The sequence below is a fragment of the Saccostrea echinata genome, unplaced genomic scaffold (genome assembly GCF_033153115.1).
Source record: "Saccostrea echinata isolate AGI-Se365-2 ecotype Australia unplaced genomic scaffold, CSIRO_AGI_Sech_v1 ptg000005l, whole genome shotgun sequence".
Taxonomy (NCBI): domain Eukaryota; kingdom Metazoa; phylum Mollusca; class Bivalvia; order Ostreida; family Ostreidae; genus Saccostrea; species Saccostrea echinata.
In genome coordinates, this window is record NW_026889754.1 from 4,235,195 (window position 1) to 4,296,142 (window position 60,948).

At 35.5% G+C, this 60,948-nt stretch overlaps 3 protein-coding genes across 3 annotated transcripts; all 3 read left to right on the forward strand.

Annotated features, from left to right (window-relative positions):
- The first annotated feature begins 20,183 nt into the window (after window positions 1-20,183).
- Window positions 20,184-21,167, forward strand: LOC133179998 (uncharacterized). Its single transcript, XM_061314630.1, has one exon. The coding sequence runs from the start codon at window positions 20,184-20,186 to the stop codon at window positions 21,165-21,167; it is 984 nt and encodes a 327-aa protein (XP_061170614.1).
- A 2,836-nt stretch (window positions 21,168-24,003) lies between these two features.
- Window positions 24,004-27,313, forward strand: LOC133179542 (uncharacterized protein F54H12.2-like). The gene is made up of 2 exons (XM_061314275.1): window positions 24,004-24,547; window positions 26,646-27,313. Exons 1-2 carry the CDS (start codon window positions 24,004-24,006, stop codon window positions 27,311-27,313), a joined length of 1,212 nt encoding a protein of 403 aa, XP_061170259.1.
- Window positions 27,314-48,098: 20,785 nt separating this feature from the next.
- LOC133179999 (uncharacterized) lies at window positions 48,099-49,518 on the forward strand. Its single transcript, XM_061314631.1, has 3 exons — window positions 48,099-48,533; window positions 48,670-48,885; window positions 49,255-49,518. The coding sequence occupies exons 1-3, from the start codon at window positions 48,099-48,101 to the stop codon at window positions 49,516-49,518; spliced, it is 915 nt and encodes a 304-aa protein (XP_061170615.1).
- The last annotated feature ends 11,430 nt before the right edge of the window (window positions 49,519-60,948 follow it).

Here is a 60,948-nt window from a genome sequence, read left to right on the forward strand (position 1 = left end):
CCTTTACTCAGTGCACATGAGTGTAGTTTCCGACATTTATAATGGACTCGTGAATGTATGTAGAAAAATGTATAGTTTATATTGTAGTCAAAATAACTTTAGAAGTCGCGACAGGGGCCAAAGTGAAGATGAAAGTCTCCGTCGGGCATTAAGTACATCTATGGGGAGGTACGCAATGTTTACAATATAGGTTATTCCACCTCCAAATCCAAATGTCCGTTTCTTATGTTGTGTTTGACTTTGGTATTTTAGCTATCTCTGTTTTGTTTCAATACCCGTGTATTTAAGTTTTATTCGGGCCCCGCTCTGCGGGCGCCATTTAGTGATCAGTCTGTCCGTCCTTCCGTCCGAGATCTCTTGTCTGGAGCATATCTTCTCTCTCCTTGGTCCAATCTGGCTCATACTTCACCCACAGAGTGTCTTTGGGTAAAGGTGTGCAGTGACCTTGAACCATATTTCTAGGTTTAAGGTTAAGGTCATAGCAGAATGATATGAAAAATCCTTGTCCGGAGCATATCTTCTCTCCTCTTGGTCCAGTGTGGCGCATACTTCACTCACAGAGTGCCACTGGTTAATGGATGTGCAGTGACCTTGAACGAAGTTTCTTAAAATCTTTGTTCGGTGCATAATTTCTTTATCTTAAGCCCAGTCAGCCTCAAACTTTACCAATTGACTTAGGGTACGGAACAATTGTGATTTTCCTTCCATATTTTGATAGAGGATATGCAACAATTTTCATAGAGGATATGCAACATTCGTGATTTTTGTGCCGTTATTTGATAGAGGGTTTGGAGCACTCGTGATTTTCGTGCCATTTTTTGTTATAATAAGGATGATATAGAAGCCTTTTAGACTCAATCAACACATCCCTTAATAGTACACAAATATTCCTCTTCAAAATAAACCCTTTTCAGCTACATTACATTTTCATGTTCGTTGCTGAAAGCGGGGCCCTTTGAGATGGCCACCATCTGAATGATACCTAGTTCCAAAAGTTTTGTACCTGCGTTTGTTTGTCTTTTGTTTATACGAAATGAATCAAGTTTTTCTTTCCCACGGTAAGAAAAAAGGATGCCACGTAGATATAGGATCAAGTTAACGCTGTGGACTTAAGAAAGGGCAGAGTTTGTGGTGAGGGAGAGTTGCCTCTCGGGCGAGGTGGATTGCGTTTGATGGCGAGGATAAGAGAAAAGATTGTGATTGCCATTTGACCTGGATTTAGAGTAAAAACAAAGGCCGCTCTGTTGTAAACTGTGTTGTTTGTTTGTTGTTGTTTGTATATGTTTTCTTTTTTAACTTCATTGAAATACTGGTCAAACATGTATACCGATAATTTTGTTGGGAATGAAAAAATTATTTTTCCTGTCCAACCCTTGATCGGAAGAGAGGAAAAGGCTTTTTAGTTTCTTCCATAGATCTCGAGCTCTGTGTCTGAAGAATGAATTCAACATTTAGCTTTCCCCAAAGTGTACCCCTATTTTGCCTATCCATCCTAATTTGTTGTCACCCGCTTTCACTGAAAGTGGGGGATAATAATTTGGGTCTGTCTGTCCGTCCTTCTGTATTTCTGTCTGTCTGTAACACTTTCGTTTCCGCGCGATATCTCGAGAACCCTCTGAGTTTTCGCAATGAAATTTTGCATAGCAACTCCCTGTGGACTAAAGAAGAACCCTATTAATTTTGAGGTCAAAAGGTCCAAAATCAAGGTCGTAAATTCTTATATTCTATCTGTTTTAACACTTTCGTTTCTGAGCGATGTCTCGCGAATTCTTTAAGCTTTTGCAACGAAATTTTACATAACAACTCCCTGTGGCCTAAGGTAGACCTCTATTGATTTTAAGGTAAAGGTTCAAGGTCGTAAATTCACAAATCCCGTCTGTGTGTAACACTTTCGTTTCCGGGCGATATCTCAAAAAAGTTTTTGAGCTTTTGCAAAGAAATTTTATACCATAACTCCTTATGGCATCTCTCGCCCCTCTCAAAGTGTCCCGCCCCGTTTTTTTTCATTATTGTATATTAAAAGTCGCTTGGCTTTATATTTAGCACAGGGGCATGTGGCGAGTTTATCCGTATAATACAGGTTGTCGGCCGACTTTATATTCTAATTACATCTATTAGAACTGTTTAGTAAAGGCTAAATTAGACAATATGTATTGTGTAAAATTTTGACAATATAGAACGTGAAGATAAACATTACATATGTGACCTAATGTTTGCATTTAATCAGACTTAATTCAATATGTGTTAAGTCATATTATGGAAATTACATCAACTTCTTGTTACATAGTCAAAGAAGCATAACTCTTACAACATTATCATTACTGACTTTTGACACTACCCTTTTGAAATAATTTGCTGTATAATGAAGTGCCTCCGTGGTCTGGATTTACTAAATGTGAAATGAGAAAGGTATGACGTCTGGCATGTACAAACTCATAAAATCATTATTACAGTGTGATAAATATTCTATATATTAAAAAGAATCTTCTATACACATATTAAAGAATAAGCAATCAAATCTTTAAATTCATATTGGCGTTGTTTATTTGCTTCAATTTACATGTATACATTTAATAATTCTACAAATCCAGAACTGCGCATGCTCTTCTTTTTTTCTCTAAGCGGGGGACACAAATTCTCTTAATTTACTTGTTCATAATTAAGATCTTGAGAAGGATTGATTGATTATTTTTTTTTTTTTTTTTTGTTTAACACCGAGTTGGGAATATTTCAGCCATGTTTCGGCGGATAACTTATTTTAAATAATCGGGTTATGAAAGGTTTTTAGCTCACCTCGACGAAGTCGAGATGAGCTTATGCTATACCCCCGGCGTCGGTGTCGGCGTCATTGTTAAAGTTTTAGGAGCAAGTCCCATTCCCAAGTAACTATAAGCCCTACCTTGATTAAACTTGCATGGATGATGCATATATGGATGGTCACTACCACACTTGCTTCGGATGCAGGATCTGACCTAGATTTTCCAGATGAGTGACCAGGTGAAAGTTTTAGGAGCAGGTCCCTTCCCAAGTAACTATAAGCCCTACCTTGACCAAACTTGCATGGATGATGCATCTAGGAATGGACACTACCACACTTGCTTCAGATGCTGGATCTGACCTAGTTTTTTTCAGATGAGTGACCAGGTTAAAGTTTTAGGAGCAGGTCCATTCCCAACTAACTATAAGCCCTACCTTGATCAATCTTGCATGGATGATGCATCTAGGGATGGACACTACCACACTTGCTTCGGATGCTGGATCTGACCTAGATTTTCCAGATGAGTGACCAGGTTAAAGTTTTTGGAGCAGGTCCGTTCTCAGGTAAGTATAAGCCCTACCTTGACCAAACTTGCATGGATGATGCATACAAAGGATGGACACTACCACACTTGCTTCGGATGCTGGATCTGAGCTAGATTTTCCACATGTTAGACAAGGTTTAGATTTTGGAGCAGTCGCGTTCCCAAGTAACTATAAGCTCTACCTTGACCAAACTTTAATGGATGATGCGCCTAGGGATGGACACTAACCAACCTGCTTCGGATGCTGGATCTGACCTAGATTTTCTACATGAGTGAATTTTAGCAATATTTTAACCAAATTAGCATGGATGATGTATCTAAGGATGAAAACTTCCAGACTTACTTTGGATGTTGGAACTGACCAAAATTTTCTTGATTACTAAACAGGTTAAAAGTTTTTTGAGCAGGTCTATTTCCAAGTAACTACAAGTCCTACTTAAACCAAACTTGCAAGGATATTGATCTTGGGATGTTCCCTAACTAGAAAAAAAATATGTGAAATTTGCCTTACTTATAGATAACATTCGTCGAGGTGAGCTTCGTAATCTTTGATTACCTATGTTTAGTTTCTTTGGCGGCTCCCAGTGAGCCTACTCTTTTTCGAAATCCAGAGAAACGATCTTTTACGTGCCAAGGGGGTTGTGATCATTGACACGGGGTACCATTTAATGTCCCGTCCGACGGACTTAAAATTTTAAAAAATATTTGAACTGTAAAAAATATGTAAACTGTAAAAAATTAAATTGATCTATGTATATGTACTTCTCATCAAAAATTGTTTTCATTATTTTATTCTAAATTTTACTGTAATAATCAGTTTTTGTAGATATCCTAAAATATTATAAACATTAACATTTGTAAAAAGTTCACACATCGTTCTCACATTACCAAAAAGTCTACTTCGAATAGATGTAAAATCGGAACATCCTAAAAGCATGTGGTTTATAGTTATCGGACAGTCACAGGATATATATTTTGGCTGAGACTCCCGATTCAATAAGTATTCATGTGTAATTTTTGAAAGACCAATACGTATTCTTGAAATAATTACCGTACTTCGGCTTGACGTTTCAGACCGAAGTCAGATGATCTGTTAACTTTGTTTTCAATAGCATAAAGCTTACTTTCATCACAAAAATCCCAATAAAATTGCCAGAGAGAATCAACATAAATTTTAACTAGATATTTCAAATCGGTTTAAGGAATTTTGAATAAAGTAATTTCATGTTGAAATGTAGTTTTTGCAGCATTGTCGGCCTTAGTGTTTCCAGGAATGCCGATATGACTCGGAATCCAACAGATGTTAACTGTTTTACCTTGTTGCCCGAAATGATAATACTGAATTTATATATCTAAAAGAATTTATTTACGTTTATTTGAATTGGAGAATGCCACAATTAATCCAAGGATAAACATTTCCACATCATATATTTCCACAAAAAGAAAAGACAATTGTGCACTTCTAAAAGACCAATCGTTTGTTTTTTAGCATGAAAAACAAGTTAATACAGATCTAAGATGCAAATTATTTTTACAACATAGACTAGACAAATTATTCACCAATCCATGTGAATAAAAGTTAATTCACATTTATTGCATGATAGTGAGGGAGACATAAAATTTCTTTGCCCGTGAAAATTCATATTCCCGGAGGGCAACGCCCGAGGGGAATATTATTTTTATGGGCGATGAAATCTTCATGTCTCCCGAACATTCATGTAATAAATTATTTATTATACCGAATCAAACACAATACAGGAAATATGACAAAAAATCCAATGAATAAAGTAATTATTTGATAAGAACAGTATGAAACAGATGTAAGTTACACCACTAGCCGCGCTTCATAAAAAAACATTCGCGAGAAGTCTGTGTGATTTCCACCCTAGAAACATTCAAATCCCCCCCCCCCCCCATGAAAACCCTATTCTAAATATTTATATTTTACACGTGTGAATGGACATAATCAATCAACGATATTTCAACAATCTAACTCGGTAGTAAGCATCTCCGTCGTCACAATCGTGAAACACATGTTTTGTTGCAGGGCAACACGAGGATCACGTGACTCTCTCGGCCAATCAGATTCTATTTTACTAGTGATTATTTATATGAGGTATAATTATAAATGTTGTCATTAAAAACAGCATTATAGCATGGGGGAGAAAAAAGGCATGATATGGATAGAAAAGTTGCATGTTTGCCCTTTAACCGTGATTTAAGGGATTATTTGCTGTTCCCCTTACTGCATGGGATTGAAAGGCAATATTAAGGTAAGGCCAAAATAAAAAATACCTTTGTTTCCCCTAACGCGACCGACCCAATTAAAACGCGCCGACTGGAAAGTTTGTCTCACAAGGTTATTCTAATATTTCTTTTTATGTTTATCAACTTTTATAAAATAGAATTTCATCAAAATCAGTTTTATCAGAAAGACTGATTTTGTTCTGTGATTTTCAAGCGTTTGTTGGAAACAAAATTGCGCCCACAACATGTCTCGGTCACGGAGGATTAGTTTATGTTTTAAAAGTAACACGACGTATCAACCTTATGCATTTAGCATATAAGAATCCTACACTCTTGAAACACTTTGTAAATAAAATACAACATACAATGACCTATTAAGCGTGTTTCGGTTGTATTACCATCTGTCTTCAAATTAAGTACGTAGAGAGCATGCTTAGGCCCGTAGGCCCTCCTCATGATACCCCTCATGAGCAGACAAGGGACCCTTCCTGTGAACAAACCAATCAATTTCACTACATTTTATTTAATTTGAGTTTTGATCTTATAAACAGTTCATTCATATTTCTATGTTTAATACATGTATATGGGACCATAAGAGTTGTAAATGTCTGCATATTTCATCCTAATGAATAGAATTCAAACGTCCTTTCTTCATGCCTTTATTCATGGGTTAAACTTCATGACTTTGACATTGTGTATGGCATTTTATCATTTTTAAATATGGTTATCTCAATTAAATATGGTCAACATACTTTTTCCAAATAGATTTGAAATTATGAAACAAGCTTCCTGAGACGTCCGTGTATTTTTCTTTGATAAGGCCCTTGAATTCAAGATTGGTTGTTCCTTTGATTTAAAATTCCTTTGGGACAACAACATTTATATAAACATTTGTTTGTTGAAGGGCTCCAAATTTAGACTTGTATGCGGCATTTTAGGCCATTGAGCAGGGAGGGATCTTTTTTGTGCTAGTATCTACTGCGACAAGGGACCTAAGTTTTTGTGATCTCTTTCGAAGAACCGGTCTCAACGTTCCGCATTGGGATTTGAACCTGCAACTTAGAAAATAGCTCCTTACTCCGAGACTCCAAAACGAAATGCTTTAGAACCACTGCACAGTTCGAAGCCCTTGAAAAAGGGAAGCTGACAGTAAGTATGAAAAAATACTCTTTGCATACCCAATAATCTTTTAAACAGATGTATTCAATTTCAACAAATTTACTCTGGTATGAGATATTTCACAAGTTCGATTAAATAATAGTTGTGATTTAATATACCTTAAATGTTAGTCTAAACGGCATTTGTATGGTATTCTAGCTGTTTATAAATGGCTTTCTTTTGTACTTAACTTATTTATAAGGGTATCATTCCATTTAATATTAAGAATGTATTTTCAAAGCTGCTGTCAAAAAAAAAAATATTTGCCTACCTACCTACCCAACTTGAGATTTTTGGGTCGGGTTAGGGGAAACAAAGATATTTTTAATGATGGCCTAACGTTTGGTTAATGTACTTAAGAATATGAATTTCCTTTTAGAAATTCTTTTCATTGCCTAATGTTTAAGTAGCTCTTAAAATTACATTGTAGATTCTTTTAAACTTGGTAATAAAGTCTTTGTAAAAAAAAGTTCCTATAATATCATTTCATGATAAAAACAAGTGTACATGTGATTGTGGTGTTTAAAAAAGTTTATTTTTCATTGATTCAGATGGACAGGATGTGTGTAAGAGCTGTGTGCAAGGAAGATGGAAAAGAACTCGAGCTTGCAATACCTTGTGTTTGGATTGAAGATGGTCGTGTTAGGTGGCCAAATACAACAAATGCAGCTTCTGCTCTGAAGGAACAGAGAAGACCTACTGAGAACTGGCTTTAAATTCATCTTATGAAAATAAAATTTTCCTCAGGTAACTACTTATTTTATTGAAAAAACAACAAAAATTATTTGAAGATTTATAAGGTACGGAGAAAAGTTAAGTGTTTATTATGTCCTTTTGAAATGCTTATTTTATGTTATCTTCATTTAAAGCTGAACAAGACTCGTTCATAGGCATACGCAGGTGAGTTAAGGTTAGGTATAGGCATTTCTATGCAAATAAACTAATTAAAATGCCTAAGGACTATATCTATTACACAGAGAGAGTTAAAACTTATTGTCTAATACATACTTGGTACCCACGACATGAGATAGCCAGTACACATTATGACGTCATATTATGACGTCATTGTTCTTTACTACACAAGATTATAATGGACACCAACAAAAATACCTCGGCGCAAGGGCATGCTCTATTTTATTTAACTGAAATAAGGTATATATAGAAGCAAAATATTCCAAAGATTGCTGGTATTGCTGCACAAATATCAACAGTTCAGTTGTATAATTTCTATTTGTAAAGTTTTAAGTTGAATCAGGGTAAAAATGTACAGTCCGGTATAAGTTTCCTCAAATTCCGATCAAATGAGAAAATGCTTAAGATTTGTGCAGCAGTTTTATTAATCTATAGAATATTCTTCTTAGCATTAGACAATTTTTATGTAACATTAAATAGGGTAATCCCTTGCGCCGAAGCCGTTTTGTTGATGTGTTTTATTACCTCCAGTATGTAAGAACAATGACGTCATAATATGACGTCATAATGTGTACTGGCTATAACATACGGTGGGTACTAAGCATGCATAAGAAAATGAATTAAAACTTTCTATAAATAATAAATATACCTCTTATGCGTTTTTATTAGCTCATTTGCATAAAAACGACTATACCTAGCCTTAACTCACATGCGTACGCCATTTTCGATTATACTATCAACTATATCAACACCGGGATATACCCTTTGCATTCGTTACACCTGACTGCTTTATTGTTACGGGTATCGTGCTGGTTTTCTTACAATAACCTTGTTTAAATTACATTGCAGTTACGTGTATTTGTCTTTGTATACTGTACTGACCTTTGCAACTGTTGCAAGTTTCTTTGGTATCTTTCTCTCCCGCATTAGAAGAAGTACACAGTTATAGTTTGTCGCTACCGAGTGCTGTATAACATACCTCCGTCTACACCTGTGACGATTGATTACACTGAACAGTGACCAAGTCAGTGTCTTTATATAGGGGTCGTCAGGTTTAGTGAGAAACCAATCGAATATGGCGGACAACTCCTTTTTTGAATCGTGTTCAGCTTTATGGAGTTGTCAATTATTTTGTTAAATTCAGATGATTACAAGGAATGTGAATTATATGACGAAACAACTGTAGTGGAATCTGACAGTGATCCGGAACCATCTGTGGAAAGAAAATCAAAGAAGATACTGATGAGTGACTTCATCATTGGTAAATCCTTGAAGTCACCTTGATAATTAGAACAAGTCCGAGATCACTTTCATAACATATTGAAATCACACTGGTAATTGGAACTGCTAATGTAGGTAAAAGGTTACGTCTTCAAGGTTATTAATTTTCAAACCAAACAAAAACTATAAAATGAGGCATGGCTGTGTAAATTTGTACACAATCCATGGTTACTCTCTGAAGTCAAGCCAGTAAGTAAAACCTTATCAATGTTTAATTTACAGTAATAACAAAATAAATATCAATTGATTTTAAAACTCAAGTTTGACATCAAGACATAACATTAAACTAATTCCAATTTTGTTTATTCGATTTTAAGAGACATAGTTTGTTAGTTCCCATGAAATATCTTAATCAAAATTATTTTAAAAAATAATCCAAGACTGCGAAAAAAAAAGTTTAAAATCATTGGTCCAACCTACGACATTTAAAGTTTTTAAGTTTTACAGTTATGGGCATCTTTGAAAAGTACAGAGAGAACAACAAACACCAATTTAAATCATTTCAATACATCCTAAAATATACAAAATCATATAAAGTATTTTCATTATGAATTATGTGTACAAAAATCAAAATAGATTACAAATGCAATAACTGGTGTCTTCATTTACACTAAGACTTCCTCATGTTTTAAGTCACGTCAATCTAGTAAATGTTTAATATATCCTAAAATATACCAAATTTATGAATTATTTTCATTTTGAACTATGGGTACAAGAATCAAAATAGATTACGAACGCAATGATGAATGGTTTTTCTTTATGTAGTCTGACCCAAAGTTTGCCAGAATTGCAGGGTGAACATAGTCTGTATTTTCATTTCACAGAGTTTTGAATGCAACTCTTTTGTTTGCACTTTTTCTTTATGTAGTCTGATATAAAGTTTACTAGAATTGCAGATTGAGCTAAGTCTTTCTGCATGCAGTCTATCATGTTTTGAAGAGCCACAGGTTCTTCTTTCAGGGGAGGTCTGTCGTGTTGATTATTGGCCGTCCTGCACCTTTTTTTCTAAGGCCGCAAATTTCCTTGGGCTCATGTTTCTGTAGATATAATGATAAAATAGCCAGGGTCATTGAAACAAATAATCTTTGTGTAATGGATTTTAGACCATATAAACATGTCTTGTGAAATAAATCAATGAACATAAATTTAAAAAAAAAATGTTTAACTGGTAAATAATTTAGAGTTGAATTATTTAAACAAACTTACAAAAATATAAATGAACATAGTATAATTTTTTTTGATAATTGCTTTACCCCCAAATTATGATTGAAAATTCTCATAATATCAACCTTCGTAAACTTTGAATTTAAAATTTTGCTTTTATATTCCCTTTAATTAAAACACGATTAAAAAAACAAACGTTAATATAATTACCTAAATGTCTTCAGGAAATCATTCCGTTTGGTTTGAGTTGGTATGGGCTTAGTAACTGTTGAGGTAGTTTGACTAACATTCCTTTTGGTTTGAGTTGCTATGGGCGCAGTAACTGTTGAGGTAGTTTGACTAACATTCCCTCTGGATTGAGTTGCTATGGGCGCAGTAACTGTTGAGGTAGTTTGACTAACATTCCCTCTGGTTTGAGTTGGTATGGGCTTAGTAACTGTTGAGGTAGTTTGACTAACATTCCCTCTGGTTTGCGTTGCTATGGGCGCAGTAACTGTTGAGGTAGTTTGACTAACATTCCCTTTGGTTTGAGTTGCTATGGGTGCAACAGGGTTACTAGTGTTATTATTTCCCCTGAAAAAAAAGGTTTATGATATTTTATTGTTTCATTTTTTAATTTTTGTCCAAGTTTATGTTCAAAATTAAACACAAATTAAAAGAATTCTCATTAATACATAACATAAACTATCTGTTTTTAAATGATATTAAGAACATGATGATATTTTAAGACTTATTTTTAAATTATATTGACCATCTATTTCTTGACATTGTGTACACCAAAAAATATTAAGCATAAAAATCTTTCTGAACAAAAGAAATTATAGTTACCTTAGCTATTTTCATCAACTGACTCATTTTTCGTTTTTTCCCCCACCCATTTCTTCTTTAAGAATCTGAGGCTGCGTCTCCTCTGTTGGTATGGTGTTGAGGTTAAGCAGCCCGGGATCGATAGACGGCTCCAAATTTTCTATGTTGCCCGAGTCTATGGCATCGTCTCCCGTCAAGGCAAAATAGGCGTCGAATGGAGAATAATTTGGTCTACAGAAAACATTTTTTTTTTGTTAAAGCAATATGAACTGCATTTTTGAGAATTTTATCTTGCTGTTAAAATGTGCTGTTATGATAAATTTGTATGTAATTTAAACCTTTATGATCAATTAGACTAAAATAAAGTTTGTTTTTTTTTCAGAAGAAAGGTTTCTGTACTATGGAATGGATAGTATTATATAAGAAAACAATATTGTACAGGACGACAGTAATGTAGTATTGCTTCAATCAAAGTTCTAAGTAGTTCTTCCATCGCAAATATGAACAACATAAATTTATAAATGCTCTTTTTTCTGTCATTGAAATTGTTAATTACAATTTTGCCACAAAAATTTCAGACATCAAATTTGCAGCTCATATTGCTTTAAATTGTCTTTGGTAAAAGTTATACACATTCTAAATTGCATAAATCACGAATTAGTAAATGATAATGAAAAAATAATAATTCAATACTTAAAATCACGCAATTGTTGAAAAAAAAAACCTGAGTAATAAAGTTTTGAAATATGTTTAAAAAAAAAAAAAGAAGAAACTCTGTTCAGGTTTTAACAAAATGTGTTAAAAATGACGTCTTCCAATGCCACTCTCGTATAAAAATGTTAAAAACTCCAAAACATTATTTTCAGTTGTTGAAAAGGGATCAACTTCCCGTCCACCACAGAGCATGCAGAATGTCTCCCACTTACGGATTTAACATTCATATTGTTTTGTTGTTTTCTCTCTCCATGAAGACAACAAAATGTCTTTAGCTTGCTTCGATAAGTCTTTACTCTGGATTGATCTCCTGATAACAGACATATTCGTAAGTTCAACTTTTTCCATATTTTGTGGATTTGTGTTGTCCCTGGAATGCACAACAGTTTTCCTCCTGTGAACAAAAATTGGATGTTCTATGAGCATTTTCATCTCAGTAGCATAATATGGCTGCGTTGGCAAATCTGGCATTATTAAAATACCTGTGGTTTTATCTAACACTATTTTCTGTAAAACTGATGGTATCAAACTAAAGGGTGGAAAACAGTATAATTTCATACCAGCCCAAGAAATAGAACAAGAGGCCCATGGGGCCACATCGCTCACTTGAGAAAAAAAGTGTGTTCATCTCCAACCCCAACTTGGCAGTTCTACCTGTGACCATATAATCTAAGAGGTGGTCAAACACTGTGCATCAATGTTTACAATTGTTGAATTTTTCCAACGATTGGTTGGTTAGTGCCTGGAATGGGTATATTTATATATCTGGTCATCTTAAATATGAGAATCAATCATTCTCTCACATCAACTACATATTATTGAAATGCTTGAAAAATTGATTAGAGAATATTGATATGGGCATAGCGGGATATATTAAAACTTCTCTGCTTGTTAATGAGAAGCATCTTTGTGCCAAGGTTGATTGACATTCACTCAGATGTTTAAAAAAATCTTGACCATGAGGCCACCTTTAAAATGTTTGTTTGCCCTGTTCCGACTTGCTCGGGATGAAATTTGTTCAGTAGGTAGGTGGGAAATGTTTTTGTCCTAAAATATTTCAACCTAAATTTTGACAGGATGAGAAAATCTATAAACAAGAGGCCCAAGGGCCTTAACGATCACCTGAGTACAATTTAGAGGATCCATAAACTGATAAATGAAGCTTTAATTGTTACCCAATAGCAAAAAAAATTAGTATGATTAAGATCAACAAAATAATTGGTCTAGTATCTTTCTATCTGCCCCCCATTTATCACTATTACCATGCAGACTTTTAACAAAATGTCTACATTATTACCCCTCACATTGCGCCATTGCTAATAAATCTATTCACACAAGCTTTGCACATGGTGCATGCATTTACACTGTACACTGAATTACACTTGGTGCTCAGTTGTTTAACCTCTCAAAAATTACTTTCAAAGCCAGCACGTTACTCCGAAATTTTTCTGATGCAAAAATAGTTTTTGTCTGAATCAGCTGTGAAAAATTTTGTAGGACTTTTTTATTCATAAAACTTCAGCACGAAATCGGGAAATTTATTTTGCCTTTCATTTCAAACCATCGGCCAAAACAAAGCGGATTTCCATTTTGGAATTAGCTTTACATATTTGCATATGAATGATAACTTTGCATATCAAAGCAGGTGGGGGGTACAATCCAACAATTTTCATCAGCCCAATTTTGTGCAAACGCATCAACCCCTGAAGACCCGGGAGTCCAAAATCTAGAATAAAATTTTTTAACCTTTCTATTCTTACTATCTGCAAATAAATCACATGTATATTCTCCCCAAATTTCACTAAGAAATTAAAAATTCTGTTTGAAACTCCCCAATCATCATAATCATAAATCTTGCTCAACTCATCTGCAGCCGTATTCATAGTTCTAGGAATCCATTCTCTAATTTTATAGAATGCGCAACGCACAAACCAAACATTTCCAAAGCAAGGTGATGCAGCTTGTAATTCATACTACCCTTAGAAAGCAATAAGTACTACATTTTGATTATCTGTATACACTTTAACAAGCCTACCCGACAGATAATTATGCGAACTTTCAATAATCACTCAAATAACTTTTATTTTTCGCCACGTAGAACTTTTTAATTTTTCTGAATCACTCCACGTGTAATACAACCTGCTCCCGCAAAAGAACTAGCATCCGAAAATAATACTTTTGCAGGTGTTCTTCTAAACCATGTGATTTTTGATCTTGGTAAAGTGCCCAAATTCTTATACAAAAAAAGCAATTCAATAATACAGTCACGTGACATATTCAACACACAATCCCAACTAGTTCTCTTACACAATGCCATGCTCAAATGCCGTGTCATCAGCTGACAAATATTACCTAATGCAGATTTCAATGAAAAAATCTTTCCCACAATGGAAGCGACATTTCGCGCTGTTACTCTACTAGAACGGATACTGTCAACTTCTTCATTCGGAACTTCTAAAATGCCATCCTTCAGATTCCATAAAAATCCTAACCAAATCATTTTATCTAATGGAATAAACTGAGACTTTTCAATATTAACCTGGAACCCTGAGTGATCTAACGTTTTTTGCAGAAGCGCGGCTATTTCTAGACAAGAATTGTAATCAGAACACACCCAACCATCATCGAGATAAACTACGACCGGAATGCTATGAGATCTCCAATATTTTACCAATACTCTGACAACTTTTGTGAAAATATGCCCCGCAGAAGAAAGCCAATCTCAAGCACCATGAAGCTAGCATGTATGGTGTATATAAGAAAACTTAAATATGGGAGGCAAGTATTCCACCTGATTATGATACATGTATTGATGGTCCCTGGCTACAGGAACACATGGAACATTACACCAGGACTATTGGAAATCCTGTCAACCCCCCCAACATCAGATTCCCAAAAGAAGTTGCTGTAGACCTGGGTGGACTGAAAAAGGAATATTTTTCCTTTATTTTCGAAAGAAACCGAGGCAAAAGCCTCCTTTACGTATGTTTTTTTGTTTGTTTATTGTTTAAGGTCCCTCTCGAACACTTTTTACTCATATGGAGACGCCACCACTTGCCGGTGGAGAGCTGCAAATTTTCACCTATACTCCGCACTCAGGGCCATTGAGCAGCGTGGGATCTTTAAGGTGCCAGCACCAACTGCGACACGGGACCTCGGATAATACGGTCTCATCCGAAGGACCGGTCTCAACGTCCCACAGTGGGATTCGAACCCGCGACGCAAAGATCAACTCCTTACTCCGCGACTCTAGAGCGAACGCTCTAACCACTGCGCCAAGTGGGCGTTTGAACAATTTCTTAAATGAGGGAGGTCATTGACAAACAAGTTGATAAAACAAGAATATCAAATCTCGTTTAAAGTTTCGTAAGTTCTATGGTCGATACTATGACTTTGTCAGCAAATACAATCTATCATTAAATCATATGCTGACTGACGTTTTTAGACGGTGGCTATTTATAGCCACAGGCTATTACTGCTGGTCTGGCTTATAAATGAACAACAGTGTAAAATCACGGGGACCCTAGCGGCAGTTTTTTCAGAGACAATATAATCAATATATTTTAGTTTCAATATATCAAAGTGAAATGTACATGTCTTACATGTCCCATGTCGTAATTTAATTGACATTTTGTTCATGAAACCAGAGATTTACGCTTAGTATTTGTAAATATTATTTCTCGTCTAATGAATATTCATCATGAATATTCATTAATAACATCAAGGATTTTCCCGCGCTTCGGGCACTACACTGCTGGATCCATACGTGTCCGCAAAATAGTGCAATATTAAATCAACTATCAGCGATTAAAACAATTCTTCATTTTAGCACATTCAAAAAAATTAGGAAACAGCATTAAATAATATACGTTCTGTATTGATATATTAACATGTAAAAAATGCCTGAATATCATGGTATGATTGCGCATGAATTCACACCGATCTAGGAAGAAGGCAGAGAGGGATAGACTGCACACTGAGAGAAGGGAAAAGGCCGAGATATACCAAAATCGATTGAAAGAAGACTCAGAAAGGTGAATATGAATATTAGCATGATAAGGTAGTGTTTATAAACAGAATTATTGTTGTTGATATTCGTTTAGTGAGGCGGATAAGAAAACGCATCCCCCGCTTGTGGCTATCGCGGGTCGGCCATCTTGGTAGAAAGAACAAAAAACAAAAAGTTATTTACTTGTTGTCTTCGATTTAAACACATCTCTTTGTTATTGACGTTAAATTATTTTGCATTTGTATAGCCTTCAATACGAAACGAACTTAGGGTATTTACTTTGGGAACTACGATATATGATGAGAATTGGTTAACTTTAGTTGGTTAGAGTATATGATTATGAGAATCGATTTTGTGCATTCGAGATTTGCTTCATAATGTGATCATGGTGATTGAGAACTGAACATTAGAAAATATGAGAATCTCTTGAAAGTATACCAAATTGACTTGAAATATTTGAGAACTATTTTTGAGAATAATTTGAACATACGAGGGCCGTTCAAAAATTACGCGGACTCTGCTATTATTTGCTCTTATAGACGTCATATAGATTTGAAATTTTACAGGAACATATTTCTTCAAAATTCCAATAAATTCTTGTTAAAAATTTTTGATTTTATTTAATATCTCATAAAATTATTGCCGTTTTGATACTGCTGATGGTGATATACGGAGCACGGCAAAAATGTTGAAAACCAAACATTCGGTATCCAAAATTTTATTCATTTATTTTCCATATTTCACGATATTATTCAACAATTTTCTCTAATATTTCTTTTTATTGTTTTATTATTAAGTATTTAGATTTCTGGCGTAATATTTGAAGTACTAACAGAAATATTGTAATTTTTCTCCGATGTGACCCCTACGAAATCAATTGCAAAAATGACGTCTCGTGATTTGACGGAGCAGCGCACTTTTATCAAATCATGAATCATGCTGGGAAAACGCAAATAGAGACCTAAAATAACCCTAATGAAACATGTAGTAAACCAGAGGAATATCCGACTCATCTCTACAAAATGTAAAAAAGAATTTTAAACTGTTAGACCTCGGTCAAAAGGCAATCCGGGAGGGATGGAAGAAGTTCATCGACAAAACACTGATCTGGGCTGTTAAGAATGTGATTGAGATCGACTGACGTCAAACTTTACTTCAGAAATATCTGCAGTTTTGGGGTTTAACACAAACTAAAACACACAATAATAGTTTTATAGTTTTTAAGCTGAATCGGAAATGGTATATGGATGTTTATTCTGAGTGGATAAGGTAACCCAAACTATACAGTATCAAATACTAAGGGAAAATATCGAGAAAATGAAAGCTCCCATTTTTAAAAATGCCCATAACGTTGAAAGTTACTGCGCCGTGACTTCATGACATGTCCTGTTAAATCACTTGAAATTGTTACCAATTTACAATATTTTTATATGAAATTTTGATGATCATATCTGAAAAGATTCTTTTATATTATCTATGACTTTGTGCTTGATTATGTCGTCAAATATATTTTCTGTGCAACAAGTCCCCGTAATTTTTGAACGGCCCTCGTACAAGAACTTTCTTGAAATATCTGAGAGAACTTGAGCATTTCATTATTTGAAAAAAAAAAATTGAACATTAATTAGAAAACATTAGAGTCTGAACCTTTTGAAACATGCAACTTGAGATTTTCATACAAGACTTGCCTGAAGTATCTTTGCAATTGAACAATTCATATCATGATTGAGAACTTTTAAACATAGTAATATATGTTTTAAGGTTCATTAACTTGATATACCTTACAATCACGATGATGTTTTTACATTCTTGAGCATTGGAACAATCATTTGACAAAAATGACACAAGAGAAATATTTGAAGAAAACAGTATATGAGAATTTGTTTAACACACAAAACCTGACCTGTCTCAGAGCTGAAGCATTTAATAGATGTATTAGACAGAATTGCTAATCCAAAAATATATGAGGATTTTTTAGCAATCAGGACTAACTAAAAAGTAAAATTGTGGGGTGAAGAGAAATCCATTAACTAAATAAATGGTAAGAATAGTTTTAACTTGAAGAATCTAAATATACATTACAATCTTTATGTAAGATTAATCTCTGAACAGCTGTACCCCAATTTATAAGGTATCCAAATGTAAATATGATGTCCCTCATTTTTTGAGCATTAGAAGTTTGTGATTTATAAAAAAAAAGTAGAACTTTATAAGAATTTTGAGTGTTTCCTTTGGACTTAAGTGATAAGGTTCCTTCAGATTGACTAGATATTGCTGCCTTGTAGCCTTGGAAATGTTATTGCTTGGATTGTGAGTAATCTAAAGAAACACGTCCCAAATAAAAATCAAAATGGATGAATTACATACTTTAATACCCTCCTCAGTTATACAGGGTGGTCACTCTCAAGGTTCTTAATTTTCCCTTTAAGCTCAAGAGGAAAACAGTGTATGAGCATGAGTTTACCTTTCCTTGTATTTTGTCATGCACAGACAAATTGTACATTTACAAAACATGATCTGAATTCAGTTTTGGAAGCTGGTGATATATTGTATCATGATATTGTCAAAGAACATTCCTTTTTGCTTGCTTCTGAGTTGCCAAACTATATTGAGTTCAAAACCAATTTCTATTCCTGTTTTGTGCAGAAAACATATTATGGAAATATGGCATATATGTCTGTGTTAAATTCCGAGACGGGAGTAGTAAGGGGTATAGTCTGGGGTCTATTTGGGGTCAATGACGTCATGGGTCCGTCTGGGGTCACCCATCCCATCAAGCCGTCTGGGGTCAATGACGTCATGGCCCATCCCATAAAACCGTCTGAGGTCACACATTCCATTAAAGCGTTTGGGGTCACCCCCATCCCATCAAACCGTTTTGGGTCACCCATCCCCTCAAAAACTGTCTAGGGTCACATAAATAATCACCAACCACTCCCAAAGCCGTCTGACGATCTATATAAGGAGAAGAGACTAAAATATATAATAATTCTTTATAAAACAGCAAAATGGATGATTATTGGAGCAGTGAGGATATTCTATGCAATGATGAGATATACTTTAGAAACTTTTTGAAGTGGGGAGCCATTGTCAAAAAACGGATTGATAAGTATATTGCAGATAATGGAGATTGCCGGTCCTGTGACTTTTGTAAAAAGCAATATTCTTTGAGAACGAAATTTGTACACGAGAAACATTGTTTGGTGAAACTGGCCAAGGAATCAAAACTCGATCCATTGAAGATGGCAACCTTTTGCTTGCGCGCATGTGATCTTGAAGATGTGTCTTTGGAGGAACCAATGGAGTTCTCAGAAGTCCTGAAAACTATCATGGCCGACCGTGTACCGTACAGCATCATGAAAGACGCTCATTACGAATCTCAAATTGAAAGTTACTGCAACGGTACGATGACTTTCTTGTGGCCTGATGGAACTTGGCGACACGAAGAGTATTGGGGTGATTGGACGCCCAGTGAACAACAAATTAGTGCATAGACTCATATTCATGATTAGTTTGTATAAATAAATTGAAGGAAGAGTGAACATTAGTATTTTAGATCGATCTCTTTTTGTGAACAGACACTCCTTTAGTGAAACAAAATGAAACCAGTGCAAAGGAATATTCAATTTAATGATCGTGTACATATAATTGCAATTCCTTATGAAGAACGGAAAGGAATATGGATGCAATATGCTGTTGACAGGGCTCATTTTAAAAGAAGAATTGATCATGTCGAGATATTGTTGTCACCTATCCTACTTCAAAAACTAAATAACATCAAAATGTCTGAGGTCAAGTGTAATTAAAAAAAAAAAGGGAGTGACGAGGACTGTCGTGTATATAAACCGAGGTGTTTTTTGCGTAAGACATCATACCTTTTGCTGAAAATGGAAGGTCTGACAATGGAAAGACAATTAAGAAGAACAAAATTGCAATGGAACAGAATGTGTAAAAACATTTTTAACGTTTTAACCAATCGAAAAGAAGAAGAGCTGCTGATACACATTACACGTCTGATGAAATGCGTTAGAAGCGCACTTGCTCTTAAAACACAAGTCAAAATTATGAAAAGAGATGATATTAAAGTGGGCGCTTCAGACTGGAGAAAACTTAAAGATCTAGTGGACCAGTTTAGGGAACTGTCAGAAAAAATGGATTACAGTCTTCACTGGCTTATTCATAGAAAAGAAAAAGTACGTCATGGAAATCCGCTTTATGTGTTGAGAGAAATGGCGGATACTGTGGAAGATATTATGAATATAATATCAGAAACTCTTCACTACATTAAAAAAAAAGTGAAAGAAAAACTAAATACTATCAAAATGTCTACCGTCAATTCAGTATACAGTCAGGATTTACTATTATCTCCAAGAAAAATGTCTACAGTCAATTACGTCTGAGATCAATTCCGTCTGCAGTCAAAATTGTCTGCAGTCACTTTTTTTAAAAAGAAAAAAACACTCCTTTTTATGAAAAGTCTAAGGTCAATCAAGCACGTGACAATTTTGTTATAAAAACGGGTTTATTGTAAAAATTTCCAACATATCTGAATTGATCGTAAAAGAAGCATCACCCTCTCTTCAGCAAAGATGGAACAGAAACATCAGGATATAATCAAAGCAAACTACACGACTCTGGTGAAAAAAATGATGACCTCTTCCGTTGCTGGGCATCTCTTTGCCTCCAACATTATAACCGACGAGATGAGACAGCAGATTGAAGCCGAAAAGACCAGTTATGATCGTAACAGAAAGCTAATAAATATCATTCTACGCAGAGGACCAAAAGGTTTTACAGATCTTCGAATGGCAATTATGAAAGCTAACCAAACAGACTCATCCAAGCTTCTCTCAGCCGGTGATAATAACATGTCCGAGTACGAAAAGAAGTTAGCCATGGCCAGGTCGCTGGTTGTGAACATGTCAGAAAAACGAATTATTAAGTCTGAGCCGAAAAGTAACCCTTCAGAACAACAAAACTCACAAGAAGAGCGGTGTAGAATCAGTCTGGATGACTTCAACGATCTTTTCCTTACAGCCGTGCCATTCAAGGGGGATATCAATATTCACATCCGTCACTTTACAGAATCTAACGGTCGTTATTTTGCAACAAAGAAGGGGGTGACATTCCCGTTGTGCCGATGGCTGAAATTTGAGTCTCTTCTACCAGATATCGCCAACTATCTGCAAAACAATGAAGCTGATGTAGAGATGAAATGGCATATTGGAGGGGGTGTCTTCGTCTCTGTTAACCCTGGGTATACCTCAGTAGACATTAGGCACTTTTGGAAGCCAGACGATGCCCTAGAACCGGTACCAACCAGAAAAGGTGTGTCTTTGAACAAATACAAGTTGACTAAATTACTACAAGCCGTTGAAGAAGTACGAGAATATGTTCCCGAATTAAATGATACAGAACTGTGTGCGTTCAGCGAGTCCCATCAAAATCAGCTTGGAATGTTAAGTTGTCCAGAGTGTACTCCTTTTGGATATAATCCGACAGAAGATGTGTCCATGGAATGTAATGTCGGTGACTTACAAGACTCACAGACAATCGAAAGTGATTCTGAATAAAAGTGATATTGAATAAAAAAGAACTCTTAAATTATTTTGTTATGAGTGACTAATGTAAATACTTATATGTATCCTTGTTTACGTACATGTATAATAAATACTTTTAAATTCATAATAAATTATACATCTGAAAAAAATTCTATTCCTGTGTTTGATTTGGTATATAATATAAAACTGAGAGGAAATAATCAGTTAGGTACAGGATGGCAAAGTACACAGACTATTTGAGAAAGCTATACTATACTCCCGGAAATCCAGGTGCATTTGCAGGTCCTGAGAAACTTTATCAGGCTGTAAAAAAGAAGGAAAGCATAAAATTGGAAGAATGAGAATCAGACAATTTCTGAATAACGAGGATCCCTACAGTTTATTAAAACCTATCCGTCGGTCATTTCCTCGCTCTAAGGTTGTAGTGAATACGATTGACTCCATGTGGGATGGTGATTTAGCCGATGTCAGCAACATTTCTTCCGAGAACGATGGTTATAAATTTTTGTTAGTGTTAATAGATATATTCAGTCGCTTTTTATTCATAGTACCTTTGAAAAATAAGCAGCATCAAAACGTCACAGAAGGTTTAAAATCAGTTTTTCAAACAGGACGAAAACCTCAAACGCTCAGAACAGACAAAGGGAGCGAATTTAAAAATCGCTGGGTAAAAGCGTTTTTAAAAAAAGAGGGTGTGCATGTCATATACACCCAGAATGAAACTAAAGCAAACTATGCTGAAAGAGTTATTCGTACCATGAAAAATCTTATGTATCGTTATTTTCTGCAAAATAGAACATACCGTTATGTTGAAGTTTTACAAGATTTAGTGACTAGTTATAACCAGAGACCTCATAGATCTCTAGGGGAGCAAGCACCTGTAACTGTCACCAAGGAAAATGCAGATGAAGTGAGACTCATTTCCTATCTCAATACGAGGAAAAAGAATCCTGTGAGCAAAAACAAGTTGGAAAAAACAATCAAATCGTTTAGTAAAAAGAAAAGGACTAAACCACTTTTTAAGTACAAAATAGGAGATGACGTACGTATTTCACAGCTTAAACATCCATTTCAAAGAGACTACCAGCAAAAATGGACTGAAGAATATTTTAAAGTGTCTAATCGCTACAAGAGAGCTGGTATACCTGTGTACAAAATAAAGGATTTAGCCGATGATCCAATAGAAGGCACTTTTTATGAATCGGAACTTCAAAAAGTCATGAAGTCGGGAGATATTCTGTATAGAGTGGAAAAGGTGTTGAAAAAGAGAAAACGCGGTAATACAAAGGAAGTGTACGTAAAATGGGAAGGATGGCCTAGTAAATTCAATTCGTGGATTCCCGAAAGTTCTCTAGAAAACACCAAATAAAAAACAGTTTTTTTTTCAATGAATTATCATCAGTCAAGATGAGCCTTCGAATGGTGTTGAGGTCTGCAGACAGCTACGAATATTTTGACAATAAACCCAATTGTTTTCGAGTTCACTTGAATAAACAAATTCAATTGGATGGATACTGGACAGTTGCTTTAACAGAATTTACTACAGAGAGTTGGGATCCAGCCAAGAAAACTCCCGATGTGTACATATGCTGTGACATATGTGAGGAAACCATTGTTGGGGGCAAGGACGTACCCCTCTTACGACGAGTTTTTCTTGGAGAAAAACAGGAAAACAACATCATCTACACGTTACCTTATTACCTTCCCGTAAAGATTAGTCAATTACAACAGATCTGTATATATATAACAGAGCAGGCAACTTAGTGTCATTCTTAGACGGACCTGTGAGCGCTACAAAAGGAAGTGTACGTAAAATGGGAAGGATGGCCTAGTAAATTCAATTCGTGGATTCCCGAAAGTTCTCTAGAAAACACCAAATAAAAACAGTTTTTTTTTCAATGAATTATCATCAGTCAAGATGAGCCTTCGAATGGTGTTGAGGTCTGCAGACAGCTACGAATATTTTGACAATAAACCCAAATGTTTTCGAGTTCACTTGAATAAACAAATTCAATTGGATGGATACTGGACAGTTGCTTTAACAGAATTTACTACAGAGAGTTGGGATCCAGCCAAGAAAACTCCCGATGTGTACATATGCTGTGACATATGTGAGGAAACCATTGTTGGGGGCAAGGACGTACCCCTCTTACGACGAGTTTTTCTTGGAGAAAAACAGGAAAACAACATCATCTACACGTTACCTTATTACCTTCCCGTAAAGATTGGTCAATTACAACAGATCTGTATATATATAACAGATAGAGCAGGCAACTTAGTGTCATTCTTAGACGGACCTGTGAGCGCTACACTTCACTTTAAGAAATTCCCTTACGTTTTATAATGAATAGTCAGACGTACATTAGTGACCCTAAAATCTGGGAAGCTTTTTATAAAAACATGGCAGAGAAAAAGTTCAGCCCGTACAAATATAAACCCAAACAGATTGGAAGGGGTATGAGAAAACAAAAATCTTACGTAATTCCCATTAGACCTCATTCACAGTTAGAATCCGTTAACCTTATTCCTCAAGTGACACCCGTGGCTGCCGTGGAAGAGAGAGCCAAATCGGAACATGTAAAGACGTAAAAGAAGGCGTTCCCTTTATCAAGGTCACCAAGGGTATAAAAAGACCATCTGTCATTCCTACTAAAAAATTGAAGACGTCAACATCGCACAAGAGGAGGAAGGGCAAGAAAATCAATCTTGTGAAGAAAAAACCAGTCTCGAAAAAGAAAACAAACGGAAGATCTAAAAAGCGACATACATCTGGAGGAAAAAAGACATCACAAAAGCCAAAAAAACTCTTTAAGATCGATAGTTACAAGAACGTTTTTAAGCAGTGAAGATGGCCTTCTTAAGCAGTGATAATAAAGACATAGCCCAGCCAATGGAACTTTCTCTCTTTGCTTCACCCACTAATCAAGTAGCAGTCGAAAAAGTGTATTTTACTGAAGCCAGACCGATTTCCAGTATTGGAGTGTCAGATACCCCCATAGAAATAGTTGTTTCTGGATCGGGAGCGGAATATATCGATTTAAAAAGAAGTCGATTGTATGTAAAAGCCAGAATTTTAAAAGCGGATGGTTCCTCATTAGCGGCCAATGAGAAGACTGGAATTGTGAATCTACCATTGCAAAGCATGTTTTCTCAGATGGATGTCTACTTAAATAATAAGTTGGTTTCCTTTAATACGAATAATTATCCTTGGAAGGCATACCTGAAAACAGTCTTGTTTGGTGGAAAAGAGGAATTATCTTCCCAAAAGCAGTCCCAGTTGTTTTTTAAGGACGAAGGAAATTTGGGTGACGCGAACGCCTACAATGGTGGCAATGCTGGACTAGTCCTGCGCTATGGCTACACACAGGAAAGTAAAGTATTTGAACTGGAGGGTAACCTGATGGAAGATATTTATACCCCACGCAACAAGTTGCGTGAGGTATAATGTTTTTGACCCGTCCGTCAGTCAGTCAGTGTGTCAGTCAGTCAGTCCGTCCGTCAGTCCTGTTTTTTTGTCAGCGCAACTCCTCATAAACCGCTGCACAGAATTTCGTCAAACTTTGCAGATATTTAGGACACAATGTGTAGATGTGCATATTACCAGGAAATTCCGATTCCTTTATTTTTTCTTGGAATTTCGGCACTTTTCAACTTAGATTTTTGGCCATATCTTGAATATGGAGATGAACAGTTTGTCAGCGCAACTCCTCATAAACCAATGCACAGAATTTAGTCAAACTTTGCAGATATTTAGCACACAATGTATAGATGTGCATATTACCAGGAAATTCCGATTCCTTTATATTTTCTTGGAATTTCGGCACTTTTCAACTTAGATTTTTGGCCATATCTTCAATATAAAGATGAACAGTTTGTCAGCACAACTCCTCTTAAACCGCTGCACAGAATTTGGTCAAACTTTGCAGATATTTAGGACACAATGTGTAGATGTGCATATTACCAGGAAATTCCGATTCCATTATTTTTCTGGGAATTTCAGCACTTTTCAACTTAGATTTTTGGCCATATCTTGAATATAGAGATGAACAGTTTGTCAGCGCAACTCCTCTTAAACCGCTGCACAGAATTTGAACAAACTTTGCAGATATTTAGTACACAGTGTGTAGATGTGCATATTACCAGGAAATTCCGATTCCGTATTTTTCTGGGAATTTCGGCACTTTTCAACTTAGGTTTTTGGCCATATCTTGAATATAGAGGTGAACAGTTTGTCAGCACCACTCCCATTAAACCGCTGCATAGAATTTGGTCAAACTTTGCAGATATTTAGCACACAATGTATAGATGTGCATATTACCAGGAAATTCCGATTCCTTTATATTTTCTGGGAATTTCGGCACTTTTCAACTTAGATTTTTGGCCATATCTTCAATATAAAGATGAACAGTTTGTCTGCACAACTCCTCTTAAACCGCTGCACAGAATTTGGTCAATCTCTGCAGATATTTAGTACACAGTGTGTAGATGTGCATATTACCAGGAAATTCTGATTCCATTATTTTTTCTGGGACTTTCGGCACTTTTCAACTTAGGTTTTTGGCCATATCTTGAATATAGAGATGAACAGTTTGTCAGCACAACTCCTCTTAAACCGCTGCACAGAATTTGAACAAACTTTGCAGATATTTAGTACACAGTGTGTAGATGTGCATATTACCAGGAAATTCCGATTCCATTATTTTTGCCTTAAGAGTTTTGCCTTTTATTGAAGAAACTTTCCAGCTAGGTAATAAGAAACTCCACTGGAATCAGCTTTTTATAATGAAATTCTATGTGAAATATTTTATGACCTTAAAAGACCCCTATTGATTTTGAGATCAAAATATTAATGGTTTAACACAAACACACACTCACACCATCTTCGATAGTTCTCTCCCCCCCCCCCCCCCTTCAAATTGGTGTGCTTTGCCTTAAATAATTTCATAAGTACAGTATATAAACAGATTCATATGACTACATCATAATTTTGTTTCCATCAATTATTTAAATGTGTAAACTGTCATGTGTTGGACATGGACTTACACTCATTAACAAATCGAAATCACTGAGGAATTTAAATAGCAGTTTGTCAGCATGATTCCGGCACTGAATTTCCTGAAACTTTGTAGGTATTTCAGAATAATATATAGATTTGTATATTACCAAGAAATTTTGATTCCATTATTTATCTAGAAACTTCAGCCCAGTTAAATTTGTAACATACATGTACAAAGATTTGAATGTCCTTATATGCAAGAAGTTTTGATGTGATGATTTTTTGCAAGTAATGCCCCTTTTTTGAATTATACTGTGTATTTAAAATGCACTGTGCCATTCATTACGTGTTGCATTGTCGAGTTTTGGGGAAGCGTGGGGTATGTGAGCTTGCTCACTTTTTCTTTCATTTTGACATCGACAAATACCTGATCAATGGTGTAGATATCTACATCAAGCTTTTTAGATCTAGTGCACCTTTTGTAATGATGTCAGCACAGAGCACCCCGGCTTACAGACTGGAATTACTAGATGTCGTGTACAAGGTGGCCAAAGTGCGAGTAGATCCTGGTGTTCTATTGAACCACAGCAAGCAGATAGAATCTACCCCTGTAAAATACACCATCTCAAGAAATGAATTGAAAATGAACACCATTCCTAAAGGATCTACTGAATTTTACTGGGACAACATTTTTCCTCAGGCAGTACCCGACCGCATCGTTGTAGGATTGGTAGATCAGAAAGCTGTAAATGGGGATTACACAACCAATCCGTTTAATTTCGAGCATTTTGGTGTAACGGATGTAGGGATATACGTAAACGGAGAAAGCGTCCCAGGAAGACCCTTAAAAACCGATTTCACGACAGGGCATTATTCAACAGCATATGCTCGACTGTTTGAGGCCTCTGGAAAATGGAGTCAAGACGCCGGTCTAGTAATTACTCGAGAGAACTTTGGAAGTGGATATTCTCTGTTTGTCTTTACCCTAGATCCCTGCGGTTTTGGTGAAGAATATTTAAACCTGATTCGAAGAGGAAACACCAGACTTGAACTAAAGTTCAAACAAGCAACAGCAAAAGCTGCCAACGTTTTGGTGTTTGCCACCTTTTCCTCTCTACTAGAAGTGGACAAGTCCCGGGACATCAATTACATTCAACCATGAATTCAAAACAGCTCCTCGATTTTGTGCACAATGAACCTGTCCTTAAACGATTTGTAAAAGGAGTATATGCCAGTAATACTTTACCGGAAGTCGTGACGCATTACCCTTGTGCCTTCATCATCAATACGCAACCTTTGCTATTTCCAGGAGAACATTGGGTCGCTGTAATCATACACAGTTCCTCGGAGGCCGACTTTTTCGACAGTCTAGGGAAACCACCTGGGAATTACCAAGAGATTGAGAACTTTATTTATAAGAATAGTGAATACTGTAACTTTAAATGTAAACGACTTGAACCTTCCTATTCAGATTTGTGTGGGCTTTATGTACTTGTGTTTTTAATATCTAGATTGTGTCTTAAAATGTCTTTGACACGTGTTTATACTTTATTTTCTAGTAGCATTCAATTAAATGATGACTTTGTACGTAGTTTCATACATGAATTCTTGTATCAATAAACATGATATACGACATGGGTGAGTTCTTATAAATACTCGTTCAGTTTTACATGTCAATTCATTAGAGAATCAGTAGAGGAAAGGGAAACATGGCAACACAGAGCGAATGGTGGAAAACAAAATCCTTACTACCATTTTCAGCACCCACCACAATTTTAATTTGTGGTAGTACGCAAAGCGGAAAGACACATTTCACTAAACGACTCTTGCAAAATGCAGATGGCATGTTTTCCACTTCTGTAGATAAAATCATCTATGCTTATTCTGAATATCAACCTATGTTTGACGAAATGATGTCAAACATACCGAGATTTATTCTTCATCAAGGATTACCCTCAAAGGAAGATATAGAGCAGTATACAGAGAGTGTAAACCACACAATAGTGGTATTAGACGATCTTATGCTGCAAGTTGCGCAATCTCAAGATTGTGTACATCTATTTACTGTGACTTCTCATCACCGTAACGTTACCACCGTGATGCTCTCTCAAAACTTGTACCCTCCTGGTAAATACGCCAGGACCATATCCCTGAACTGTCTAAATGTGATTTTATTCAAAAATTACCGTGATTCCCGCCAGATCATCACCTTCGGATCACAAATATTACCAGGATGTGTACCATTTTTCAAAGCAGCATACGAAGCTGCAACACGTCCAAATTTTGGCTATTTGCATGTGTGTTTAGAACCTACCCAGAACAAAGAATACCAACTGAGATCTCGCATCTTGCCTGGAGAGGACATGGTTATTTATCAACCCCTATAAATACATGTACTTGATCACAATTTGTTCATATTGCAAAAATGAATCGAAGAATACGGAAGCAGAGAGTATTTATACATTTTATGCTAAGTGCAAACAGCACTCAACTGAAATTGATTGTTAAGTCTTTGACTAGTGAACAATACGATGTTATCAGTGAAATAGCCCTGAATATCTACACGGGAACTTATCCTCTGACTAAGAAGTATATAAATCAGTTGAAACCTTACCAATCGTACATTCGATCGCTGGGATCAAGAGAAGTCAGTACGAAACAGAAACGAGGGATTTTATTAAAACATCTGCCATTAGTATCACTGTTACTGAAACCTATTGTTCATCATATTGACAAAAAATGGCGAGAGAAATGATACTAGTACCTAAATTAAAATACGAACATCTTCTTAAAAAAATCGAGGATAAAGAAGAGCCTGTTAAACCAGACAGCATGAATGACGAAAAGGATCAAAAACAAATGTCTGAAAAGACCTTAACCGATACAAAGTTGAGTGAATCAATCAATGACACCTCACAGACAGGGAATGGTTACGTCAGAAGAACTCAAACAATAGGAAAACCTCCTGGTGTGTCCATGAAACGACGCAAGAAACACATTCCTTGGCTTACGTACTGAGTGTTAAATTGGAAGAAAAAGACTTTTTAAAAAAAACAACAAATTTTATTGTATATACTGTAATGCATATTATTGTAAATGATAATAAATACATTGAAATGTAATGTGAATATTAAAATAAAAATGGGTATTAAAATGTACATCTTTATTTTCATGGTTTTAACAAAATCCAAATGGCAGTGTATCTAGATTGGGTAGAATTCTCCTTTTGGTGTATACAATTTGATATCGTTTGGTTTCTACGCGGTGTAACAATTTTCTTTTTCGACTGTCCCTGGATATTTTACAGTGGTTGATGATTTCAATTTGCTTATCTTGTGTTGTACAGATCAAGGATTTGATTGCTTCAAAATTGATCACTTTAGAGTTAGACCAGTTTAATGTAAACCCACGAACTTTACATTCTTCCCTGCCAGAAAGTGTACGGTATGCATAATTTTTGGGACCCCCCGACACAAATTCCACAATATGACCATCTTCTGGTTTGATTTCGTTGGTCAATTCCCCTAAATAGTTTCCAATAGGCAGATAATGTAAGTCGTCCGACTTCTGTGTTTTGAAAATGACACTATCTGTATCGAAATACAGAACGTTTTCCCCCAACCGATCTTATACACTATATAAGCGCAACCGCGCATGCGCAGTGGTGAAACTTGCCAAAAATATGTTTGTTTTGCAATCCGGGGGCATGAACATGGGATGATTACTCCATTCAAATTGAAGAGTGTCCCTGGAAACAATGTGAAAATTATGAGGGACTTTAGTAGGATCTGAGAGAATTTGAAAAAATTTATCAGATTCGGATTCGTGAAAGAACAAAGATTGTTTCATGCTTAGTCTTTGACCAAATTTCCCCCAAAAACTATTGAGACAGAGTTTGGCTAAACAGCGCAACCCTGGATTTTTCTGAATTTTGTCGTACTCTAAATCTATTCCCTCTTTTTCTTTGTATTGCCGAATATATTCTTGTTTTGACTCTTCGCTGTCACACTCGGGAGGAAATCCCGAGGCTTCTTGTTTAATCTTAAGGAACGTATTGACGTACTTTGCAAACAGACCCCCCTCACCCGACGAAGGGTCATATTGCGAAGATTGCTCAAAATGATAGACCTCATACATTTGTTAAATTTGGTACCCTTTTGACACTGCCATTTGGATTTCGGGAGTACACCACGTGCCCGTGATGGCTCTTTCCTCTACAGAACAGGTACAGTCATGCTGATTTTCAGCGTCCGCACACGTTCGGCACAAAGGAAATTTCAGTTTTCCTTGGGACCGGTACGGAAGCACGGGGTGGTACAATTTTCTAGGTGGTACGACTTTGATTTTGGCAAGGCCGAAATAATTTGATACGTCCTGAAAATCTTTTGTGATAATGGTCGGATGACCCACGGGATAACGACAGTATTTATTTGTCCAAGGGTAGAGACTGGTGAAATCGTAATACTGAATGGTTTCGTTCTCTTCAGCTTTATAATGGAGTTTAATGGCATTGGTGCGGCCGCCAAAAAAACTGTCACGGGGATCAAGTCTGTCTTGCAGATCCAGTGTGGACATAAACTGTCGCAAATCAGTGTTTTTCTCCAGCTGGTATCGAAACTGATGCTCCCATACGACGACCAGATTGTATCCAAGCGCTTTGAGTTCTCGTTCTCGCTTTTTGGTCATCTTGAAGAGTTCATCTAATGTCTGGTTTGTCGCAGGGTGCTTGACATCAGATCGATCCTGTTGGAAGCAATCCGGACATCCGTGGTACACACAACCTAACAAAAAACACACATAAGATGTAAAAAGTGTTTTCAACACAAGATTCGCCGCCGCCGCCCCCTCCCCTCCGTTAGGGGCAAGGGAGGGGCAAATTCAATACCAAATGTTGTTATAAGGTAAAATCTCTTACCATAAAATTCGTATATGGTGCCTTTCCCCTTAAGATTCTCGACAAAACCGTCGCATCGGTAATTGGTGCCTGGTACGTGATACTCTCCCCCATTGAGGGCGTGTCGGATATGAGTCGGTGTTCCTCGTTGTCGACTTCGCTCCATGAGCCATTCTAACCACTGGATAGAGATTTTACTATAATTCTCTTTGCTGACGTATCCTTCCGAAGGTACGACGGCAATGGGACTCGTCAATTGTCGTTTTCCTACTTCGGTATTTTCCTCTTTTTCCAGATCACTGAGGGCTACCCATTTTCCATCAAGCCACACCCCTTTAACCCCCTCAAAGTTCTCCATCTGATACCAGGTGGATATCAGGCCCCTCGTGATTTCTACTTTAAGGTTGTGTTTAAAAAATAAAGTTTTATAAATACCCATACAAACACTGGCGATCGTTACTTAATCAAAGAGGTCTACGCCATCTATGGTCGTCGTTGAAATAGTACCATCTGGTTGAACGTGTGAAGTTTCTATTGTCGTGGCCTGGAGAACAGTATTTCGGAAGGCTAAGCATCCCCTTCGCAAGATGTCGACGTCCGAGCGACAATACTTCAACATCTCTTCTTGAAAGTTAAATACTTCAGAACTCTTACTTGCATGCCACGTGACTAATTTCTTTCTCTCTCCCGACGACATGAAATTGTATCCGTAGAATTCTAGAGCCGGATGGGGACCCACGTAAATCTGATGTTCTTTCGTATTAAAAAAACGAGGAAAGAATCCCTTGCTGAGTTCCTCTAAACCAAAAGCTTCAGGGATCTTTGCTAATTTCATAGGAAGGAAATTTAACGAATCCAAAAACGTGAGATTGAGTTTGTTGGCGATGTGCATGTACATTACTTTGGATCCGTTGTAAATTATCTTATCTGGACGAATCGAATGTCGGTCAATGAGAACCTCTAAAATGGGGTACAAGGCAAAACTTTTGGCATTGTGGGCAATTAATATCGTGTTTTTGACGTGTGGCTGGGTTACGTAGGCACAAAACTTCTGTGCGGCGTCTTCACCACGAAAGATTAGTTCCCGGTGACCGCAAGTATCTGGACAGGGAGAACGGATGAATTTTGATTTTTTCATTTGAGAGCACCTGACACAGCGTACACCACACTCGCTACATGTAGAATCTTTGTTTAATTCGTTTTTTTCACAGGCATGAAAGAAGTCTGCAAGACTGCAAAATTGACTATGTTGTTGCAGTCCGCAAGACGGATCCTGACAATTTTGACACAGTCTGCAGCTTGCGCACTGTCGTTCCTTCTTGGCACATTCTCGACATCTTATGCAAGAGGGGGTATAACCTTGATCGCATTGAAAAATGTCGTCCTGGCGCGTCTCAAAATCATAAAAGATGAATTTCTTTTCCGCTTTTTCCGGATCCGATTGGTATGTTTTTTGATAACAAAGGTGTGTCCCTATGTGGTATTCGGAACAACTGGAACACTGCCACAGACATGTAGCTTAGGGTTGCGTTTAGCAGTTGACAGTTTAACGCGACATTTCTTACACTGATGCCACAATTCACATGCGGGGGGTAACTTGTCTTTCCGCACCATTTTACCGACTTTGTGTCTTTGAAAGCAGACTAGTAAACGACAGACACGACCGCAAGATGGACATCCTACCTGCACTTCCGACTCGGGACAGTTATCGTGCAGACACACGTCACAGGAAGTCGCACAAGTATGTGTATATTTGTTTTTGTAAGGTTTCAAACACGTATGGCAAAAATAAGCAGCACTGAAGAACCCCTGTATGCTTCCAATACCATGCCAATGTTTCTCGTTTTCCGTTTCCACGTGATACAAATAAAGACGTGTTTGTTCCGAATTCTCTTTCGTAACTCGGACAAATTTGTTTCCTACTCGGGACGACACCACATTGATACTCACATCAAGCAAAGTCTCAAACGGTTCGATATCATTTAACCCTAGATATCTGTCAACAGGGACGCCTGCTTTTTCACATAGCCAAATCGCCATATTCGTTTGGTATTTTCTACGCGATTTTTTAAGTAAATTACCATAATAGTGTTTGGGAACGGTTCTGTATTGAATCACGTGATCCATTCTGACCCCCGAGTCGTTTCCGGTTAAACGAGACCACGTCTCGGCATTTACCTTTTTACAGGTTTTCATGAAACAGAGGCCTATGGCAATGGGTAAACAGAGATTGTTGTCATTTTCAACGTACAAGACCGATTTCTTTTTTTTCAAAGAATTATTGGGTCCAAAGAGCGACGTTACCGATAATTTATTTCCACTCCAGCTCCCGCCCTTTGGCAAGTCGATTGATCCTACAGTGACGAGTAAATGTTCGTCAACAGGAATCGTTTCGTTGGAGTTCAGTACTTTGGTAATCTCAGACATCACCGTATCGGCATTGAGATTTTCCCACGATTGTAATGGGACGACAATGGGGTTGTTTAAATTGGGGTGACTTAGTACCACTCTCCCCAAATCAGTATCGTGTCCTCTGGCCTGTGACAATACATCATTGAACATATCATGTAATTTGTCATGAATATCTATTAATCTATCTCCCCTCCACTGGTCATTGAACTTTACCTTGAAGGTCGTGTCACGGGCCAGATTTTTTTTATAGGTCCGAGTTTCCCTTTTCCATATGAAATACGGTTTTTCTACTTCGTTGTGTTCATCCCCACCCCCCAACTGAGTGCTGGTAGACGGTTGGTCATCATCAAGCGATTGTCTTGGTTTCTTAGATGTAGGTTCTAGGTCAAGGAGAAGCTCATTCCATAAATTATCTATGTGCCCATTCCATTCAAGTTCCTTTAATCGGTTTTCGACGTCGACATCTCCCACCAGACCATTGGCTTCAGCAAAGAGATTGATGGTGTCTAAATCTGTTAAGGAGTCCAGGATTTCTTTTAAGAGACTATTGGATGCCATATCTTCAATTTAATAAAAAAAAAATCTATACTCCTTTATCAATAATAAGTAACCACCTTTTTTTTGTGGGCAGGCAGTTTATTGATGCTATTTTTTTTTACATATGTGTTTACAGTAGGGGGTTTGTCATGTATTTTTTGTACATGTGTTGCATAATATCTCTAGTCCTTTGGCCCCCCTATCTGTTGTTTTGTGTAGATATTTATTATCATATGTAGTATTATAGGGGGTCATGATTGTGTTCACCACCACATGTGTTATTACTATAGTTACATGTTTATGTATGACCCCCTGTGTTGTATATATCTTTTCGTCATTTACAAAATAAATGACATTATTCATTCTAATACATGTGTTCTCATTTCGCCTGCTTTGAGCAAAAAAAAAAAAAACAACAACAAAAAAAAAAACACAAAAAACAACGAGCTCAGTCACCTTGGTAGGTTATATACAAACTAAGGAACATAAATATGATTTATTAAAACAACATTAGCATTTTAATTGTGCTAATGGAGTCTTTTTTAAATTCTTTTTTCAATAAAGCTTAACTTATTAATATTCATTGAAAAATACTTTTCCATCTCTAAATGTGTCACAGTTGTTAATAATATTAGAAAAATTGAACAAAGAGGATAGACTAAACCAAAATAAATAAATAATCATAAATGAATAAAAAAAATATCAAAGAATATATAGTTTTGAAGAGTCTCGTAGTCTCTCTCTCTCTCTCTCTCTAAAGTCTCATGTGACTTACATGGACGTATCACGTGTTAGTTTTTTGGCACGAGCGCGGGACTCTGTCAGTTTGCGGCGGGATTTTGCACCAGCAAGATGGGGTGGATTGTGTTAACGCTAGTGACATTCCTAAATTTCTTTGTAATTATTGATGCGTGTGGAATTTGTGTGCCCAGTGCATCGGGGGTAGCAGACTGTCAACGTCACACTAACTCGTGTTCGAATCATTACAAATTACACAACGATTAGGGATGTCTTTGTTTTTCGTTGTTCCCAAACACTCATTCCAAGTGACTTACAAAAGCTTGCTAAGAAAGGAGGGAAATTGTGCAATGGTAAGTTATAATATTCTTTTTAATCGTATTTAATTTTAGTTAGTGTATCTGTTTGTTTTAATGTTTAATGTTCAGTGTATTTTTTTGCACCATATTAATTGTGGAGAACACGTGGTGTATATGATTTTTATCTCTATCTATAAATTTTCATTAATATAGTGAAGACCACGTATGGAATTATTAATCTGAAACATCACAACTTGGCCCAGTTTATTTTAAGGGGAGGAATCCCCTATAGAACTAAGCTGCGTTTATTTTAAGGGGAGGAATCCCCTATAGAACTAAGCTGCGTTTATTTTAAGAGGAGGAATCCCCAACCTTGTTTTCGGAACTCCTCACGATCGGTCCTAATAAACAGAGTTCAACTCTAAAAAACTCTAAAGAACAATGGAGTTTTTTTCATTTAACAGGGCTAATTAATGCTTTATTATGTATGTATCTGTTCAATTACATGTTATACTACATACATAAACTCATTAAAATTGATTTTAGACTAATTAAAGGCAAATTCCCGAAATACAGTCGGTGTGAACTCCGAATCCGATCTACATGCGTATCAAGCAAAGTCACTTGTTTCTACAGTTAGGTTTACCTCATGCCATTGGTATAATGCGCGTAAAAACACAACATATTAAGCTAATACACTTCAATGAAAAGCAATTAAGTGCCTCTATTTTTAAAACTAGTCCTATGGCGTCAATCATCTAAACGCTTGCGCGAATGATTGATTGTTTACACAGGGTAAGGGAATGTTTACGATATTTTTCAAAAAATGTTTTTTTTAAGAACTAAAGCATTAAACTGATACATGTCAATAAGTTTATGAGAGTTAAAATGAACGTAGACTACCCTTATACATATAACCTTTAACTCAAAGATAGTATGATAATTATACTAGTAGAAATATATAGTGTAAAATTTAAAGTTAAACAGTCAGAATATAATTATGATTATAGTAACATAATAATGAAAATTCATAAAAATTTATGTTTGTCTAAAAAAGATCAAACTTTATCAAAATTTAAAATAGATCATTGCCTTGAATGACAACTACTTCTGAGGGGTAAAAAAAATGTCTTAATAGGAAAATTTTTGCTTTAACAAAAATATTTTTAAAAAACCAAATATTATATATTTACAGAGTCAACTAAAGCAAACACCAGCACAACTCCGGTAGACACTAGCATGAGATTGCCAACAACAAGAACAACTCCTGTCCACGCTAGCACAACTTTGAGAACAACACATACTTTGACAAGGACTCCACCTAAAACTACCAGGGAAAGATTGAGTGCAAGTAAGTATAATACTTTTAATTTTATCATTTTAAAATTCTATCTAATTTTATGCAACTCTAATTTTTTTTTTTAATTTTTTGGTTTGTGATTGTGACTTTTTTTTTAATGAAGGAACTCGCAAGACGACTTTGTCAAGGACAACTCCTGTCCACGCTAGCACAACTTTGAGAACAACACACACTTTGACAAGGACTCCACCTAAAACTACCAGGGAAAGATTGAGTGCAAGTAAGTAATACTTTTAATTTTATCATTTTAAAATTCTATCTAATTTTATGCAACTCTAATTTTTTTTTTTTAATTTATTTTGGTTTGTGATTGTGACTTTTTTTTTTAATGAAGGAACTCGCAAGACGACTTTATCAAGGACAACTCCTGTCCACGCTAGCACAACTTTGAGAACAAAGATTTTGATAATGAAGTGTATTTTGATAGAGACAGTCAAACCTAAAGATTTGTGATGTTTTATGATTAACTTTCTTGTTTATATTATTATTTTTTTTATGTCATTAGGATTCTTCACATGGGCAATAGCCATGACTATTGCAATTATTTTGATATTGTTAAAAAGATGCCTGAAAGAACGCTATGAATGTCATCACCACCATACACCTGCACTGACATTGAAGGATCATGCTACATCTATACATGAACTAAGCACTACCCATCCTCATCAAGATAGCACTCTTGTCAGTTTAACAGACCAGGCCACTTCAATGACCGACCTAAGCACAGCACAGTCGCACTTCATGTCCTCCACACTTAATGAAAGCACTCTTGTTAGTGTTGCTGAACAAGTCACCTCGGTTATTGATCTTAGCACACAACCCCTGTGTAACTCGACCCCTGTGCTAATACCCGATCCAAATCGAAGAATAAGTAGAAATATTAAATTGATGGGTTTTTTCTGGATGTTTTTGAAAATTTATTTTCTTTAGTTTTTTTTTGTTAAAAAAAAAAAAAATTACTCAGATTGCCTCAGGTTGATCTGGTAAGTAACAGGGACCTCTTGTTTTATTATTACTTCATTATTATCCATCAATCAGTCAGTCAATCGTATCATTGTAAAAAATCGAAACAAATACATAGACCAGGTATACCTGCTGTTAGTGCAAAATCATTAATCCATGACGTCATTTTTTTTCTTTAAAAACTCCTGTGATGTTACCCTTGTAGAAGATTATTGCTTGCTTTGGAAACTCATTTGTATCATTCATATGTTTTTTTTAATTCATTCATATTTTATACCATAAAGAAAGAGAATATCTCTCCCCATCCAAAACTCATTTGTTCTTAATTTTGTTTATAAAGACACTGTATGACTTTTTTTCTGAAGTAGTGTTCTATTTTTTTTTTTATTAACACAACATTGATACATACTGATTCTGTGATTTTATTATGTGACAATACCTCATTTTTATTTTCTATCTATACCAAGTCTTGGTATTGCTATGAGTATGTACCACGAATGTTTAATTCCATTTTTGATACTTTGTGCCATGAATGTTTAATACTTTTTTTTATTATACTTTGTGCCATGAATGTTTAATACTTTTTTTTATTATACTTTGTGCAATGAATGTTTAATGCTTTTTTTTTATTGTACTTTGTGTCAAGAATGTTTAATACTTTTTTTTGTTATACTTTGTGCCATGATTGTTAAATACTTTTTTTTTTATTTGATTGTACTTTGTGTTTCATGCCTTATTACAATTTACAAAAAGTAGTCTTATAGTACAGTGTAGTCTTACTATATGATTTTTACATTGATTTTTTTTTTTTTTTTGTTTTTGCTATGGAAAAGAATATAATTTTTTCTACATATACTGATATATATCCACTTGTTTATTCCATTTACCAATAAAGTTCTTGAAAATCTATACTTTTGTCTGGCAATGCAATAAATAAAAGTAACAGACATAAGATTATAAAATTACAGGCCACTGAGGTAATGTGTAATGCAAACCATACTAGATTCAAAATGATGACAGATATTGGAGTCTGGTTGAGAAATAATTTGATTGCTACAAAATTAATACGAGTTGGACAACAACAGATACATTGTGTAAAAAAGGTCATAATGTAATATAGGTCACCACGTGTTTTGGAGGGTGTTAATATTACAGACAGAAAATGATTATAGTGACCTAAATAAACTGTGACACGGGTACATCAACTGTAAAAGCCCCACCCCTCCCCACTTTTTTTTTTAAGATATCAACACGCCCATATGTGAGGTGACACAGATTGCGGATCGCACCTGTGACCCCCTTTTTCCCCTCTGTACTAATAGTTTTGTGTTAAGCTGTGTCATGGTTCATGTAAGGACCTAGATATTGTTGAATAAGTTAATACAGAGTTTATCATTGTCTCCTAATAGAGATAGATTGTCTGGCATATCTCATAATGAAAGATTCGTAAACTTTGTGACAAATCGAGATAATACTGCAGGCAAATTTGATTACATTTTAGAATACACAGCATTGTAAAAATTAAGAACAAATATATTCATGCTAAATAATACATTAGAACAAATGTAATAACATTTCAAAAAAAAAAAAAAGAAGAAGAAGAAATTATGTTTACTAGAAGCACCTAAAAAAAAAATTTTTGTATGCAACTAAACTATACCCCTCCCCCTCTTTTATACGTTCCTCTGATTATTTAGTTTAATATATTGTAAATTTTGTGTACCATCTTTAGAATGTTCTGAAACAATATATGGAACTTGTAAATGTCAGTTATGAAAAAAAAAATGATAAAACCACTCTATCATTTATACAATAATTGTAACCATCCAAATGTAACCAGAGGTAGTGTTTCTGATAAAAATTTGAGAGGAATGTATCTAATATGATCTTTTCAGGAACATAAAGGATCGATGTGATTCTTTTTATTTATTTGAAACCATTTGATCATGTTAGTTACACGTGTTCCGGATATACTTTTTGCGCAGATCTATAATGAGGTCGCGGTAGATTTAAAGGTGGAAAAAAAAGACCGGTGTCAAATTGAACGAGATCATAGGTCACTGAGTTAAAAAAAAACGCGTGAGACGGAAAAACCCTTGCCCCTTTTCCCAACCCACACAACTTAACCATATTGCAAAACATCAAAAACACTTATAAAAACTAATACACTACCTTACCCCATCCCTTGGGTATAAATAGGTGTGTTAAATATGAAACAAATCATTGACTACTAAATAAATCGATCCAGAGCAGAAAAGATGGCAGAAGCATTCTTCAGATTTCAGTAAGTGTTATATTATAGATCCATATTATATAAAAATTTTACAGTACAGCTTAAATGTTAAATTTTGTTATATTGTATTCTGTTTTTTAAAATGTACGTTATTTATTTTATCAAAATAAATAATTTATAATAAAAGCGCACAAAATAAAATATTCTTGTAAAATGTAGATAAATTAATACCTATATTTATTTACATAAATATTTTTAATTTATTGATAAATCATTATTTGAAAATTGAAAATCAAAAAGTAATCTAAAATTAATAAGAACTTTATAGACAATCATATGTATTTCATAAAACTTGAGTTATATTTCTTTGACCATACGATACAATTTTGTCTCTCCAGGGATAACAAGGAGAAGCCTAGCGTTACTTCTTCACCATCAAGAAGTTTTCAAGATTTTGAAGAAGAGTGGCTACAGTTAGGACACGATTTCTCGGTGGTGTTTGATTCAAGGTTAGTTCATCTTCTTTACACAAATTCCAAAATCGCTTTTCAAAATAATTCAACAAAAAGAATAATGATAAACATTTTATGGTAATTAACAAGTTTACTTTGTTGTCTTAAATTACAAATTTATCTTGTTTTTTTTTTTTTTAATAATGCTTAAAATTTATAATTTATTAGAAACTCTCCGAAAGACCCCCAACAGGTTGAGGAAGATAAACCCGTGTCTCAGTCTACAAAAAAGAGGAAAATAAGTGAGACAGAAGACTCACTTATTCTTTCGAGAAGGTAAACATTTTCTTTCTATTTTTTTTTTAAATAAAAAGAATATAAGAATATTGCCCCCCCCTCACTCCAACCCCCTTAATCATTTTAATTTTTTTCATTCTTTCATAGGAAAATGACGAAACAAAAGAGTCATAGGGATGAGGGGTTTACACAGCAGAAGAAAGAAGACCATCCTCTTCTGAAAACATTCAGGTAAATATTTCTTAATTACCTATGCAGACTTTTTAACACACAAAACCGAGTAAAGGAAATGTAAATCGTGAAGCAGATTCACCTGTGGTTTAAAGTAAATATCGAATACTAGTATTTGGTTTTATTTTCTTTATTTAAAAAAATAAAAATGTTTTCATTAAAAATTATTCTTAGTACCCTTGGTTAGATTTTTTTTTGTAATAGACAGGAGAATGCAGAGAAATATAGATCGCTTGAAAAACGTATCCGGACTTCGTTTACCCTCGAGACTCGAGACACTCCAACCGTTAGGTATAACCCAGCGTCGATGGAGTCAGAAAAGTTCAGCCCACCGGTGTTAAAATCTGAAGCTACAGTCACCCCCCTGATGACTCCGACAACAATACCCCGGACCCTCGTTTCGTCGTCCCACGGATATAGTCCGGTATCTCCGGATTACTACCCATCTTTCCAACCACCAGTAAAAGCAGAACCTACAGACATCCCACTATTGACCGAGACAGCACCCCCTACATCAACTCAGGACCGTTCTCCGGTCGTTGCACCAACAATACCCCGGACCCACGTTTCGTCGTCCCAGGGATATAGTCCGGTATCTCCGGATTACTGCCCATCTTTCCAACCACTAGTAAAAGCAGAACCTACAGACATCCCACTATTGACCGAGACAGCACCCCCTACATCAATGCAGGACCTTTCTCCGGTTGCTGCACCAACAATACCCCGGACCCTCGTTTCGTCGTCCCAGGGATATAGTCCGGTATCTCCGGATTACTGCCCATCTTTCCGACCTCTAGTAAAAGCAGAACCTACAGACATCCCACTACTGACCGAGACAGCACCCCCTACATCAACGCAGGACCTTTCTCCGGTTGTTGCACCCGAATTTTGGACACCTCCTTCCAATTACCCTCTCAGAGAGGAGCTTAATGCTTTAAACGAACTAGTAGATAGTGTCCGTGTAGATCTACTGCAAACATCTATGATTGTGAATCATATTCAAGATTTTATGAAAAAATTTCAGTGACTTTTTTTTAACAAAGGAAAGAAGTTTAAACAAACGTTTATCTGCTAAATTTACCTAATCACTATGTGTTCATTTTGAAATTAATCAAACTCTGTCCAAGTATGTTTTGTCTTTTTAACTATGGAACTATTTTTTTAAATGCTTCTATCTTTTTTTATTTTAATGATTTGTATAATGTATTCAGATTATCTATTTGATATGAATTAACAATAAATGTTATTTCATTTTTTTCTTGTTGGTGGTGATGAATTAGAGTTGTATTACAATATGGTACTTACTCTCATAAGAGATTGATCCGTAACGTTCGAACAGAAAAATCTGACTGAAAAAATACTAAAACTTGGAGCTTATATAGTTACTGAAATGGGGTGTGCCTTAGACATTCCTCTAAAAAAAAAAGGTTAAAAATAAGAATATTTTCCTTAGATACAGTTTGCATTCATTCCTAAAAATAAAAAAAAAATCAAAATAGGGATTGTTCCTTAGATACAGTTTGCATCCATTCCTAAAAATAAAAAAATTCTAAATAGTGATATGTCTTAGATATTCCATTATTTTTAGAAAAACTTGTGACCCCAGACGGTTTAATGGGATGGGTGACCCCAGACGGTTTTGTGGGACGGGCCGTGACGTCATTGACCCCAGACGGCTTGATGGGATGGGTGACCCCAGACGGACCCATGACGTCATTGACCCCAAATAGACCCCAGACTATACCCCTTACTACTGACGGGTATTTCATTAGAACATGCTCTAAACCGTTCTTTTGCAAGATGCAATGGATGCATTCTGATTTTTCATTCATCAGCAATAGCTTTGAAGTCTTATGATGGCAAATATGTTGTGTTTGACTCCCATTGTAGGGGCAGTGATGGCTTATGTGACCCTAATGGAAGATGTGCCTTAACGAGTTTTGATAGTTTTACTAATTTATGCAGCTTTTTACGACTTCTTTGCAAATCTGTTTCCTCTGTTCCATTAGAAAATGTCCAGTATGAATTAAATGCAATACACATAAAGTCTTTGAAGTCAAGGCCGAGAAAATTTTGTGTTAAAATATATAGCGCAAACAACACTAAAACAAGAAAAAGAGGTTTACAAGATGAATCTGAGAACTCTGAGATCATGAAAAACTCAACACCTAAAAAATGCATAAAAACCAATGCCTTCTGTAGTACAAAAGAGTCTGAAACAATTGTTACACAGACAGAAGAAGAAGTACCCCATGAGAGTTTCTCACAATATCCGAATGGCCAAAACCCAGATGACATTCTGTCACATAATGCCCATGAACTGGAAGAAGAAACTGAGAACAATTCAATTAATTTTGAAAGCTATTTATTGCACAAACAAAATGAAGTAAATAATAAGGATAGATTTCTTCGTACACGCAAAACAGAAGTAGCTATTAAGAGCTTCAAGAAAATTGCAAGCTCGGGTCCAACTTATATTTGCACATGTTGTACACAGACATGGTTCAGAGAAGGTGTAAAAAATGCAAATACATTGCAAACATCAGAATTCTCTAAGAAGTGTTTATTAGGCATCAAAAGTGAAGAAAACATTGAATGGGTTTGTCATACCTGTTACAGGCTCCTACAACTTAGGAAAATACCCCCTTTTGCAGTTGTGAATGGGTTTAAATTTCCAGAAATACCTTCAGAATTGAAATTAACTGAAATGGAAGAGCGTTTAATTAGTCCACGTATTCCGTTTATGCAGTTGATGGAAAAACCTAGGGGAGGGCAAAAAAGCTTGCATGGGAATGTTGTTAATGTCCCCTCTGATGTAAATAAAACCATCAAATCTCTACCACGCATACTTGCAGAAACTGAAACTATTCAAGTAAAATTAAAACGAAAAATGCAATTCAAACACCATGTCTATCATGAGTCAGTAAGACCTCTCAAATGCCTTGTTGCTCTTCACTGGCTTTTAAGAAACAGTGAAATATTTCAAAGTGAGGGAATTTCTGTAAGAGAAAATTGGAATATATTGGAAGAGCAAAAAGACTGGTATGGTTATAATGAAGATTCCCTGCCAAACAGCTCCCAACCTAATGAGGCAGAAACAAAGGAGACAATTGATTATGATGATGATGAGTGGACAGAGGATGAAAATTTTGAAAATAGACTCACAGGAAATACAGACACATTGTTACATCCTGTTGATGTGAGATCATCTCAAAAAATATTGTCATTTGCCCCTGGTGAAAACCAAACACCCCTCGGTCTATACCAAGATCCTAATGCTGAATATCTGGCATTTCCTACCATTTATTGTGGGCAACCACGTCCTTCAAACAAAGACAGAATGGTTCCAGTTACATACAGTTCTATTTGCAAATGGGAATTGAGGTCCCAAGACAGAAGAGCAGCATGTTCCATGCCTAATTAGTTTTTCAAACTTAAAAAGGTACAGATCAAGCAAATACAAGACAAAGTTACCCTGGCAATGAGGAAATGTAAAAATGAAGGGAAAAAAATAACAGCTGGACATGTTTTAAATCCGAGCACATTTGAGATTTGAGAACTTTGAGGGGATCACCAGCATATTGGGAAGGTGCGAAAAAAGATGTATTTGCCATGATCAGACAATTAGGCATTCCTACTTGGTTCTGCTCCTTCTCTGCTGCCGAGACAAAATGGAAGAATTTGCTTCGAATACTGAGCAAAAGCTTGAACAACACAGATCTGTCTGAAAAAGATGTTGATGAGTTGTCTTGGATTGAAAAGTGTGAACTCATAAAAAAAGATCCTGTAACTTGTTTTAGGTATTTTGATCATCGGTTCAAAATGTTCATGTCTCATATTCTGAAAAATCCAAGTGTACAGCAGGATTTCAAAAAAATAAGTGAAATTCTGAATGATGTGCAAATATTACAGTCCATCAAAACTTTCAATGACCTCTTACAGAAGTTAGAAATGACAAAGGAGAGATATATCATAGCAATAAGGTCATCATTAAATTCATCTAAGGTATATCTGAAACGAGAAATATCAGAAATAAGAATCAACTCGTACAATGACATATTGCTCAGGTCCTGGGAAGCAAATATCGATGTTCAATTCATTCTGGATGGATATGCTTGTGCAGCGTATATTGTTTCATATATTTCAAAATCTCAGAAAGGCATGTCAAATTTGCTGCATGATGCTTGTGAAGAAGCCAGAAAAGGCAACTTCTCTTTGAAACAGCAAGTTAGACAAATAGGAAACAAATTCTTGACTCATGTCGAAATTTGCGCCCAGGAAGCTGCATATTTGCTATTGCAAATGCCTCTCCGCTCCAGCAGTAGAACTGTGATTTTCATCAACACAAGTGAACCACAAAATCGCACTTTCCTACTAAAGTCTCTTGAAGCTCTCCAAGAATTACCTGAAAATTCTACAGATATTGAAACAGACAACTGGATTAAACGTTACCAAAGAAGACCAAGAGTTCTGCAAAATTACTGTTTAGCTGATTTTGTATCAAAATTTGATGTTGTTAGACCTCCAAAAGAAAAACAACACAAGGACAATGATGTGTTACCGGAAGATGATTTTGAAGAGGTGAATGACGATGATTCAGAGGAAAATGATTGTTTGAATCTTGTGGACGAAAAGGAGTATCCCATGAATGATGGGTCAATACTGAAATTAAGAAAAACAAGTAAGATAATAAGATATGTGCACTACAATAAACAACAAGATCCAGAAAACTATTACAGAGAGCAGCTCATGCTTTTTTACCGCTGGAGAAAAGAGGAGGAAGACCTGAAGGGAAGTGATGGTTCTTACGAGTCATGTTACCAGAAACACGCTGAAATACTTTTATCAAACAAGATGCCCTATGAAGTGGACAATGGTGTAACTCATGTTATTGAAGAAACTATGGATCATATCTCCTGCGGTATTGATCACATTGTTGCAGCAGAAATACAACACAGTGAAGCAATAGACATTGAGGAAGATGAGAATGTTTGTCCAGACTATGGTTGTTTCAATCCTGATATGGCTGGTGTCGAATATGACTTGGGGATGGATTTGGGGATAACAAGAAAACAAGTGGAGAAGAATGACATCTTAGTGAATTCCATGGATAACGCTGAATACAATGCCCTTGTGAGAAAACTGAATAATAAACAGAAGATTTTCTTTTATCATGTTCTGCACAAAGTAAAAACTGACGATTTGCCAATCTATTGTTTTTTTTTAACAGGAGGTGCTGGTGTAGGAAAAAGCTTACTGACAACATGCCTTTTTCAACCATTTCACGTTTTCTTTCAAAGCGAATTGCAGATAACTGTGACGAGGTAAAAGCTGTTTTATGCGCACCTACTGGAAAAGCTGCATACAACATAGGAGGACATACAATACACTCCCTTTTCTGCATTCCAGCAAATCAAAATTTGAAATACAAACCCCTAGATGCTCAGCAACTTGACAGGATGAGGGTTAAGTTTCGAAGTTTAAAAATTGTCTTTATTGATGAAGTTTTCATGGTTGGAAATAGGATGTTCAGTTTTATAAATTTGAGACTTCAGGAAATTTTTGGAAAAGACAGTCCTTTTGGAGGAGTAAGCATCATAGCAATAGGTGATTTATTCCAACTGAAGCCAGTGTTTGATGGTTGGGTGTTTGAAAACATTTCTGATGGGTATGGACCACTTGCACTTAATCTTCGGACTGATTTTTTTCAAATATATGAATTGACAGAAATAATGAGGCAAAGAGATGACCAGGACTTTGCAGAGTTGCTGAATACACTCCGAGAAGGTGTACATACTGCTTCAGATATTGACGTGTTGAAAAGCAGAATTTGCAGCAAGACAGACATTCAAGATATCAATTTTATTCCACATTTGTATACAACAAATGTGAAAGTAAATAGTCACAATGATGAAGCTTTTGCAAATGCCTCACCTGAAAGTAAATGTATTGTTTTGGCATTAGACACAGTGAATGGCGATATTACAAGTGAAATCAAAGTGAAGATTCTCAACCAAGTGCCTGATGATCCATCAAAAACAATGGGATTATTCAGAGAGTTACATTTAGCAATTGGGCACCCTGCAGAAATTTGCATAAATGTTGACGTGGAAGATGGCCTAACAAATGGAAGCCCCTGCATTGTTAAGAAATTAGACTTCAGAATTGCAAGTTCTAACAGATGTAGCATAGTATTGGTTTTGTTTGATGACTCAAGAACAGGATATGCTGCAAGATTAAAGTACAGGCATTTGTACAATGAACACATTCCAAGTTCTTGGACACCTGTTCTTGAAGTGTCCAAGAAATTCACTGTTGGTAGACATAAATCTTGTCATGTAACTAGAAGACAATTTCCATTACGTCTGGGATGTGCAAAAACAGTCCACAAAGCTCAGGGATCCACTCTTAAACATGTTGTGTTAGATTTAGGATCTAGAAAGCAAGAGCATATTCATTATGTTGGATTAAGTCGAGTAAGAAAGTTACAAGACTTGTTTATCCTGAATCTGAATGAAAATAAAATTGCTGTGTCAGAACAAGTTATTGAGGAAATGAATCGCTTGCGTCTTGAAGCTCCATTATGGGCATGTTTACCAATACTTGAGAGTTTAACGTCTGATGTGAAAGTAATATATCACAACAGCAGATCTCTGCATTTGCATCATAGAGATTTATTGACAGAGCACAATATGCTCTCTGCTGACATCATTGCAATATCTGAGAGTAGACTCAAATCAAGTGACAAGAATGAAGACTACAAATTGCCAGGCTTCACTATTCCTCGCTTTTATTCAAACACAGAAAATGACAAAGAAAGACCCTATTATGGAATAGTTATTTATTCTAGAAAACAATTAAAAGATGTCAAAAATCTTTGTTTATGTGGCATTTAAGTGGTAATGTGCTCTATCCAGATAAAAGATGAGATTGTCCAGTTAGTGTTCTTTTACTGTCCACCGAGGTTTGCAACAATCAAAAATTTCCTGCTCTTCATAGCCTCCCTCCTATCTTTGGGTTTGTTGGATATTATGAAACCTGTTGTTGTGATGGGGGACACAAATATTGACTACTTTTCCCAAAAAGAACTAGAACTGTTGGTAAAGGGTATGAATGTTTCACTACGTCAAATAATGCATAGTTGTACAACAGATTATGGTAGTTGTTTGGATCACATATATACAAATAGGCACTTCTGATAATTTCAGAGGTATTTCATGTGCTACTTTAGAATCATTTAACTCTGACCACAAACCCATTGTTGCATATATACCAGTGTAAGGTTCTTTGTTGTGAATTTTAACTACTTGCAGAACATTTCTGAGGCATATATTAACATTACAGTGGGACAAAATGTTAGTATTCTTAAAACAATAATGACCACTTTCTTGATGTAAACTAAGAATAGAAAAAAATTGGACAGTCTGTCTGATTTATTTACCAGGGTAAAACAATTATATTGAGTGTTTTTATATTTTACTTTTAATCATATTCTGCAAAATTTTCTCAAGCTTATAATATTGTCTTTCAGATGCAACACAAGACTCTAAGAGAATTGCAGGGCTCCAAACCTGGAGACACTGCACCCTACCCGACAGCCATGGTAAAGGTCAATGTTGTGAAAGTAGGGCATACAGCCACTTTCACTAACAGCAGTGGAGAGAAAGGACAGATTATAAATTTCAGTGTAACTGAGGCCATGGTGGCAACTTTAAGTGATGAATCCAAATTCAACCAGATCAGAGAAGGGCGATCTTTAACCATCAGAAATTTTCTAGTTAAAGGAAGTCGACTTGTCCTCTCCAAGCAGTCTAAAATTATGGCAGGTCAGGCTGTGCCAGTTCCACCCACCCTAGCTGCAAAGGGCATCACAGTTATCATGCCGCCATCCCCAACAAAGAGTTTGAAAGAAGTGCTGCAGGCCCCTATCAAATCGCTACTGACAGTTCAGGGAGAAGTTATTAAGGTAAGCCTATAAAATATATGATCTATTAAATATACATTTACTCTCTTTCATTTTATCTCACTTTTTCTTAAAACTAATTTTTGGGCCACTATAATATTTTTGTATTGTTATTCAGCATGTATATTTCTTTAAACAGGATGAGGCAATAAAAACCGTACAGGTGAGTCAAGTTGAGACCAAAGTCAGAACTCTGACTATTCAAGATAACGAAACGCAAGTGGAACTGACTCTCTGGACGGAATTAGCCAACCAAACCATAACAATTGGGGATTACATAGAAGTGACCCATTGCATAGTTGCTGAATGGCAGCGAAGAAAAACTCTAAATTCCACCAGAAACACAGCAATTAAGGTATCTACTTTGCAAAGACGTAAACTTTTCTGGTTTTAAAATTCTCATTCTTTTTCAGCCAAATGTACAAAAAATTCAATTTATGCTTACTAAATTGAAAATTTCAGCCTCACAGTAAACACAAATTTCTGGAAATTAATAAAATTGTATCAGTATGAAAGGCATTGTATGATATGCTTCAGGTCTGATTTTCATCTCTTTCTTTAGTGACATTCAATCAAAAAAAATTTTTTTAAACAAACTGTGTTGATTCACAGGGCCCATAAAAGTGGGTGTCTTAAATATATCTTAAGTTTCCTTGGTAAATAAATAATATGGAAATTGGTAGTTGTTGATGATGATGCTAAAATTTCACTTTTGTCCATAAAGAAGACACAGCCTCGTGAGAGACAGGTGATTGGGGAAGTTCAAGCCATTTCCTTTGGGGACACCACATGTGAAGTCTGCCTTCTTGAAGATGCTGTGTATAGGGATTATGTTGTAGACATAAGCATGATTAGGGCCCAGCTACAAAGATTTGGAGATGTGTCGCAGTACACAAATCAACAGATGGAAGACGTTATTGTGCAGAAGTTGCCATTCCCAGTGAAACTTACGGCCATCGGAATGACTGTCCAGAGCATTGAACTTTAAGGTTTCTTATTGGACATAAAATACTGATGAAAGACAAACTTGCATAATGTACAAATAATCCAGTCATGAAGTTTCTGATGTTCTATATGATATAGTGTTGTATCTCTATCATTTTTAAGAAAGTTCAATCCCACATACAATATCAGTAAAACACTGTATTTATCTTATTTAAATTGCAAGTAATGTACATTAAATGCACTTAATTTTTATATATACCTGCTGGTGATATTGTATTTTCTCACTGATGTGACATCTGATCAGACAAAAGTTTTTCATTCACATTTATTATAAACAAATTCTACATATAGATATCTATTTATATGTACAGAGTGCTTTGTTTTCCTGATTACCAATTACCATTTAAACTTGAGTTTTAAGGCTATGATTTGTTATTTCATCTGTACACAGGAAACCAAAATGTGCCAATATACATATCTTTTACATTTTATGCAATCTCATGTGCTGTTAATATGCATCAACTGAACTTCAGGGCCAAAGTATGTTATTCCATTTGATTTCTTTCACCATCCCTGTAAATATATATTACTTTTGACTTAACAGACATGTTTGTATGTGTTCAAGTTCCTACTGGTGCTACTTCTTCATATTGAGAAAAAGTTAATATACCTGGACTGCACTACTCCATAGTATGTTGTTGTGTTTTGTGTCTCTGTAAATATTATACTTTTATTTATTATGTCCCATATATATTTCTAGTGAATACAAACTTTTTTGTGTCATTTTTACTGTTCTCAGAAAGTTCAGTGCCCTGACTGTACTCTGTCATAGTGTGTAGTTATCCTGTAGGAATGTTTTCGATGTAAATATTTTTTTTCCCCAGATATGGCAAAGATGTGGTTTATGTGATCAAGCTTTTTATTTGTGTGATTGCTTAATGTGTATGGACTAAACTTTGTCATATGTAATTATGCTGTTTAATTTGTTTTTCTGTCATTTTTTAGTATTATACTTTTGATATGCAATATGACTCTTATGTTTTCACATTTTAATGTGTACATTTTTCCCTTTTCTCAAACAGTAATGTGCAAGGATTGCATAATACCATTGAATGTAACTATCCTGTTTGATATGATTCTCTGGCAATCTGTTCCTTAATTATTGTATCTTTTATCCAACAAGTATGAGGTTTATGCCTACAAACTATTACTTGTGCAATTTTGACATATTCCTAAACAGTTTATGTCTGTACCTTTGTGCCAAATTCTCCAATCACTCTATTTGATTTGTTGACTATTATGTCCCTAGAAATATTACACCAGGGTACTTCTCTTAACAAAACATGCTATGTTTAAAACATACATTATCATATTATAAGAAATTATTGCCACATTGTTTTCTTTCAATGACTAGAAATCATGCCTTCATTTCCCACATGTTAACAAGAAAATCCATTCACATCATAGATTAGTCTTTTCACATGTAGAGAAATTCTTTGTTCCTCTGTAGCATATCATAGCATTTTTTTCAACATATATTTTTATCTACATTCCATACATTGTGTGCATTATAAAAAAAATACTTCTTTTCAAATGTTGTAAATATGTCTACAGTTTTGTCTTGTTTGAATAGGAAATTCCTGTTGCTTGGTTTATTATTAGGTACAGATGTTTTACATATGTAGTATTACAAGTATTGTGAATGAACTACCTGAGTGGTATACAAAGCTGAAAATTCTTTTTCAATAATACATGTATATACTTGTGATTACCTTGTTCCTTTCCTCAAACATTTTTAAAGACATTTTTGTGCCATTTTAACTTGTTCTTTATTCACCTTGTTTCAATAAAAATATTTCCATTATTTCTCCCTCTTGTTTCTCTATTCAAACTAATTGAAGCATAAGAGAAAAAAGTGAGAGTACTCTTCATTCTTACAATAATTTAGATAAGGCCAACTTGAAATAGTGTTTGTTTGCCCTCTCCTGTCCAGAATGGAAAAATTGGGTCAGAAGGTAGTTGGGAAAATTATTTTCTCAAAAATTTCAACAACAATGCTTATTTCTCAAAATCTGTTTTCCGGATTACATAAAATATAATGCATGTACTTGTTTCCTGGATGTTATAAAAAAAATTTTTAGTCAGGCCATTTTTAGTCCATCAATCAAGGGAATGCAACCAAAGTTTTAAGATGGCCTAATCTAATTTTCTAAAACATGAAGGTGTACTTGAATGTGAAAATGGCGATTTAAAAGCTGAGATTAGTTTCCCTTCCATCCGACAGTATATGTAATGGAACTTCTTGAACATGCTGATATTGCATATATCAAATTCAATTTGTAACGTTCCCCTGCATTCTAACTACCTAAATACTGTACTCTTATCCCCCCCTCCCCTCTTATCTGCTCCAACATTTAGTTGCTAACCAGCATTTCACTGACTTTTAACTGAAATAAAAACATGTCTTACTTGCTACAGTATATGATTGAACAAGACATGTGTACAGCACTTCACTTATAACCATGATATGACATTGCTTATATAAGATCCCACTATATCTCCAAAAAAAAAGTCTTCCAGTTTTGGCACTTTAGGAAGGTATTTTGTACTTTGTACACATAATTTCTTGAACAAATTTACACGCAATTGAATTTCAATTTCTACAAAAGCATTGTTCAAATAATTGATAGCTACCTGTTTGTGGCATGATTTTCCCAAACTTTTATCCATTATTGCAATTACCATTGCAAAATATACAAGTACTAAACAATTCTACACACACTTCCAGCAAAATCATGGTTTGTTATATTTCCAAACCCGTCTTACCTTCAAACCTTACTCTGGCAAAATACCTTTCACATAGCAAATTTCAAAACAATTTCACAACTCCCATTCATTAATGTTTATACATTGTATATTCATATGCTTACACACCACCCATGCCACCGTCTATCAGTACTATCAGTACTTTGATTCATACTAATTGTTATGCCATTATTTACACACTGACGATGTTTTTTTCCCGTTTTTTACCGATTGTGACAAGGAGCACACGGCGGGTGTTGCCAGTCGGCAGGGGATGCTCATTCCTCCGTGGCACCTGATCCCACCTCTAAATTCTGAGGTCCGTGTTTGCTCTGCTCCCAGTTTGTATTGTTGTAATGGCACTGTTCGTTATCTCCATATTTCACTGTAAAACTATATGATTTTTTTAGATAAGCTCATTATTACATCAATTTGCAAATTAATATAAGAATGCAAAAATGATGTACCAGAAAAATATCTCAACAGCGTCATCCTGTCTGTAATGTTGCTTGTGAGTATTAATGTTATATGTCAAAAATGTGTCTTGAAACCCATTCAAGATCGTGATCTTCCAGATGAAGTATCTGGCACACTGTAGCTAGGTAATTTCTAAGTCGACTAGGTGAAATTAGGTACGATTGCTCACAACCATCTTCTTTTGCCAACTTGTTTATGGACGTCCAGGAGTTTACATGGTGAATTGCAAACAAAGAGGTTCGATGAGTTGATTCCGCAACCATCTGTGTTTCATTAGACAATCTTATGTAAAAATCATGGTTTCAGTGAGCAGAACTGGGCACCATTCCTTTTTGTTCTGCTTCCCTTGTGTTTCCACCATATATATTCTGGTTCAAAAAAAGTCAATTAAACAAACAGCTTACTTTCTTTCTTGCTCTTCATTGCATTTTCTAAACGATCAAGTTGTCCCTCCTTGAAAGCCTGGACCGTTACACAGGGGAAATGAATTAGCATTAAGTGGGTGCCTACTGCATATTTTTTGCAGGAATAAAGAAGGTAACAAAGTATCAGGAATTTTAATTCTTTTTAAAATCCAGATCTGATAATCGTATATATAATTGTTATACATAAAAGAGGTAATGAATACCAGTTTTTAGATTTATTTAGACAATGTTTTATGTTTTGTAGGCAAAGTAGTTATTTGTTTAAAAAGTAACATACTTTAAAAAATGTGTATCTCGTCTCGACTGCGAAACATATTTCCCTCCATTGATTTATTTAAACCAATTTAAAAAAAAAGAAGACAAGAACACTAAACCTAGAAATCTGAACTTTTCTGAAATAAAGTGCACGACAGGCATTGTCACGATAAAGATCCCTCACTGATCATTAGCCCTGAGTGCTGAGTAAAGGTCAAAATTTGAAGCCCTTCACCAGTATATGGTGACGTCTCCATATGATTGAAAATTCTTGAATGTGACGTAAAACGACATACAATCAATAAAAGCAATCCAATATGCCCGGAAGCAGAGAAGATTTTCAAAGAAATACTGCATGTTCACTTCTGATTTAACACAACCCTTCCCTAAGGTTGATGAAATTTACAAATTTGGAAGAGGTACCTCATTATAATAACAATAAAATTAGTTGGAGATTTTGAAAGAATTCACACATTTTCACTTTATTATCAATTGAGCCCTCCTCCCCGAGAAACACCAGAACCCCTGGGACCAAAAAACTTAACACTTTAAAACACCACAATTTTTAAAATTTTGTAAGAAACAACTTTGCTCATCACAACTATGCACTTTGATTATCTGCTCAATACACAGTAGCAGACAAATTAATGCATTTTCACATATTGTTAAGGACCCACCCTTACACCAGAACATCTGACCCAGGGGCCATGAAACTCACAATTCTGGAAGAAGCCACTATACACTTGTTTATTTGCTTTATAACTAGGAGTAGAAAACATTTTTTGAAAGAAATTCGCATTTTCACTATATACGTAATCAATATAACCCCCACTCACCAGAACTCCCCACCCCTGGACCATGAATTCTACAATTTCGATTGATTGTATGCTGTTTAACGTCCCTCTCAAGAATGTTTCACTCATATGGAGACGCCACCACTTGCCGGTGGAGAGCTGCAAATTTTGTCCTATACTCGGCACTTAGGGCCATTGAGCAGTGAGGGGTCTTTTTCGTGCCAGCACCTACTGCGACACGGGGCCTCGGTTTATACGGTCTCATCTGAAGGACCGGTCTCCACGTCCCACAGTGGGATTCAAACCCGCGACGTAAGGATCAATTCCTTACTTCGCGACTCTAGAACAGACGCTCTAACCACTGCACCAAGCCGGCGACTACCACAATTTCGAAAGAGGCATAATTGCTTATCATAACGATGCACCTCCTTTGTTTCAATTATAGGAGTCAATTCCCACTCTAAAATATTTTCATTTTTACCCAGGTTAGTTCCGAAATACAATTGTTCTGGACCAAGGTTAACTTACTTCAATAAAACTTGTTAAGTTTTCCAACAATTTATTATGACAATAAACATGCAATAATACTGAAAATCACGTAATACCTGATTCAGGTGGAAAAGTTGTCAACTCTAGTCTTTGAGTAGATACACTACTGATAATTTAAAGATTTGTCATGATTTAAATAGCCAGAAGAATAAAAGAAATGAAAGTGGCCAATAGATACTTTTGATGCTTGACTGACAATTGACCACCGATAGCCAAAGTATACCCCTCGATAAAGCTGAATTAAACTGAATACCTTTAATTCTATTGAATGCTTAAAGTGAAATCTACAATACTCCTCCCCCCAAATTTTAGGAAATATATACATTTACTAAATGAATTTCTACTGAAGATGCATTTAATTAAAATTAATCTTTTGAATAAAAGTTAATTATATTTGAAATAAGATTAAAATGTATAATAAAAAATAAATTTCCTCCCAAATTTTAGGAAATAATTACATTAACTAAAAGAATTTCTACTCAAGATGCACTTAATTAAAATTAATCTTTTCAATAAAAGTATATTATACATGTATTTGAAATAAGATTCAAAAGTATAATCAAAAATAAATTTTAACAATGAAAAAATATCAACAAAATTAAGTTATATACTTATAAATATACAATTAATATAACGATTAACAAAAACATCTATATATATATATATATATATATATATATATATATATATATATATATATATAGAGGATCTCCCATGATTTGTAGTTGGATATGATCTTTATCCAACGAGTTGTGTGTTTTTTATAAAAACACACAACGAGTTGGATAAAAGTCATATCCAACTACAAATCATTGGAGATTCTTTTTATCCCATGTTTATTACTTCACAACCAATGTTTTACACTGTTTTATATAGGACTCCACTTTATTTTACATCATCACGCTAACGCAAAAACCATTGTGACGTCACAACTGCACTTAACTGTGGATTATGAAAAAATTATCCAATGAGTCATATCCACGGGATAAAGGGGTAAACATGGGATAAATATATATACAAAAATATAACTTCATATATATAATTATTTGCAAAAAATGACTGTTTTCCACCTGTCAAGAAGGCTTCCATCATTAATCAACAAATTTATACAACTCGTAAATATACTTACCTTGTCATTGGTCATTTGCAAAATTATTTTGTTAAAAACATCCTGATTATACACACAAGTACTCTGAAGTTGACATTTAAAAGATGCTTGAGTTTCTGATTGACAATATCTATGTGGTTTTTGGAGACCAGGTCTTCCAACAATCTATTGGAATACCCATGGGTACCAATTGCGCCTCGTTATTGGCAGACCTTTTTTTGTATTCATATGAAGCAGACTTTGTCCAAAATCTTGTACGTGAAAAGAAGAAAACACTTGCTGTGGCCTTCAACTCGACATTTAGATATATCGATGATGTATTGTCAATTAACAATGGCTATTTCCATTCTTATGTCGGTACGATATATCCTGGTGAGCTCGAGATAAAAGATACCACAGAGTCTGACACATCTGTTTCATAATTGGATATCTTACTACTAAGCTTTATGATAAACGTGAGGACTTTAACTTTTCAATCGTCAACTTCCCTTACTTATGCGGCAAAATACCTTCATCACCTGCATACGGGGTATATATCTCTCAGTTGATTCGATACGCAAGAGCATGCTCTACGTATGTACAATTTCTAAAACAAGTTGATGAAACAAGAATATTAGCTGTCTCGTTTAAAGTCATCATTTCGTAAGTTCTATGGTCGATACAATGACCTTGTCAGCAAATACAATTTATCATTGAGTCAAATGCTGACTGACGTTTTTCATACTAATTATTAGGCCATTATTTACACACTGAATTGTCGACGGATTTTTCCGTTATTTCCCGATATTATTCGAATTGATCTGTCAACAGTAAAAAAAATAATTCCCCGCGATTGCGCGGGATTTCATCTAGTTGCTCATAAAGAGCAGAATTATAGGGTCTGTATCGTCCAGAAGATAGTTAGCACTTCCGCAGAAGACACACACAGGTAGAAGGTACACTACGCTCAACGCAGATTTCGTATTTTCCCGCGACACCGCGATGGTGTTTTTGGATGCGTTGTACTACCCAAACATAGACTTATCCCTTGGTTCATTGTGTTTGACATTGAGGGAATACTTAACCTCAAAACAATGACGAAAGTGCTAATTTACAGTGGCAAAGCGAAAACAGACCCGTTTCTGTTAATGTATGCTCTAATGTGCGCGGACATACCTCACCAACGTGTTTTGTTCACCATGATCCGAACAGACTTATTAAAGACATGATTACCTACATGGAGGAAATATCCAATACCTGCTAAAGGTTGGCAACTGAGAAAAGGTCTGACGTTCGTGGATTTTAAGAGCAGCAAATTCAACACTGGAGTAGAGAAAATCCAAAAATTCGGAAAAAGCAATGGTCAATGCACTTCACCAAATGATAAGATAAATTTCACTTTTACTGTCCTCAAGTCCCAGGCCTCGGATTTAATTATGAAAAATATGACTTGAACTTAATGAAAAACAACATAGCGAGACATCTTCGTTTACATGAAACCAACAGAATTACCATTAAAAAGAACAATACTTATACATGTATAAGCAACAACAAACTCCGTCTTCTAGATATTACAAACTTTTTGGCTCCCGGTACCTCCTATGCAAGATTTCTTCGTGCTTATCAAATCAAAGAACAAACGGGATTTCTTCCGTATGAACGTTCCGACAACTGGAAGAGGAACAAGAGGCCCAAGAGCCTTAATGGTCACCTGCGTATAAAACAACAATATAGAGGATCCGTAGAGTCTAAAATAACTGATAGAAGATTTGCTGCTCAAAAGCAAGAGAAAAAGGATGATTATGATCAATGAAATAATTAGTCTAGTACTGAGCAACAATTCATAAATTAAGCTGTAATCTGTTTCCCATGTTGGATTGTTTCCATTAAGTTTCACTTTCTGTTTTGGCTCCAAACTAGCCCAGGGGGTCATGCTTTGAACAATCTTGAATTTACACTACCTGAAGATGCACACACTAATACCGGAACCACTACGACACGAAGTCTGTCCTCGATTTTTGTTGTATGATTTTTCAGAGAATTGGTTTCAAATACCATTTTTTTGGAAACATGAAAAAGATTTTTTATGTACTTTCCCATCATTTCAACGTTAACAAAGACTGGAAGTTTGACCCATTCATGCTTAATATTCCTTTTGTTTGGCTCTAATAAAGCCATTTTCCATTAAATATATTTAACTGTCATCTTTGAAAAAAAAGATTATCAATAAGCCGTTCAGTAAAATAAATTAATCAAAAAGATTGAAGATGTAAAATATAACATTTCCGTGAACTTTGAAAATTGAGAAAATATTGTCTCAGAGCGGGGGATTGTCCTCGCCTTGTAAGCCCTCTTTCTTTATTGAAGCAACTTGTACATATAGAGATGAAATATGACCTGTCGGTAACTATGGCAAGCCCTTTTACTATTTATTCGTAAAATAAATTTTCACTCAAAATTACAGAGATATCTCTAATTTTAGAGAGATACCTCTTTCACTTACAGAGATATCTCTTTTCCTTTGAGAGATATCTCTTTCGTTAAGAGAGATATCTCTTAGCGTTAAAGAGATATCTCTTTCACTTAGAGAGATATCTCTTTCACCTAGAAAGATATCTCTTTTTTTCTTTGAGAGATATCTTTCCAAGTTAAAGAGATATCTCTCAAAGTAAATGAGATATCTCTCTAAGTTTACCTTAAGAGATATCTCTCAAAGTGAAAGAGATATCTTTCAAAAGTGTCCAAAAGAGATATCTTTCAAGCAAAAAGAGATATCTCTTTACTGTAAAGAGATATCTCTCTACATTATTTTTATTTAAAAAGCATTTTTAATGACTTCTCCCTTTACCGGAAGTAAGCTTTATATTCACGGAAATGCATCAAATCAAAACGAAAGTAGAGACGAGAAAGTTAAAAAACAGTTGGTGTTTTATGGTATTTGTGAGCAAATTACTGACTTGCAGGTGTAACAATGACCCCAAGATACGACACAAAAAGGAAGCTGTCCTTCTACAAGAGCTTGATCAACTGATTTAATGGAAAGAAGTTCAGAGTAAGAAACTTAGCCGATCATGAAACATTGTAAACGTATCACAGGGGCTTGCTCCCGAAATGTAAACAATATAAATTAAAAAAATATATATATTTTAAAACCCATCGTGATGACTGATACAATTTACTAGATCTACAAATATTTCTTTCTCTTTATTAACATTGTTTACATTCCGGAAGCACCCCCTATGATCGTTACCTGCATACGAGTTGGATACCTTATGTTATTAATATACTATCATACTATGGGTTAAAAAAGGTATTACAGAAACAAGTGCCTGTTGAAAGCGAGTAGACCAATTGATTCTGAAAGGGGGAAGTGACTTGCAGATTTTGGAAATAAATAATCTGAACCTCAAAATGTTGAAAACAAATAATTTGTCCCCCCCCCCCTTGTGTGTGTGTGTAGGGGGGGGGTTAAAATGTTATGTGAGGAAAAAAATATATATATAATTTTCTGTATTTATCATCTTGAAAATAGTTAGTTTGTCCTTCACTGGTATGGAAAGAAATAAGTTGACTTGAAAAATAGCCCTCTATCCCCCCTTCTTAGAATGAAATGATTGTTCCCTTAATTTTGAAACATATATTTAGCTTTCCTGTGCTGAAGGCTCAATTGAGCTTTGAATTCTGATCTAAATTTGTGGATCAAATGAAAGAAATAAAATTAAAGGTCCCGCTGTCTTTCAATAGGAGATAATAGATAATTAGTGAAAATTTTATGACATATTTGATAAATATAAATCTTTCTCAAGAACCACTGGGCCAGGTGAGTTGAAACTTATGTGCAAGCTTTATTATATAGTGTAGATTCACGATCATTCATAGCTTAATTGACCCTCTAGAGTAGTATGGGGCAACAATGGGTAATCAAGTTTTACATTAGAATATGTAGGAATTTTTTATAGAATCTTCTCAATCAAGCTAAGGCATAATTGTTCATACTGTATACAGTAAAATCTCATCATCTCAAACTCGATTGGACCAAGAAAAAACTTTGAGATATCTGAGGATTCAAGATATCAAGGGTATATTACTTAAATAATAAGCAATTGGGACTTCAACATATCCATGGTGTTCCAGATATCAGTGTTCTCGATACTGAAGTTCAACTGTATTTACATGGAAGCATTAGGTTGTGTATTGTACGTTCAATCAAATTTGTTCAAATTATGACATGGGGGGATTGGTGGGGCCATTATGAGTTTTACAAAGGAATGTATATATGGAAACAAATCTTTAAAAATCTCTTCTCAAGAAAAATAAAAAGATAAGTAATATTTCTAAGGAAGCTGGGATCCTCATGTCTCCAGGGGCTAGGGTTGAGCCAGCTAGAACAGGCAAAACAATCAAGTTTTACTTCGGAAGATGGGGGGGGGGGGTCTGCTTATAAAGAACAACATGGCCATAGTAACTAAGGTGATCATTGTGGCCTTGGGCCTTTTGATTTCATGTTTTTCTAGTGCAGTTGCAGACCACTGTATTTAATTTGAAAAGATCAGTTACATGTAATGATTAATGAAACATCCCCTACAAGTGTCCAACACACTTTCTGTGACACTTGTCTTTGAATGCGAAGGATGTCCAAGATTCCAGTGATTGTAACAAGTCAATATGATTACCTTAAAAAGTGTGAGTTAATTTTTACATGTCTATGTATTTTTTTTATTACAACTTCGAAATATGATGTTAACAACATTGAAACGTGAAATAGATCAATTCAAAAAGACACTATGTTCTCTTAAAGTCTTAAAAGATTTTTCCTTGTGTATGTGTAGGTCACAAGTACAGTCTGCAGAGACAAGCACTTCTATCATTGAGGGAAAGTCTGCATTGTCAAGTTCTTTGCATAGACAGAAAAGAGATAAGCAATGGGGTGTATGGACCAGACCAGGATTCAAGTCAGGGCCCCCTGAATCAGTAGTCATTTGTTTTACCAATTTAAATATCTGGCCACCAGAAATTGAAGCCACCTGAATGCCCTATATGGATCTGTGGAACTCTGAAATATCCAAGTTTTATCAATAAGA

Coding starts and splice junctions, on each gene's coding strand:
- LOC133179998 (XM_061314630.1), top strand. CDS start 20,184: ATGGAACAGAAACATCAGGATATAATCAAAGCAAACTACACGACTCTG.
- LOC133179542 (XM_061314275.1), top strand. CDS start 24,004: ATGGCCTTCTTAAGCAGTGATAATAAAGACATAGCCCAGCCAATGGAA. Junction 24,548..26,645: donor TAAAGTATTTGAACTGGAGG/GTAACCTGATGG, acceptor TAATGATGTCAG/CACAGAGCACCCCGGCTTAC.
- LOC133179999 (XM_061314631.1), top strand. CDS start 48,099: ATGCAACACAAGACTCTAAGAGAATTGCAGGGCTCCAAACCTGGAGAC. Junction 48,534..48,669: donor TTCAGGGAGAAGTTATTAAG/GTAAGCCTATAA, acceptor TTCTTTAAACAG/GATGAGGCAATAAAAACCGT. Junction 48,886..49,254: donor CCAGAAACACAGCAATTAAG/GTATCTACTTTG, acceptor TTGTCCATAAAG/AAGACACAGCCTCGTGAGAG.